Genomic DNA, 72,089 nt, shown 5'->3' with positions numbered 1-72,089 from the left:
TGGAAAAGTATGCGGTAAATGACTACTCTCTCAGAGTAGTCAGTAGTCATCAGCAGAATTAATTCAACTAAGAGATACATAGGTTATTGCCTGGAGCTCTATGCCATGCAGAGTGTATAAGGTCATTTAAAAAAAGGGACGCATATCTTTCCTTCTGACCTGGGACTCAATTAGTTGGAAGCAATACATGTAATGGCATACAGGGTAGCTATTACTAAATCAGCTTAGGATTCTCTATAGTTATCTTTTCATTGTCTTGACTTTCATGAACCCTTTCATATGTACCTTTTCAGATAAAAATGATCTTCTAAAATGTTAATCAAAAGCATCACTAAGCTAAAAATTCCTGTTGGAAAAGTCTAGTGTCCTTACTGTCTGTTCATTCTCCCAGTAGCCTTTGAGTTCTTCTTTATTTAGAAGCAAATCTAGTTCAACTCAAAAATTTGAAATTTTACAACCTTGCCAATCGCCATAACAATAACATCTGTAGATCTATTCAGAAAGGTAGCCTCATCATGTAGGCTTTACTTAAAAGAGCTGAATTTCATAGATTTATATTTCCATATTGTTTCAGATCACTTGTCATTGCTTTTTTATTTCTAGGATATACATTTTAATGCATGTCTGTTACCTAGATTATTATTCATATGTTTAGAAATGGTGGTTGCACCCTCCTTTCTGCTTAGTTTTTAGTTTATGCACCAGTTATTCTATTTTATTAAACCAGTCTTACGCAACTTAAGCACCATTAATTTGAGTGATAAACAGAGGTATAATAATAATAAGAGACTGGAATAATAAAAGACTTGAATTAGAATGTATATTATCTGACTTTCTTGGGTTTATCTATTAAATATATTTTTTGAATGAAATAATGGGGATTAATTCTGGAATTTTGATTAAAAAGCTTCAAAACCTTCATAAAAATAGTGAATAGAAAATGCAATACATTTGTTACATTTTACCACTGGTAGCACTGAACACAATACAGCCTTTTGCTGTTTTTCCCACAGAAATTTCCTGCACATAAGTGTACATACACATATTTAAATAACCTGCTCAAATTGGCAGATTAAGTTATAGAAAAGCAGAAAGTTATTAGGACTTTGTTTCACTTAGCATATTTGGAATATCCTAAAACTTAATATAAAGTCATATTAAGAATAATGCCATACTTATACTATGGAGTTGCTGTATAGACCTCCATCCAAACAGGTCTTAATTTTAAGCTGCTATGGTATAAAATGCATTATTACGACTCAATAAAATAAAATGATCAAGTTTCAAAATAGAAATAATACTTTTTGTGTTTGTTTGTAAAAATAGTCTGCCAGAATTTTCACTTAAAACATGTATTTGCTGTATAACATTTCTTGTCAAGAGGAGCAACATTAACTGTTTTCCCCCATTTATCGCAACACATTTTTTGTATTATATATATTCTACCATGTATTATTTGTATTCATATATGAAAGGCAACTCTGTGACTTTAAGATTGAAATTCATAATAACAAGCAATAAAAATATGTGGGTGTCTTTTATTCTACAGGCATTACTCCATTAATTTGTTTTAGTGAAATCCATTTCAAGAATAATAGATGGTGCATTGTGGCTTGGATTAACCCTTGTACTGGTAAATCAGTACTCTCCAGAAAGTGCTCAGAATTTGCATAAATATGTTACTTCACATAATGGGACTAATTTATCACATCTGGCTCCCTTGTAGTCAGAATAACAAGACATAATGAGAAAACACATCATTTATATTTACAAGATTATCCTTAGAAAGAGTACCGTGTGACATTTCAAAGAAATTATAGTTTGCAGTAGTCAGGTTTAAAATGTGCATATCCTACACTATGCAAGGTATTGACTCACGCTTAGTTTCTAAACGCCCAACTATGTGAAAGTAGTAAACAGGAATCCAAATTCCTTTTAAGTGTGACAGATAGCTGGTTTCTAAAAATGGAGAGCGATAAGGAAGGTAAGCATTTGAGTTCAAAACAGTGAACCCCCAAATAACAGCTCAGCCTAGACTTAAATCTGCCATCTGGGCATGCTGACTCCAGTTCTACATCTTCTAGTTCAGGGATGTGCAAAACAGCCTGCAGCTTCTTTCACATCTGTAAGATCAATATGTAAGCATTTTCAGGGAACTCTCCTGGCATCCACCAGAGCCTGCCTAGCTGCACAGAGTCTCTGAGTGAAGACCTGTGGTTTAGTGTGGGTTTGTAAGTGACTGAAGAGGAGCAGCACATTAAATGAGACAGAGATATTGGCAGACATATATAGAATAGCAAAGTGGATGATGGAAATACTCCCACCCTATATTTTCTTCTCTACAGGAAACATCTTAATTGAACTTCACTTATTTTTTTTTCTTTTATATTAGGTGCATCATCTTTCTTTATTGTACTCCTTTGAGGAATTGCATGCATTACTTGGCAGCTAGAAAAGGTTGTGGAAACATGCCAATTTAATAATCTTTCATCAAACAAGTTATTGGGACTATGTCAACAAAGGAGGGAAGCAGGTGATTGTGAGAAATTGTCCTTGCCTTATGTCATAACAACTCAAACAAAATTTCACTGATTTTTCCATATCATTTATTCTGTTGTTGTTGGGTTTTTTTTTTTGAGTTGTAAGAAATTCCCATAAATACTGAAGTATTGACTTAATCCATAGATGTCACAGTATTTAATGGAATTTTGTCCAAAAGACTTATCCCAGTAAACGCTGTTTAAAATTAAACTACTTGCAGACTTTGAGAGAAAATGCATCATTTTATTTGTATAGAAATCTTTCCTAACGGTTTTTAAATTTCAGTAATCCTTGAATTGCAAGTATGATCATGCCTAAATAACGTACCTCCTGGGAGATACTTTAATCAGTAAAATCATTATTGGAACAAAGGTGGTTGCTGTCTTTTTAGCTTTGACTGAAAAAGTGCCATCACTTTTCTCTAAGTGATTGCTAAAGTTGTGTTCTATGCTATATTTATAGTTGTTATGAGAGTTTGCTCCAATCAAGCATGCATTGTAATATACTTTAGTGTGTAATTCATATCAGGCATACAAATTGTTCCATTTTACACACAGAAAAAAAGTATATAGAATCAGGGATTGTGCTACCTTCTAGTACCAGAAATAAGTCATAGTATCCAGTGCCTTGTTAAAAACAGCTTCATCAATGCAAGATAGTGATGGCACATTCATTTCAATATGCTTACTCTGGCAAATGATTCACATTCTTTGTGTGAATGTCTGGTGTCAATTTGGTTTGTGATGTTTATTACCTCAGCAGTTTCAATTTTCTTTCCTGTAACATTTGCTTTCAAATTTAAATAACTTTTCTGTCCTTATGGTTTTTTTCTTTTTCTTTTTTTGATTTGTTTGTTTGGTTTTTGGTTTGTTTTTCTGTGATTTCCCCATAGCAGTTTGTGTACTACTAAACTGTCGTATAGTCTGTGACACTTCCAGTTGCTACATGGGTATGTGAAAATAAATGAGACTGAGTCTGTTCAGCCCTTTGAAATAAAATCTGTTGTGCTAGAATATTAATCAGGTATTAAATAGATCAGATAATGTGAAAGGAGTACATTTGTAGTTTTAAAAATTTAGCATGTCCTTTTCCTGCAATTTATTTTTTGATCTTTGAAAGATATTCCACCAAAAGCGTCATCTTTGAATAGTGTTTACTCCTAAAGCTATAGAAGCATTAGTTATAAATAAAGCTTCTGCTTGTTTTAAAGATCTTACATTCATTAACTTTGCACATATCTGGCTTTGAAGTAGCAAATACAGACTCCTGCTAGTCTACAGAAAGTATGAAATTATGATTCTATCTACAGCGTATCAGAAGTAGCAGAAGAAAGAGAATATCATTCCAGTGTCTCGCTCATGAAAACAGGTTTCAGTCAAGGAGAAAAACAGATTAAAAATCAATTTGTGTAATAAACATAATACTCAGAAGCTGAAAAATACATCTAGGAGATGTAATAAAATTCCCTTGAAAACCAGATGGGACATAGAACATCCCCCACATTTGACATAGTCAGATATGTGCATGGACTTTCAATCAGTATTTTTCAGTGTTTGTCTTGTGAAACAGAAGCAGCATTACAGTCCACGAGCTGTATGTATTTAAGTGAATTCTAATGATTTTAAACTAATGGAAACGAACCCAACAGAGTAAGGATATCACTGAGAGTGACTCTTGATTAACAAATGACATTGTAATGACATAATGAATAACAAATGACATTGTACACAGCTAGATCATCTGCATCTGGTCGTACAGACCACTACTGTTCTATAGAGCAGTAAAGATTAATAAATGTTTGTGCATATATGCACACAAACAAACAGACTTTGAAATTAAAACTTATGAATTATAGGTTATCACTTAATGTCACTGTGATGTTCATGTGTATCCAGTTAAAATTAAGGACATCATTTGCAAGAAATGCCTTTCATTTCCAAATGGTAGTTAAGCATATTTCTCTTTTTACTAATCCAGAATTGTAAAATCCTAATTACCAAAACTAAAAATTTGACAATACTAGAAAAAAAAATCCAGGTTGAAATAAATTACATGAGTAATTTACATTATTTGCTTCATGTTAGTAGTTGTGATTTTGCATGGTTACATCCTCCTATATGAATGCACTAGTACACAGAGAATGAGAGCATTACATTAGTCTTTCTATGCATTGATCTAGAATATGCCAAGCAGACAATTCATGTCATGTAATTCATTTTGTCATCTTTTCCTGAGGAACTGGATGTTTCCTCCAGGAAAGAGTAATGATAAACAGGTCCTTAAACTTTTTGTATCTTGACGTTGAATTCTTGGCAGAAAGTGGCAGTGAAGAAGATGTCATCTGAAACAACTCTTTGGCTATCATAGTGATAGGAGTACATTCAAAAGTTTTTGCTGTACAGCACAGCCTTGTGCCTTCATAATCTCTGATCAGCACATTTTCATTGTGTCTACTCTTGTCTGGCATTGCCATGTCCCATGTCAGTCCCTAAACTGCCTTGAGCATGACACAAAAGCTCATATGAAGGTTGTCAGGATATCACTTGCAATTTGTCAAGAACTTCACCACAGAACTTTTATCCATACAATCTTTGTTGGAAGCCATGTCAAATCTGGTAGACCAGCTTGTTGGTAGCAGAGTCCAAGTAAACTAGCATATTCTGATTGGTGTTACATTTTTATCTAAGCAGATTTTGAGCTGTCTTGGTTCTCTGAACAAATTCAATGTAATGTCACCTAGGCATAGGTGGTGTGATGGCAAGCATGGCAAGACAGCACTACATAAAGTTTCTGTTTTTCCTTAGCACCGATGGCAGCAAACGCATATTTTTAAGGTAAAACTTACATTCATTAAAAGGGACAGTCTGCAAATGCAGTCATAATTATGCATATGCACATTGTGATTAGGTAGGACAATGTACAAATGCACATGCATGCAGACCCAACAGATGCGATGTCCAGTAAACACCAGCTCACACCATATAGTTATCACGATGGAGCCACACATCTGTGAATTTACAGGATACTGTATCATAAACTTACAGCTGCATGCTTTTTTTATGTTAGTTGAATTTCCACATTTATTCACTAGGTGGCAATGTAGTATGCAATTTGCAGCAAATTTGCAGCAGAACTGTTCTGATCTGAGATAATTGCACCAGGTAATTGTTTCACTCCGGATTGCAATTGAGAAATGTTAGTTAACTCAGTCTTTTTTTTTTTTTTTTTTTTTTTTTCCTGATAAGAGTTAAAACCTTCAGTAGAAAAGACATGAGACCAGGGTGGATTACAAATTTTGTAAGAGCTACATGAGCTGTCTTAAAGTAGTTCCAAAGGGCCAGTAGACCCTCCCTTACCACATGCCTGAACTGCCTAAAATGGAGTATAGGATCAATGGGAGAACATGCAGGTAAGTCAACTCAGTGGGAAAAATTAATTTCCTGGCTATGACAGAAACCAGATTACAGTCAGGAATTAGCAATATTTGCTGAATGGAAGGAATTTCTGAAGCATACCTACTCTGAATGTGTTAGAGTTATAAGCATGGATGAACGGAACAATGTGGATAGTGTCATCTATGAATTCCTTTTTTTTATTCTGTTGGAGCCCAGAGAAATCTTGGAGAGATGGGCAGGAGCCAGTAGAGTCACCAGCTAGAGGGAGCTGGCAGCTCTCTCTTCTGGAAACCTGCAGCAGAACCAGGTGCGGCAGAGCCAGAAGGACTGCAGTGGTGGAGATAGCCAGTGGGACCAGTTGCAATTCTGCTTTTAAGATTCACTGTGCATACAATGGATAGGCTGCCTGCAGGATTTGATCATCTCAATATTCAGTCTTATTTTTATGGACATAAAATATGAAGCGTTAAAATACAGATATTATCTTTTATAGACCCACTATGTTCTTTTTCTCATTTGCCCTGTGAATTAATGAAACACCTTATGTCAGACGAATTTGAGATTTGCTGGTTTTAAGCATGGCCTTGTGTAAAGCCAAATGCCTGTTTAGGTCTCTGTAGGCAGCCTTTTCTTTTCTTAAATTTCATTACATGACTTGAATGGTTAATTATTTTATGTTTTAAGTAGTCCTTTTTTTTTTTGTCTTTTTTTCCTCCAGGATAATAGACAATGCTTATGTTTAGGAGCGTTTTCTTCCATGGTGCTTTATTACCCTCACAGATTATTCTGCCTGACCCACCATTGTTTTGGCCTGGGAAATTTCTGTTAAATTGTCACAGTTATCCCTGCATTACTTTGATAGACTGTGTCCCTGCTGTAATTGTCAAGTGGACAATAATTTGGGACACTTCATTATTTTTGGATTAGGCCTCCTATATATCTCTGAGTTTCCGCTGTTTTTGATTTGTTTTCTTAGGGGATTAGCTAAGAAGTGGCCGTTGGCTATTGTTAAAATACATGTTGTAATTCAGCATGACTCATACTATATTTCATATTTCCTTTTATAGTCTATATTAAAAGCAGACCATCCCCCCAAACTTCAGAAGTCTTCTGCAATCAGAGGGCACTTTCAGCCTGGGGAGATTAGGATCTACCCCCACCAGAACTTTATGAACCCTGCTACCACACTTCTTCATTATTTTGTCTTAGTAAGAATGTGCAGTGGCATCAGAGTTTTAAAAACAGTATAGGCTGTTTATTATCAGGGTAAAACTAGTAAAGCATGAATATCAACTCTTTAAGTATTTACAAACACAAAAATGGACAGATACCTGCAAAAGTTCTGCAATTTCATTACAATTTTTTTTTTTTTTTTTTTTTTTTGGTGAAATCTTCCAATTTTCAGCTTGAGCTGCTGCAGGTTCTGCAGGTGTTGACATCAGCAGCATAATACCTCATGCGTAATGATTTGTATGTAATAGATTTCCATACTGATGTACTTATAAGTGTAAATGCACAGTCTGGGGGCACTGCTGAGACTTCCCAGTAGCCCTGAGTGGGGTCTCCTTTGATTTATATGTGTGTAAATGCAGACACACATGCAGGTACACACAAGCCTGCTAGGAGTTTTCTTTTGAGATTCCCACCAGCATCATTAAAATGTTTTTGTTCTGAATTTACTTCTACTTTACATAGAATCTCAGAATCAAGAATGGCCTGGGTTGGAAGGGACCTCAAGGACCATCAAGCTCCAATCCCCCTGCCACAGGCAGGGCCACTAACCTCCCCATTTAATACTAGATCTGGCTGCCCAGGGTCCCAACCAATCTAGCCTTGAACACCTCCAGGGACAGGGCATTCACAACCTCTCTGGGCAGCCTGTTCCAGCACCTCACCACTCTCGTAGTAAAGAACTTCCCCCTGACATCCAGCATAAGTCTTCCCTCCCTCAATTTAAAACCATTTCCCCTTGTCCTCATGTTATCTACTCTTTCAAAGAGTTGAACTTAAACTTCAAAATATGTAATTAGAAGTAACTTAATTACACAGGAACCTTTTATCACTGAGCAGTTGGATATAAATATCTGTCTTTTGCACTGAAAAACAGGAAAGCAGTTCCCTACTTGGCTTTATCAAGGTTTATTTTTCTAGCCAGGCACTTCTCGCAGCTTTTAGATATGTATGTAGATTAGTTTTCTCTGGATTGAATTTACAACAGGATGTTTGGAGAGCAGGTTTTGTTGTATTATCTTCATACTTACCAATGCAGAGGCAAAAAATTTTTTAACAGTAGGAACACCTATGGGTTTGTTTTTTTTAATAGGAAGAACAAAAATTTTCAAATCTTCTGCCCATTTCACATAAGAGATTTTTTTTTTTTCTTGTAGAATTAGAAGGGAGAGTGTAAATAATCAACTTACTGTCTGCTATTAGCTTTCTTCTATACATGGCTGAAGTGGAGACACCCAGCTATAGTGACTGTGGCCCTAGTTCTACAGAAAACTGTATATGCTTACTTAATACAAAGCATGACACCATCCTTCATTGTGAGTCTTGTAAAATCTGATGTTCTTGCTCTTAAAACTCTCTTTGTGAATCACATGTTCAAGAAAGAATCTCAGCTTTCAGCTAAGAAAATATTTACACTTTTATCTTCCTATTAACAGAAGGACGTTTGAAAATATGACTTGAATATACTAAAAGGCTTTTAAAGTCAACAGATGAAAGAATAAAAAATATTTTCAAATGATTATGATATTTAAAGAAAATCTTATATTTTTGGAAGACGGTGATTACTGAATCCTGGACATTCAGGAGACAGACAGAAGAAGAGCTTCTAAGTGGAGGTGAGACTTTCAAAAATACCCGCAGGCACAATTATCCTGTGCTTTGCTGATTTCAATGAAGCTGACTTTCCAAGCAGCTGATAAGAAAACAGCTGCTTTCTGATAATGGTAGAATTATTACCCTATACAATAAGTATGAATATAACACCTGCCCTTAAGAGAGACTAGCGCTCCTGGCATATAATAGCAATGGTATTTATATTATGTTTACTGGGTAATGAAACTGGGCAGAGGCTACAGGATTCTCAGGGCTTTTGAGCACTGATAACAGAAACTCCTGATGGAGTATGTAGCTGGTAATAACAAACAATAACTGTTCTCTGTTTTATATATTTGAATCCATATCTATTGAGCTGAGTGGAGCTGTTGATGCATTTCCCAAGTATTAGGATTTCTTGAAAAATGGGGAAGAAAAGGTGATGTTGAATCTAAGATATCAAAGATAAAAGGAAATTACAAAATACACAGTTCTGAATTTACCTTCCCTGGTTCTGTTAGAGAAAAATACATCATGATGGATCTGTCATCCCAAGAGAGTTGCAGCTCTGTGCCCCTAGGATCAATGTGTACTGTTTCGCACCTGTATGCTGGAGCTGAGGTTCTGCTGGGGCAGTCCTGAGTTAGACTTGGACAGATGTTTATTGCTTGGAAGTGAGTAATTTGTGTTCCCACCTGTTTTTGTGCCTCCATAGTCCTCTGGGTTTGTGGTGGGTCTAGGAGTAGCCCAGCAAGACATTAATAGGGATACCTCTGGCTGTTGTTTCCTTAGATTCGTTAGTGGATATGCACAGGAGGTTTTATCACATGTGCTAATATGCTGCAGTGGCATTTGCTTAAAAAGATCCAGGATATCTCAGCTCCTGTATGTTAAAATTATTTGTAGATAAAATAAATTTCTGAAATTTAAATCTAGCAGTAACATAACAGTTATGCTTGATGTAGGGCTTAGTTTCTTAAAGCTCACTGTAGACTTGTTTCCTCAAATGCTTGATGAAGAGAAATAATAACTAAAAAAACAGTGCTCATTTCTAGTTATGTCAGTGAAACCTGTTCACTAGTGACTGTAGTTCAGGATGTATGTTGTTGGTTTTTTGATGCTGTAAGTGCTATGATCTCATTTGAAAGCCATAGTCCTTATAAAATAGTTTAGAAATACTGAATATATATATTCAGTATATTCAGAAATAGTTTAGACTTACTTTAGTTTACTTTAGAGATACTGTGATGTTAATGCTGTCTTTTTTTGGCTCAAGAGATTTGTGAAGCAGAAGTTCTAGAACTTCTTACCAAGAAAACTGAAGTGCTGTTAGGTTGCATAGTGCGTTTGTTTGAGAAAAGCTTGGAAAATACCCCAATGGTGTTGGTATGAAATGATAGTGTTGTGTAAAATAACACAGAGATTACTTTCACTCTCTTGGATGCTTTTTAAAACCTAACCTAGTATACTTGCAAGAAATTATCAGCAGGTCAACAAGGGCCAAATCTTGAGGTCTCTCATCAGGCGTGTCTCTAATAAAGCTCTTACTCACTCCTGTGCAGGTTTTGCTAGATCCAAGTACTATGTAAAGGTTACAGTGCCAGGATTTAGCCCATAAAAAATTATTAGCTCAGGTTGCTGTCTAGGCTTTCTGCTGTAATTTATCTATCACTTACTTATTTATAAAAGTGCAGAGGTGATAAAGAAGTCATCTCTCAGGTCATACAGCAGTTTAAACTACAATGTCTCTGATTAAGCATCATAGACAAAAAAGGATAAGAAGATTGAAGGGAAGATAAGAAGAGTAGAAGTAAAAAGCTTGCAGAGCTATTGGAAATAAGACATTATTTTGCTCCAGACTCAGTAGGAGCATCTGATCCCCGTTTCCTATGAAGTCTAGTTCTGAGTGCCCCAAAATTGCTTTAAACATGAAAAAGATGAGACCACTGTGCTTAATAATGCTGTTAACACTGCGTCTGAAGATTTATCACTTCACTGTACCACACATAAATACTGTTTGGTCTTCATCTGTGCAGAATGTAGAGGTAAACTTTAATTGAGGGTTTCTCTTTGGGGATCATGTGCGTTCAAGGGGAACAAAACTCTTATTATCAACCTGGAAATATAACAAGTTTGAGAGCATTGTCACATAGAGATACTGAAACATTAATTCATGCTTCTGTGACATCTTGTCTGGATTACTATAATTCCCTGCTTGCAGGTTTCACTCAGCCCTCCTTTCACAAAATAAGAACTTGTATAATAATGTAACCACTGAGATTTTAAGCATGCACAATATCTGGTCATTATACATCTCTGTGCTGAGATCTCAGTGTTGCCTGCCATCAGGTACTGGATCGATTTGAAGATCCTGGTGATGTGTTTTAAAAACACTGCATGTATCCAAATGAGTTTTTGGTTCCCTATTGCCCAGGCCTAGTTTTACCGAAGTGTAAAAATGTTGCTCTTTCGTTTGCTCAGAGCGAGAATTATACATTGCTGTGTCCCATAGCTTTTTTTCATGCAACTACAGAATGCACTTTGCCAGAAGAGGTTTGGCATGTCAGCCTTGTAATTGACTTGAGGTCAAGATGATAGTGGGTTTCTTAACTTTTCTTTCTCTCACCAGTGTTGCTGCTGGTGTCAGAACATATTTAATGGAGCACTGTAAGGCTTCTTTTTCAAAAGATGTTTCAGATTTGCAGCATCCTGTACTTTACAAAAAGACTTATCAAATTTGTTTTTGACTTTCTTTCTTCTTTTTAAATTTTGGAGTACAATACAAACTGTTCTATTTACACTGACTGCATGCATCACTCCAATGCATAGAAAATTTCCAGTACAGCCAAAATAGAATATAAAAGCATTTTTCCTTTGAAAACTGTCATTACACAGGCTTTGGATACTGTAGTTAAGTCTTTTTTTCTGTTCCACTTTTGACTGTTTTATACTGTTCATCCTGTGTATTGTACTTCATCTGAAATACTGAACCTACATTTGAAACGTAATGTTTCTGCCACTAAGATTGATTAGCATAAGGCATCATATGCATGTTTAAGCTCTGCTAATAAAGTTGTGATCAGAAGCAAAATTAAAAATAATTAAAAATAACTGGGCTTCACTGCAGCCCAGTGAAGAGCTAGTTAAGTTTTTTAATTTTCCATTGAAATGAATGATTGTAGGCAGCCTGACACCTAAATAACCCTATGAAACAATTCCTTAAGTGTTTTGCCTTTATCCTTGCTCAGGGCGAACATCTAGTACTTTCCTGTGTTGTTTTTTTTTTTGTTTGTTTGTTTTTTTTCCTGGCATTTAACTTTCAATCTGTGCATCTCTTACATGCATATGTAAGATTCCTTTCATTTTTTTTTTATTTATTTTTTTTTTTTTTAAAACCTGCTCTCTAGTTCTTTTCTTGTCAGTTGATGTTTTGATTATTGTGGCAAAGTAAGAAAAAAAAAGTTATCATCCAGCATAACATATCACTGCAGTGAGCAAAGAAAGGACAGAGTATTTAACTTAACACAAGCTCAGTATACTGTTCCAAGCAGACATGCTGAAGTTTGCAGTTTTAAGTCTAAAGCCCACTGTTGGTAGCAGTTGGTTTCTCATTTAAGAAACAAAAGGATAAGATATACAGTATGTCCTCAAAGAGTAACAAATCCTTATCACCCTTACAGACTTGCAGGCTTCCTGTGGCATCTCATCTCACGGTTTCTGGTGCTTTGGACCTTTCTACAGAGGTTCAAAGCAGGATTGTATTTCATAGGGTGTTGGGGGGGGTTTGATGTCTCTCAGAGACATTTTGCTGCCATCAATTCTGTTGGACTTTAAGAGATTTGGTGAAACTTTCTTTTCCATGGAAACTGTAAGGTCTGTCTTTTGCTATTATTCTCATTTGACCCTGAATGAAAGGGAGGAGATATCCTCCTCCTTGCTGCGCCCATTCATTTCTGCACTGTCTACACAAAGTTTCTCTACCAGAAGTTGATTTTTCCTTTCTGTGTTTGCCTCTGTATCTGTATTCAAGGCCAAATTCAGAAGTGGTGCACGTTACTAGGAACAATTCAAAAGGTCCCCTCAGACTCTGCGGGATCTATTTATACCATCTCTATCAGTGTATAACATAGTCTGTAATTTACATACCAAGGAATTGCAAGAGGATTTCAATTTAAATAAGAGACTCTTCTTTCATTTACACCTACTCACAAGCCCTTATTATGAAAGCTGTAGCAAGTCAGATTGACATTTGATGAACAAAGGGCAATTGTCTTCAGCACAAAAGAACAATAGAGTTCCAGTATTTTTTTGAAGCATGTTTTCGCTCTTATCACTGTCATTTTCATCTTCCAAGTTTTGGTGATTCTAACGTTTCATCCAGTGAATTGATATTGATCTTTGCTGGTTAGTATTTTGCAGTTATGTGGAGGGAAAAACAACTTATTTCTTTTACTTTTGTACAATACCTGAACATATTTGTTTGGTTGGTACACAGATTTTTGAATGTCCCTAGTTCAGTACACCCTATCTTTCTCTCCTGCTAGTCTGCTTTTGCTCAGTGTAGTGTTATGGTGAATATAGTAATACTTCTGGTCAGCAAGACGCTGGGAATCCAGGAATGAATGTATGTGGACCTGGATTTTTACATTCTTTTCTAAGGTATGAAAGAATCTAGGTAAATTCCAAGTACTTGTGTGCTTGAAGTCTTTCATACTTTTTTCCCCCTGTGGTAAAGACATAATTACCTCACTGAAAATTCTGGAGATTGCTAGAAACCTCTCTGATATTGATCCTTTGTGTGTGTTCGAGTATCTGACCTAGGTACTGTCAGTTGGGAAGAGAAGAAAACCATTTCCTCTGTCTTTGTGGACATTTGTCTTTGGTGTGTATCAGACCATATGGCCTCTATAGATGAGGTGGGTTAGGAAAGCATTAGAGACTGCAAATGATGTCTTACTCAAATTATGCATTAACTGGAAGTGTTCTTCTGATGTTTAACTTAACAATTTTTGGCTCTGCTCTCCTGACTCTGCAAATGACCTGAAAAGAGATTTATATTCTGGCCACTGAGAGTATCAAGGATTCTCAGGAAGCAAATAGGCTCAGTGTAACCAAAACATTTCCTTTGTACTTACCAACTTTAGAGATCCAATACAAAAATTGAATCTCAATCTTCTTCCTTTTTTTTTTTTTTTTTTTTTCCCTCTAGAATCCTTTGTGCAGCTTCAAACTTTCAGAAAACTTAGAGGGAAAACAGTTAATTTTTAGTAGTTTATAATTTTTTTAATGAATACCTTTTAACTTTATTATTATTTCTGCAAGGCAACCATATCTTTGTGCCTTTTTGATGATTTGCAACAAAAAGTTTCACCCTGGGTTTGAATTATATATTTTAGCTTCTTTGCTAGCTGTCTTAGTGAATAGTTTGCTGTTTATGCACACTTAATAAAGCCAAACTAATCATTAAGGATTCCAATGAAATTCTGTATGAGAAGACCTGGTCAGAATAACAAATCTTCAGAGAAGGTAAATGCTGTCTCTGAACTTAGCTGAAGTGAATCTCAAAACACCTGTACTTCAAAATGTTAGAGATTATCACATTTCTTCCAAATTCTTCTAAGTTCAGTGGTAACACTGACGACGTTACCTTTATTTTTCTGTGGATTTATCCCCCAGATCTCTACTTACTATTGTTGTGTTTCATTCTTTTTATTAAGTAGACTGAATAAGGTCCTGTTGCAGTGGCTGTCTTGCTGCAGTAAGCAGTGTATATTCTGAATTCCTCACTTGGTGCAGTCTTACAGGGAAGAAGATGAATGTCTGATTTGTCTGTCAGTCATGTCAAAACACATTTCTTTGCAGTTCTATGATTTGAGTGGGACTTGAAATGCACACTGTTTTGTAAGTCACTCAGATTTGCATCCTGCTGGGTATCTTTTTCAGTTTATTCCATGCTTGCTGCCTATTGGCTTCAACAGTAGCTCAAAGCACTCATTACTATGCAAGATCAGGTCCCTTTTGTTTGGAGAGTGCATATATACATACATATCTCACCACTAAAGAACGCCTTACAAAATGAAAGAAACTTGCTATAAAGGTACTTTTGTTCTCCTAATTACTTAAAAAAGAAAAAAAAATCTGCAGGGATAAGAAGAAAATCAAGGCATACACCATGACCTTACAAATCGTCCATAAAATTGTGTGAAAACAAATGTCCAACTAAATCACAAATGAAACAGCTCAGATTAGCTTAAAAAAAAAATAATAGAGGTGTTCTTCTTTGGATGATAAGCATTATATTCCATAATTAAGGGTTTGGGGTGTTGATATACTCTTGGAATGAAGCCTTTCAAGTAACTTTCCAGTTTCCAGACCACTGAATCTTTGTAAAGTTAATTTTTATCTGCAAATATAGGAAGCTTAACAAACAATAGCAGTTCAAAGCCACACAGGTAAAGAGCCTTCAAAGAGTAATTCGCAATACAAATTCATAAAAGTCAACAGTTTAGACTGCTCAATTGCTTTTAAGATTTTCATCAAATACAACTCAGCAGTGGGAACTTACCACTGATGCCTCCCAACTGAGTTAAAATCAGAAAACACTGACGTTATCTTTATTTTTCTGTGGGCTTCAGACAGCGAAAAATAGTAATTGAACTTTGCCACAATTTACTTCCTATCTTTAGGACTCTGACCAATGGTACCTGCACAAGTTGCATGTTCTATTTAGTACAATAAATATGGGCATTTCATACTGCAATCAAGTATTTAAATTACTAATTACTAGCATGAGAATTGCTCAAAAAATGAATTGCTCATACAAACGTTATCTACTTTGTGTTACTAAACTTATTTTAAATATGGGTAAGTGCTCCCACAGTTCTTTCTGATATCTTAAAAGATCCATATTATAACATCAAGGTAATTTTAGAAGATATTCAGCATTTTGGGAGCATTCTGATTTTCATAAGATGAATAACCTTATTATCAGTGGGACAATAGTGATTTTTTTTTCCTTTTGGCAGCAGTAGAAATTTTCTTTTGAAATGTTACCAAGTTGTTGCCCAGTTTTACTGATTCATTGTGCATTATCTTGGCAGAATCAGAAGTTAGCTGTGTTACCAGAGAAGTCTGGGATCCTTTCTGTTGGGCAAGATTTCCAGACCAGAGTTTAGTGAGTTAAGTCATGCTTTTAAAGTATTTTTTGTTTGTTTGCTTGTTTTTTAGTTCAAAATATTGTTATTTAACTGTAACACAGTTCCTTATGCCTCAGTAGCCATCCGGTTGTCTCTTCTTGTGTGAGATTTGCAGTAGTTTAAAAGCTGCTGTATCTGATGTTTGTTTTCAGCTTTACGTACACACACATAGGAACTTCATCCAGTCAAGGGCCACAAAGATGGAAAAGGTCCTGGAGCTTCTCCTGTGTGAGGAAAGGCTGAACGACCTGTATCTATTCAGCCTGGGGAAGAGAAGACTGAGAGGGGATCTGTAAAATGTTTGTAAATATCTAAAGAGAGTTGGGAGGCAAATGGATGAGGCCAGGCTCTTCTCATCAGTGTTTAGTGATAGGACAAGGAGCAATGACATAAAACTTGAACATAGGAAGTTCTGTACAAAAATGTAGAATAACTTTATGGTAAGGGTGACGAAGCACTGGGGCAAGTTTTCCAGAGTGGTTGAGTTTCCTTCTGGGGAGATATTCAAGACCCGTCTGGATGCTTACCTGTGTAGGGAATTTGCTTTAGCAGGGGGGTTGGAGTAAATCTCTTGAGATCCCTTCCAACCTCTGCAATTCTGTGGTCCTGTGAAACTTGTAATCTTATTGAATAATGGGTTCTGTATTGACATGAGGTCTTCATTAGTTTTGTTTCAGCACTGCTGTGTCAAGCAGATCTCAGTAAGTTAAGTCATGACAGTACTATCTGTTTCTACAAGATACTTATATTTATCATAAGATGGTTTGGTTGAACCTTTATTTGCTTAATAAGTAGAAAAAATGTGCTTTGGAACATCAATATAATAATATGTACTGATTATAAAAGCAGCAGGATGGTAAAAAAAAAAAAAGAAAAAAAAGAAAATATGTTGGTTATTCTTAGTTTTTGATTAGTAAAGGGTAAAATATCAGTTTTTACCCAGACCTTTGAACCCCATGATTGCAGAAGACTGCAGAAAGAGAAGAGGCTTTCTCATGAGAACTTTTTTTTTTTCTATCATTCTATTAGGAAAAAGAAAACAAAATAACCAATAAACCTCTAAAGCATTGCACTTTTTTTTTTTTTTTTTTTTTTTTTTTTTTTTTTTTTTGCCTCCTTCTGGGCAAGACAGAAGTGTAACAGTAGAATAAAAGGATACTTTTTCCCCTTTGCTTGGCAATCAATCTTAAGGTTCAGTGGAGTTCAGCTCCTCTTCTGTTTAGCCTTGAGGAAGCAGAGGATTTTTCTATGCAACTCCACAATCCATAAAGAAAATATCCCAGACACTCTCTGTATGATAGATGCAAGGGGAATCGTTTACATTTGGAGCTTTTTTCCACTTGCAGAATTGGCAGTACAGGTGTGTTTTTTTTCAGGTGTTGTTCTTCCTAACATATTTCTAAAAGGCTGGCACTCTAGGGGATGTCTTGGTGCATTGGCTGGAACAAGACGATTTCCCCATTTGGTAGAAATAGGGAGTGTGATTTCCATTGTTACTATGGGCTGCAGGACTGGGGGTGGGTGTTGACACTGAAAACCCATAACAAGCACTGTGCTACCTTGTGGCCTTCTGGCAGTAAGTGGCTTCTGCTTGGATGCTTCCCTGGCCATTTTCCTCCTTCCAAAAATCATGCCTCTCTCTTCTGGCTGCCCAATGAATTCTGCCACCGCTGACCAACTTGTAACTATGTTCTAGCTGTAACCCCAACCACTTCTCAGTGCTCAGCTATTTCATCATGAGATTTGCACCAGAGATAATCAGAACTTCCTGCAGTTATATCATGCAACCAATCTGCCAGTTAAAAGACCTGAATATCTTTAACCTTGAACCTGAATAATTTACCAACCAGAAGTCTGATCCTGCAACATGCTGAAGGGAAAGTGCTGCTTGTACAGTCTGCCCTATAAAACTCATCAGAGTATTTGCATTACTGTGGACAAGGTGAGACCCAGAGCTGGTCAAGACATCATTAAAAGATAGAAATCGTAATGAAAGCACTTGAGGTTTGAGTGAGAGAAAGGAAGATTTAGAAAATAAATAAATAAACATAAGATTTCAATTAGGATTTCAGCAGTCAAGAGCAAAAAGAACAATGCACTAGGATATGGTGGGGATTTGCTCTCGGGGATTCATGCTGAACCTATATAACATTGTAGTAATGAAAAGCTGTATATCAGAACATGAGCTGGCACCCTGTCAGTCAAAACATTTCCTCTAGCTATCAGTGCAAATAAGAGAGGAATTTGGACTTCATATATGTTGTATTAAAATTCTTATCAGGAGGTGTCTATGCAAAGTCACAGCCAATATTGTTTCAGGTTTGTTTTCTTTTCCTTTTTCTCCTTTTACTCATGGTACACAGCCAGTGCATGTCAAATTTGATGTGGCCTCTGGCTTTATCAGTCTGGTGAAGGACCAAAGTTTTAAAAACTCTAAAACCTAGGGGGTGCTTGGTGGGATTTTCTTGTAACACAAGTAGAATTCCACTGGGCCCTCCTTTCTATCATTAGGTGTTTGCACAGCTCTGCCCCTCTCTGCAGCTGATGCTTTAAACTTATCCCACTGAAGGCCACGGTGAGCACCACAGTTGCCCTGTCAGTGGAGAGGCAGGGACGCATAGTGAGCTGCTCTGTATTTGGATTGGAACTGAAAAAAGTACGAACTACACAGATGAGAAGAAAAGTATCAACTCAACCCTCTTTGTTTACTGTCTCTACAGCCTGCTTTGCTTTTCTATCAATAGTAAAAGCATTCTCTTTCCTAAGATTATTACTTAAGAGAAATCTATCTGTATTTTTTCCACACAATTACCTCTGATCATCCCGAGGCTCTTTTACCCTATTCTGAGACAATTACTCCCTTTATCCTTGGTGCTCCTTCATTCCCTCACTGCCTCCCCAGCTTGCCATAGGAGCGCTGTTGACCTGTTGACCCAGAGAAGGGATAGGGACACAGTAACACCCTGCGCAGCTGTGGCCACAACATATGCCCCATCTGCATGAAATAGTGCCCTCAGCAAACTGTATGGGGATTTAAAGTATAGCGGCAAATTCATATTGTTTTTGTCAATAAGGCTGGTTTCAAATTCTGATCTGAAACTGCTGCATGCTGCTCTGATTGAAAGCCTAAAACTTGTTGTGGGTCAGAATAAATAATAAAAAATATTCTTACTGAATTTCTTTTGGAAGTGTTTAAGCAACAAGTTTAGATGTTCCTCTTTGTCACTACAGAATGCTTATTTGATGGTGAAGGTATTTAACATCATCCTTCCTTTTCCATTCATTTTCCCCTGACACTCATTATCCTGATGTTTCCATCAACAAATGATTCCTAAGTATAACTGATAGAGCACTCATGCAGATATCGTTTGTATTGTTTCTAGCCCAACTAACGTGTTCAAGCATTCTTTAGAGTGAAGGAACCTAGAAGCATTCAGGGCAAACTTAGTGAGAACTGTTTTAATATCTTGCACTGTAGAATCAGCTGTAAAGGAGTACATGTATGTGTGAAAGCCCACATTTTAGAAGAAGATTGTGGACTGGGATGTGTCTTGTGAACATGGAACAGGTAGGGAAAAGAAAGCTTTGGTTTCTTATTAGCAGCCAAGAACCTGGGAAAATAATGGGGTGACTTGAAAGTACATTTATTTGTGTCAATTTATCAAATGGTAAGAAATGGACGATGATTTTTTTAATGAGCTTACATAAATTAAATGGGATTCCAGAGTAATTCTAAACAAAGAAACTGAAAATAAAATACGTGAAAGGTGCTGAATTCAAAATGCTATTTTACTCAATCCCATGTGCTTGGAAAACATTCTAAGCTAGGCCAGTGGCAGTAATTATTGAGATATTACAATCAGTGAGGTGTTTTCATTACAAAGCTCAGATTTCCAAATCTAAGAAAGTGCCAGGTACAGCTCACATGTTCAATGTACCATTATTTCATGTATTTTAGTACTACATATATATAGATGTCTGTATAAGAAAGTGTATACCCGTATACATATACTGTTTTTCATGGAAAGTGTCTATATTTTCCAGATGCAACAGCTTGCTATTCTACATAGCCTGCCTAAACAATACATTTGGAGATATTCAGCAGTCTTGTCCTTGAGAGCCAAACATTTTGCATGTTCTAGTCAAGTGCATCCTTCTCAGCCTGACAAGGTCGTGGACACTGTCAGAAGAAAAGACCCAAAACAAGGAATACAAGATTAACAATAGACAGATCAAAATGATAGGAGATTAATTTCTTTAGCTTGAATAACATTGTCACTCGCAATTAATTTCAACCCGGAAGAGTATGTAGCAGATACTTTGAAAATGAAGAACAGAATCTAGCAGTGTGTAGGGACTGTTTCTACTATTGTATTTTATTACTGTATTATATTATTATACTTGATTCTGGCTTTTCTAAATACTATACCTGCCATGGAAGCTAGATGAATTAAGATGCTAGAGGGATTTCTCACAGATAAGTGTTCCTTATTACTTTACTTCACTTTGATAAATATTTTGCTTTGTTACTTATTATGTTAATAACTGCAGAAAAATTACAATGTGTGGTTCTTCAGCATTCAGTTTTTTTTTCTCAGCTTCATTTTCCGAGTCCTTTAGTGGAGTATTTTCCATAGTGTATGCTACTAATCTACGGGATGCACTCTCTTTTTATCACAAACTCCTTCTTTTAGGTGCTTCTACCTTTCTCAAAGGTTGTTATCATTGAGGAATCTTCATAATTACCAGTTTCTTATAGGCCAAAGTCTCTTAGAACAGCCATTATTATGTTTTACAGTGAACTGAAATCCTCCTCAGATATATCCGGCTGTTCGATATTCTCATATATATCCTTCAGCATGGTCTCTATCTATTACATTAAGGGCAGGTGGACACATTTTTCTTTTTTGCTGCCTAGTAAGCAAAGGTTAGAGTTCAACTTGTCCCAAATCAGCTTATCCTTCTACGGGGTAGTCAAAGCCCACTTACAAACACTCTGCTGCAGTTTTACATTTTTACCTCCCACCAGCATTCAAACCTGGGTGAATGTCTTTCTCTGTCAAAGCAGCAGTGGGAGGTGAAAATGAAAGTCCTTTTTTTTTCTTTTCCTGAGAAATTGGACTGTAAAAAGCTGTCAGTTTAAAAATGACATAGTGGCACAGCATTTCTATAAGGTGGCTCCTTTCATTTTTGACTCCTGCTGTCCCTCTGACAGTTGAAGTTGCAGCAGGAGGTAAAAACTAAAATGAGCACTGCTGGCATTTGCCCTCAAGCACAAAATTAATAATGGAAGAAACAGGACGATGTCCAAAAAACACCCAATATGGGATGTCAGCCAATGAGGTTTCAATACTTCCATAATAAGGTGACCAGAGCAATGCCCATTATTCCAAGCATGATCATATTCCCTATTACCTAATGTTGGATCTATTTTCCCCATTTTATATTTGATTCCCTGCTCTATGAGTTAAAGAATATTTTAAATTCTACTAAGCAATATGCTATGACTTTATAAGTTTTCCCCCTCTGCATCCTAGAAATGGTCAAAATTTTATAGACGTTGTCTGTACTCAAGCTTTATACATATCAACCTTTCTGCACAGAGGATTCATTCCTGAATCACTGTTTGACTATGTCCTATCCATATATACGTACCAAACTCAGAACATATTAAATTGATAGCCTTTGGAGTAAATAGCCACAGGATCAAAAAGCTGAAATGTTTTTATTCTTGAAAACTTTCTCAAGAGCCGAGCATTTCCTGCCATCATTAAGAAAAAAATGAGCTGTTATTAGGAGGCTCAGAGAAAGAAGAGGAATCTCTTCTAAAATTCTAAAATTCTAGCAGATAATGGGTCCTTCTTACATGAAGGACTCAGTATGTGTAAATCTTACCAAATTAGTGTAAGTAGGCAGAAGATCTGTTAATCATTTTCTGATTTTTATTGACATTTTGGTGGTATACATTATCTTATTTTGGCTATTCATGAGGTAATATTTCAGGGTTGCAACTGTTGACTTACTGGGATATAACGTTCCTATATTGCATGGAAAGCCTACCATAACATGCAGTCCTTCTGCAGAACTTAGGTTTGAGGGCAACCTCTGACAGCAGCATACCTAACTTTTTCTATCAGAGGCTATTTAACATCTTGCTATATTCTATACCTTTTCCTTTTCACTTCCAGCTTTGCTACTGCTTTTATTGGCATATATTTTTCCTTTGTACAGATCAAGAAAGGGGACAAACTTTGAGCATATCAGTGATGTGAATAATTCTTGAGAGCTGACAAATACACAAAATAAATGCAGCATAAAGAAAGGATCTTATTTCTTCATGTACTGTTGATGGTATGAACCAGTTGTTTAGCCCACAGCTTAAAAAAGCTTTTGTCTATTATTAGAGAGTGGGAATGACTCAGACGCTTCAGCTGAACCCATTGATCTCATTGATTTCAACATCTATTAATGACAAAGGGAAGCTGGACTGGATAAATACTTCAAGTTTGTTACAATTATCTTTAGTGGTTCCTTCTGCAATTTCTGAAAGTCTTTTATTATATGTTTCAATCCTTTCTGCAATTTAGCTTCCATTTCTGTCTTTTTTTCCTTGAATCTTCCTTGCAAACTTAGAATTCTATGATTTGTTTTATTCTCAGATGCTTATGCTTCTTTTCCTCCTTTTTTTTTTTGTCCCAGTTGGTCCAGATGTCTCTATAAATTCATTCACTGTGGAAAGAAACACAGAGCAGTCTGGCATAGATATATGTATACATTATATATATAAATATATACAGATACTAATTATTTGTCATTCTCTGTTTTTCTTTTGTACCCTTTTATGCTATTGTTCTATCTTACCCACTTGTCCCTGTGTCTTCAGTGTCCCTCTCAGATTTCTTTTATTAATTCTAGTCCATTTGTATCCACGTATAAATGCTCACCACTGTAATTATGAACACAAATGCTTTTGCTTTTTGTTGTTTAGCTACACCTCCATGTACATCCCTAAGTATCACAGATTGATTTACTGATTTTTTTGTTTTCCTTCTGTTTAACACACTTACTTCATGACTGGGGAGCTGCTTGAAAATTATCATCGTCTATTGAGATTTTCCTTTTTAAAAACTCTTTTACGTGTATTTTATATATCATCAGATCTTATTGCTTTTTTGGTGATACTTGGTTTCCTTTAATTTCAAGCTGTAATTCTGCACAGAGAATTATTTTTTCTCTAACATGAACATTTTGTAGCATTGCTCAATCAAATAACCATTGCAGAGCTCAATCTTGCTTCAGTGGGATGAGAGAAAGACCACTGATCTTAGAACAGATTCTTCTGGTTTTGTTCACAGAGTTCCCTTCATCTTGATATTGAACTTAGTAAAGTAAGCAGGATTTGGTTCCCTGTCACTGTGTACAATTGAGCTTTGCTTTTTTTCCTTTAATCTAAATTGCTCACTAACCACACAATATTTCTGTCTTTTGTTGAGGTTTCAAACTAACCCACTATCTAGATGTTCCCTTCTCACACACACACTTTTGAGACTTTCATTTTCATAATCTTAAAAAATCTCTCCTCTGAACTTCTTCCAACATAGGGGTTTGCTTTGTAGAAGCAGAAGATGTTTCCAAGTTTTCGGCTCTCAGATTTCATAAAGTATTTGAGAAGGATATTCCTTCCGGTGTGTGAAGGAATTAATCTATCTGAAAAGGCAAAATAGAGAAACTTTATCCTTGTGTCTTTGGACCTCAAATTCTTCTCTTAATTGAATATCCATGTGTGCAAGGATCTACCCTCATTTTTACCATTTTGATTCATTTTAACATTTTTACATTAAGCAATTGAAATGCTGTAAGGGGAGTTATCCCAGGTAGTCTCAGGTGTATGATAACACAGGTAAGACTTCCAAGAGCACATACGTTGTCAGGGGGCTGCTGATAGCAAATCTACTCTTTTTTTCCTTGATCTGAGGGTTAATTAATTAATTAATTTTATTGTCTGGTGTAGTGCAGAAAGATTTTGGTGCTTAGAGATCTGAAAGATGGCTTTCTCTCTGGGGTTCAAAGCATTCATTTTCTTGAATGGTATCTGCACCCATTCCCAACTGAAGTGTCTACTGCACCCAACCATGCCAGCTCCTTGTAGGCAGCATGCCTGAGGGGAAACTTTCTTCCCTCCTCCCTCCCCTGGCATCCTGTAAAGCCCAGTGGCCCTCTGCACCTCGAGATGCAGATCTCCCTGACCTGCTCGTGCTCAGTGAGATGCTGTGGCCTTGTCTCAAGAGCAAATAGGAGCTCAGCAAAAGAGTGAAAATCTTGAACAGTACTCATGGATGCTGTGTGCATAGGTGTCATGAGTGCAGAACATCTGTGGGAAGAACTGGCTTTCTTCACCTCACAAATAGGACTGTTTCCCTGACAACCCTATAGCTGGGTTTTTATTTCTCTGAAAAGCCACCCAAATCCTACAAAGTACGTTTCAGTCCGACACTGCAATACACATCTCACAGGAGAGGAAACATCATCAATACCTATCAATGCTGATATACACTGATTAAGTTTAATTTGATCTTAGTGCCTGCATTGCATTAGCTCTTCCTATTCTCCCTTGCTTACTTGGCTGCAGCTCATGCGTGTGCTTTAAATGTCCCCAGTGTGCAGTGACTCCTCTTCCCCTCAGTAGTCATGAAGCAGGAACAGTAGGAGACTCAATTTGTAGCATATGACTGATTAGCCTAGGTTTTCCCCAAAGTGATTAATAACCCCACAATCTGAATTGCCTGTCCAGCAACATGTTAGAAAATGCTTTTTTATTTTGACTATTTGAAAATACCATCTCCCAAGTGTTGGTCTCCTTGAAGCAATCTCCTTTGAAAGTCTGAAAAATCGAAGTACCTCAAATCATGACATATTCCTGACACATTGTGCCCAACTGCCGTGTTAGGTACACAAAATACACTGTAAATCCCAGCTCTGTTTTTAATGAAGTTAGAATAAACACCTTAGTTGAGTAGGCAACCGATGACAGCAGTTTCTTTTAAGTAATCCCTTTCAAAGGTTAAGTGATTTATTTGTAGATTCTAAATTTTTCTATATTTTTCCAATGCTAATGTACTGTAAAAATAAAAACTAGCAAATAAGAAGTCTTGCATGGGGAAAAAATATACCATGGTACACTGTAAAAAAACAAATAAAAAAGATGATCTGGCAGTTCCTCCTTAAAGGAAGTGCTTCTTGAAAATATTTGCTGAACTAATTAACTTAATGTTAAATGTGGGAATTAGTCTCACCTCTCTGAATTGACCAAAATTCAAATTAAATGGTTAAATGTCTCAACTTATTGCTAGTCTTTTTGAAAGTTACTGTCATAAAACCCAAAGTATATTCATGTTCCATAAACAATATTTTGCTCTGATGTTATTGTTATTCCTGGCCCATAGTACATTGTTCCCCTGAGGGATATTCTGAAATTAACACTAATTGAGCATGATTATCTGATAAGCTTTAACAGGGTACTGTTTAGGGTTAATTTTACTTACAAGTGTAGATTTAATTGCATATACCAAAATAATCCAGATAAATTTTCCATAGCAGAAAATTATGGGGAAACAGCATTAAAAACTAAGAGAACTAGAAATAAGAAAACAACATATCTCTGAATTTATAAAAATTAGGATTAAATTTATACTTTTTCAGCTAATCACTTCAGACAGCGCACCTTTGTGTGCTGAATGAAACACAACTTATGAAGTAGCTGTTACATGTTATCTTAAAAGAGATTTCCTTTCTTTTTTGTAACTGCAGTACATCTGTTTGGATATTGTCCTTCCTAATACTGCTGGAAGAGCATTTCAACATAAAACTCACACTGAATGGAACAGCTGAAGTACTGTCATTCTTGACAACTTTGTAAATGCATCTCTTTTTACCTGTTGTGTATTGTATTTTTTTCAGCTGCGGCAAAGGGAAGACATTTTTTTTGTGATATATATAATCTCACTGACTTTTTTTCTTTCTTTTTTACTTCTGTACGAAATCTGGAAGACCTCTTTTTCCACTCAGCTTCCACAGCTCTTTAGACCATGGGAATCATTCAGCCTGGGCTGGCAACGTGCCTCAGATCAGCTCTGGCCTGTCTGGCCACCAGAAGGCAGCAGAACCTAGAAAGTTGCATTTAACAGGCTCACAGCTTTCAGACAACTTTAGGTTCTGAATCCTGAAGAGAAAGTGAGAGGGAATCACGTTGCTGTTGATAAATATCTGAAATACGGGAGCCAAGTTGATACAACAGATTCTTCTTGGTGGTGTGAAGCAATAGAACAAGGGGCAGTGGGCAGAAACTGGAACATAGGAAGTTACAGTACTGACATGAGGAAGAACTTATTTCAGATTGATGGAGCCCTGGAACAGGCTGCCCAGAGCTTGTGGAGTCTACTTCTATAGAGATATTCAAGATCTGTCAGGACTCTACCTGTGTGATCAATTGTAGGGAATCTGCTTTAGCCAGGGGGGTTGGACTCAATGACCTCTTAAGGTCCTTTCCAAACCCTACAGTTCATAGAATCATAAAATCACAGAATTACTCAGGTTGGAAGGGACCTCAAGGATCATCAAGTCCAACCACAGCCTAACCATAGTACCCTAACTCTGACAACCCTCTGCTAAATCATATCTCCGAGCACCACATCCAAACGTCTCTTAAACACATCCAGGGACAGTGACTCAACCACCTCCTTTGGGAGCTATTCCGGTGTTTAACCACCCTTGCTGTAAAGAAGTGTTTCCTAATATCCAACCTAAACTTACCTTGGCACAACTTGAGGCCATTTCCCCTTGTCTTGTCACCTGTCACCAGAGAGAAGAGATCTACCCCGCTCTCACTGTAAGCACCTTTCAGGTACTGGAAGAGAGTGATAAGGTCTCCCCTTAGCTGCCTCTTCCCCAGACTAAACAGCCCCAGCTCCCTCAGCCTCTCCTCATAGGGCTGATTTTCCAAGCCCTTCACTAGCCTCATTGCCCTTCTCTGGACCAGTACCTCCACATCCTTTCTGTACTGAGGTACCCAAAACTGAACACAGTACTAGAGGTGAGGCCTCACCAATGCCAAGTTCTGTGATTTATTGTTCCCTGAGGGTTTTCCTCTCTTCTCATGTAAAAACTGTGTGGTGTGGGGTGGACTCTATGGCTCTGCCAAACTTCTGAGTCAGTCAGAATGGACTGAGGTTGCTGTGCCATGCTACTGTGGGCTGTGTAAAATGAACCCTGTTTTAAAAACTAGGTTACTGTAAGTAGATCAGTTGCTGGTAGGTGGGTTCTCAGGAGCATCTGTTGGAACAGTGTCTACCTGTTGGTATTATGAACAGTGGAATTGAGAGAAGTTATTCCAAGAACAGTATACTAGGAATAGTTGTATATATCTATATATGTGTTATATCTATATATGGTTGGTTTTTTGGTGGTTTTTTTTTTTTTTTTTTTTTTTTTTTTTTAATAATGTAGCATACGGCTCAGATCAACGAGAAGTTCTGCCATGATATAGGAGTTACTCAGCGAAACTCTGTGGTCTGTGCAATAAAGAAGGCTGAGATGCTGATAATAGCCTATAGTGACCTTAAAATTTATGTATGAAGGAAACATCTTTTTCAACATGAGAGATTCAAGGCTGTATTTTTAAAAAGGACCTGAGAGGCTGTATATGTCTTTCTGAAAGCATCCTGCCATTTTTCATTTTCTCCCTGCTAGAAAGGCTGTCATTCCACTGTAATTTCCACTTCGTTACTATTAATGCTAGAGTCTGATTTTGGTATATTAGGTATATTCATCTATTATGTTTTATATATAGCTATGTGCCTGTCAAACAGTGAATATAACAGCGAAAAGAATAAAGAAAGTGAAGCAAAAATCATGTTCTTTCTTTTGCTATTCCTGTTAACACACATGGATATTTCGGAGAATCAGAAACCTAAAATAGAACTTTACAGATTGTGTGAGCCACCTTCTTTGCTTGACTCCCCAACCTCAGTTCAGTAGGCTTTCTTCTGCTGGTTCCCTGCTCGTTGGATCAGCCCTGTGCTGCCAGCTAAGTTATGCTGGAATGCATTGAAATATAAGGGATGAGTACAGTGTTCAGGTAAGTCTTACAAATGGAATTGAAATAAAGGAAGAGAAGTAAAAGCTAGCTTTAGGGGAGGAAGAAAGAAGACTGCCTCCCTTTTGGGGATTAGTACCTAGCACTTTATAAATTGGCTTGCATCAGCCAAGTACAGCACAAAATGTACTGCACATAAGAGCAGCTATTATGTACAGTAGCCAATTCACTGATTGCAATCAATGTCACAGATTAGAGTGATTTTCTGGCTTGAGATGTGTCAGAACTGAAGTTTGTGTAGAGATTCACACTGTCTGGACACCCAGCATCAATTTTTTCTTTTTTTGCTCCTTTATTTTTTAAATGGATCTCTGCCCATTCTTCCTTTTAAGTATGAATTGATCATAATTACATCCAAGTGGTATTTAACACTAAAGAGGGGCTACCATCATTGCTTCTTCAGCTCATATTGAAATATGTATATAGCTATTTGTTTTTTAGAAGGAGAATTTGACTTCTGAAGTGGCAAGATATGTCAGCTTTAACCAAAACTTTGAACAGAAATTTAATACTTTTTTGCTTGTCTCTTGCTGTGTTATTCTTTTTCTAAAAGCCTGCTGATGGTCTTTCCATTCCAGTCACTTGTTCTCCTAATATTTGTTCCATGCTTTGAATACTACTTCTGCTGCATCCATTTGATTAAATCCAATTGTAAAAGTAACATTTTGCGCACTGTTTTGCTTATAGCCTTTATTTTTTAGTCAAGTGGGATGTCAGTATTCACACAAGGATAAACTTATAGCTTCTCTTCATGCTGAAGTGTGTGACTAGGAACATTTGGCCTATTCAGGGAGAATAACATGTGGAGCTGCTTCTCAGAACCTTGCAGTGATATTCAGTTTCAGGGGATTAAGACCATCTACATCTATGGATGTTCACACTCGGGAGTTCATATTTGTTTGCTTATTAATATTTAACATTTAATTTACTATTTCTCTGGTATGAGCTCAAGTCATAGATATTGATATTATTGATACTGATATTATTGAACTTCAATAGCTTAAAAAAAAAAAAAAAAAAAGGATCCTTGCTTAAGAATTGCATTCTTTCTCTGAGTGGAAATTGCAGCATGGTAAGATTCTGGTCCAGAAACAGCTTCTCATGTTCTCCAAGATATGACTGAAAATTTACGAACAGCCAACACACAAGCCATTCTCTCCAGTATGTCTTATATCAAAGTTTAATAATACTGTGGTCTTTGGTTGACTTTACCAGCACTTGACAGTATACTTCAGCATGCAAGTCAGGAGAAAAATAAAAAGCAACACCTAAGAGAGGGCCAGACCTTTGCCTGTCACACAAATATTTGGAAGGGAAAGTCTTACACTTTCAGCTGTCCCTGGCCATTGGAAAGCATTTGCACATCTGCACCCTCTCTTTCTTTAGTTCTTCATTTCTGAAGGACTTTGTGGATCCGGGAATCTACTATTCAGGATGAAAGAGAACTGGACTTGGAGAAATATGTTATGCTGTCTTTGGGCAGAATGTGATGACTTCCTAATGCAGATTAAAAGAGAGGATTAGCAGAACATTGCTCAGAGAATGTAAATTGTGTGATGATGGGATTCAAAATCCACAGTCAAACAGGATATCAGGAAATTCCTCTCAAGACCACTTTACAACGTCTTAAGAACAGAGTAGGATGATACAAAGGTGAGATGAGGCATGAAAGAAGGTGTCAAAGGAAAATTGTTACAAGAAGTACATGAGGAGCATCTCCTTATTTCCTCCTTACAGGACTTGTAGCCATTTTCTTCATTACTAAAGGCTACTCTGCCTTACTACTGGCAGACAGCAGCTAGCAGCAATTCACTTCTTTAGCCTTACATAAATTTCAAGATCACTCTTATCTGAAAGCAAGTGCATATGGAGGTACATTCTTGTTCTAGGCTGGTTCTTCACAATTTCCAAACAAAGGCAAGATCCAATTCTGCAGCTTTATCAGATTGTCCCTTCCTTTTTCTTTCCTGGTGTACAGGAGAGATTATCAGACAACGAAGAAATAGAACAATAATATCCAGGTGCTTGAGAGCCTATTATGCTGCAATTACATATGAAACTTAACTTGGCATCTTCTGTCATCCATTCTGTTAGATCAGTAACTGTAATTAAGTATAAGATAGGATTAGTATGGCCCATGAAAGGTGGAGTTACCCAGTCATCCACATAAATTCCACTTTGAATGTTGTATTGGGAAATCAGAGGTCAATCAGAGAAGTATATTTCAATGTGGGAAGTGTAGCCAAGGAGCACAAAGGACTTAAGCTATGAGAGCATGTTTTCCAAGGAACATCAGTTTATATAAAAATGGGAAAATATAGTAGAAAGGGAAAACATTTCTAATTTAATTTTGATGACAGATGAAAGCAAAGTTATATGGTATAAGACTGCAAACATAGCATGACTATGCACCCCAAGAGGAGTCTATAGACAGTTCTGTGCTTTAAAATGTGTAGCTTGAGTCTGCCTATCTTATTTCTGAATGCAGTGTGGTAACTTTCATCTCCTCTGTATTACCATTTTGGTTTACTTTCTGTTTGTTTCAGTCACTCTCTAGCATAATATCTAAACTATAAAAATAGTTTTTGGTGTTGTTTTTTTTTCCACATTGCAACATGCACTGTCTAGTATTTAGATTATTGGTGAAAGATATTCTGGCATAAAATCTCCTTTAATTTAGCCTAGGCAGGTGTGTTCATTTCTCCAAGAAGTCTCAGTAATCCAATGCCCACTTCGATTTTGATCTTTGCCTCATTTCCTCCACTTAATATATGTAATTTTCCCCATTCCTTTTAGTAAACAGAGTGCACCCTATTAGCAGAAGATTGTTTTTGACCTCTAGAAATGCAAAGTTAGATAAATCTAGGGAAATATAAAGTGTACACATAATAAAATATGCACATGTACATGTAATAAAATATGCTGTGAATATTTTCTTATATCTCTATCAATAACATACTGAATGAAGATAGTGACTGAAAAGTTCACAAGCACAAAATGTGCAGTGCACACGGGGTTTTAAATACCTGCTTTAGCTCTCTGCCATGCTGTCAATTTAGACGCACTATGGGATTTATTTAAAGGGACAAAATCAACTTGAAAATAATAGTGCAGTCTGAAAAATTGTTACAGAATGTAATTATAAGTAACAGCTAAGATTACTATAATTGAAAAAAGTTAATGAAAAAAACCCTCCGCTTTTCTGATTAGCTTACTTTGTGCATTTGACAGCTCTTGTAATAATTATAATACATACCTTTTATACAGCACTTTCCATCAGCAGACCACAGAAGCTTTGCAAAACTATGGTTTGTTTCCCATTCTGTATAGACACTTTTACTGTCTCCTGCACAGTCAGTCAATTTCCTCCTGTCTGAAAGACTTTTATAAATGTTGACTCATAATAAAAAAAATAATAAAAAAATAAAAAAAATCCAAAGCATTTAATGAAATGAAAATGTACTCTTAAAAAAAAAAAAAAAAAAAAAGATTGTTATCAGCTGGGTTTAATGAGCCGTATCATAAAGAAAAGGTTGAAAATGTGTTGAGATTGTAAAATTGGAACAAGAAGTCAATTGTTTTGTACCTTGATAATTTAAAATCTGTCTTGGATTTCTGGTGTTCTTAAGTTGTTTTATGCATTCCATTGCTCTCCTTCAGAGTTGCATTAGGGATTCAAGAAGAGAACACCACAGCCACCAAAATTAACATATACATGTCAGAAACAAATTGATGGAGCATTCTTTATGCTTGTGAAGGCGAGGACATCTAGAAACAAAAGCTTTTCCTTTCTTCTCATGAAATCATGTTCTCTTTTCCTTTTATCTCAGTATTTCCTATTTAGAATCCTGAGCTTTTAACTGTTTGCTGCTATTGTGTGCAAAACCTTGCATTTCCAACTTTCAGTGAGAAAACGTCTTGACTCCTTAATGTGAAGTTTGTCAAGATTGTTGCCTCTGTGGAGGAATGCACATGAAATGCTTCTGAGCTGTTCAAGTGGTGAAATAAGTACATGGAACAATGTTTGGTACGTTTTGCTTTTCAAAAGATGTTAGATCTCATAACCACACTCTCTTAAAAGCTTTTGCTATACACTCAGCAGCATGTTCTGCTTTTTTGTTAGATTCATCTTTTTGGCCTAGTTTTCGAACTATATTTTAACTCTAACTCTTTTCCCTTTCCTTCTGTTTGCTGAAGCTAGCAATCCCATGCTGAGTAAATAATCTATAGTCCATGATCTACTATCCTATCAGCCTTGTTATCCTGGCTCCAAACCCCAAAATGTTGGATATCTAGCTGGCAAGTATTCCCAGGAAGGCTTCCTAATGATCTTCCCCACTGGTTGCTATCATCATTGCTTATACACAGATAGAACTATCTTGTAATACACTGACTATATTTGGAAAAATTAATTGGGAGTTCTTACAGTGTTTTTGTTGGGAAAAGTGACATTTTTGAAGTTAAGAAAAATATCCCAATTCACTATCTTTCATTAAGTATAGCAAAACAGAGCTATATCAAATATATACCCAGATGTAATGGTACTTCATTCTCTTTCAATAAAAGCAACTTGGGATCCAAATCAATCAGCGGATGAGATTATTGCAGTCATTTGGCTGCCATGCCATTTTTAAAACACATTTGACTGCATTTATAAAGCATTTAATACATGCTTAAGTGTAGTGCAAACATACCATTACTTATTACATTGTATAACATAATGAAAAAAGCTTTATATGTACATTAAATATTAGGAGAATGACTCTCTGTAATTGATGAAATGTTATTTCAGCTCAGCTGGGAAGCGTATGTGTAAACCTTATACCTTTAGTAATCTAATTTGAATAAAAACATGAACATGGGAAAGAAACTTTATCTGGGCTAGATTTAAGAATTTATAACTCAGCCACCAAGAGTGCAACAAAATGTCTTTCAAGTATAAGAATGAGTGGTGAAGTTCTTTTAGTATTTTATGCTGTCTCTGGATAAATAAAAAAATGAACACAACTCTTAGAATACAAGAAGAAATGAAGAAAACCAAATCATTCTGCACTGTTGACTATCCAGGCAGTGCCAGGATATACTGCCAGGACTACACTGGCAGTGCCCTTCTATCTGTATGTCTATGGAAGAGATTTCCAGAATGAGACCATACTTAAGGCCAGCCAGCTAGAGCTTAAGCATGTCTTTAATGATGCACAGGGCATAGGTGTAGATTCAGGCTTTTATGATTATCTCCTGTTATTGGAGCCTTCTCTAAAAAGGAATTTCAGCTTTATCTGTTTCTATTTAACAGGTTCCCCCCCTCCTATTAGTCAGGAGACTAGAAAACACAGGAAGAGGTCAGTTATATGCAAACTGAATAACTAATTACACTGCATAGTTATGCTGGAAGAAGTTTCCTGAGTGCCAGAACCAAGGTTGCGGCGGCACACAGAAGTGCTGCCCAGCACATTCCATTTGCAGTGTGGGTGTGAACTGCAAACATTTTACATGTGTATGATGAATGCCTCAAACTATGAATGAATACAAATTTCTTAGTGACAAAATAATTCATAGGTGAGAACTGCAAAACATCCTAGCCACCCAAAATTCATCTGTCATAGGCTCTTTCAGACATGTATAATCAATGGAAGCATGAGAAAGGAGCAGGAATTCAGCCTCCAGTAAATCTGGAGAGACTTTCCTAGTGCAAAACAGTTATGGTAAGAACCCATGAATTGCTTGTATCTGGGAAAGTTGATCAGAATCTAACCATAACCTTGGCCATATATATATGTGAAAAGTGAAGCACAGAGGAAAATGTATGAGAGTAAGCACTCAGGTAGATCAGAGCAAACCTATAAACATAACTGTTATATTCAGTAGAGAAATATGTCCTTGAGAAATGCTATTTTTGTAATGCTGGACTGCAATGAGCCAAATTATTGTCAGAATATTCAGAGACATCAAAGAATCAGACGGAATCAAGATTCCACAGAATTTTAGGGTATGGAAGGGATTTCTGAAGATTATCTAGTCCAACTCCCCTTCTACAGCAAGTTCCCTGGAGCAGATTACACAGAAAAGTGTCCAGGCAGGTTTTGAGTATCTCCAAAGAAGCAGACAGAAGGAGGTACACAACCTTCACAACCTCTCTGTGCAGCCTTTTCCAGTGCTCTGTCATCCTTACAGTAAAGAAATTCTTTCTTATGTTCGTGAAGAACTTTCTGTGTTCCAGTTTGTGCCCATTACCTTTCTTTCTGTTGCTGGACACCACTGAAAAGAGCCTGGCCTCATCCACTTGACACCCACCATTCAAATATTTATAAGCTTTGAAAAAATCCTCTCTCAGTTTCCTCCATACTGATGAGTCTCTCAGCCTTTTCTCCTAAGGGAGATGCTGTAGGCCCCTCATAATCTTTGTGACGCTCTGTTGGACTTTTCCTAGGAGATTCCTGTCCATTTTTTAAACTCGGGTGCCCAGAACTGGACATAGCCCTCCAGATGTGGCTTCACCATGGCAGAGAAGAGGGAGAGGATGACCTCCCTCACACAGCTGTTAAGTGCACCCCGGGATACGATTGGCCTTCTTGGCTGCAATAACATACTGCTGGCTTATGTCCAGCCTGTTGACCACCAGGATCCTTTTCCACAGAGCTCCTCTTCAGCAGGTCAGCCCCTAACCTGTACTAATGCACACAGTTATTCCTTCCTACCTGTTGGTCTATGCACTTGACCTCACTGAACTTCATATCGTTCCTCCATATCCAACTCTCCAGTTTGTCCAGGTTTTGTTGAATGGTCGCACAGCCTTCTGGTGTGTCAGCCACTCCTCCCAGCTTTGTATCATCAGCAAACTTGCTGAAGGTGGACTCTATCCTTTCATCCAGGTCACTGATGAAGGTGTTGAATAAGAGTAGACCCCTGGGGAACACCATTAGTTATATGTCTCCAAGCAGACTCTGCATCACTGATTAAAAACCTTACAGCTCTGCCAGTCAACCAGTTCTCCACCTACCCCATGGTCTATTCACCTATCCCAAACCTCCTAAGTTCACCTATGAGAATGTTGTGGGAGATGGTGTCAAATGTTTTAATGAAGTCAAGGTACACAATATCCAACACTCTCTCCTCATCTACCTAGCTAGCTTCTGGTATAGTTTCTTCTTACAGGACTTGATCATGGTTGTCATGGGCATCTATAGCTGTAAGAGCTTTGTATATGTTTTAAGGATTGAAGCTGGAGGGTGGGGACTGCAGCAGATGAGAACAAAACTCAGGCTGTGAAGGCTCTATTGATATGATAATAAGTACAAAAGGCAGATGAAATGCTGCAGCTCAGGCTAGTATCAATTCACAATCTCTTTGCACAAAATTTCATTGTTTTTTCACAGTTTTTAATTTGTTTCATGAAGTTTTTATTTTCAGCTCTGAATGCAAGGCCAAGAAAAGGAATTTATTTCATTTTTTCCTGCAATTGCTTTCATCTGACAGAATATTTGTATCAAATGATGATTTCTTTGGCAAAGAGTCATGCCACACTTCTGCTTTTCCAGCATTCCACCTTCTCAGCTGACACTGTATCCTGCTTCTCAAAAGAGGGGATATGAGTTTAATGTTATCTTCACATATTTGAAGAGGACAGTATCAAAATATACCAAATTTCAACAAACACATATTTTGAAATATAACAGTGAGCAATTATTTTACCTCAAATACACTGCCCGTGAGAATATTTAGTCTTTAAGAAAACTAATAAATTATCTACATGGTCTCACTGATTTGTAAAAATATTTGGATAATCTGAGGATCTATATTAACATTTACTTTTCAGTGCTGCTCTGTACTAATACTTCTTTTATTGGTGCTATCATTATTACTATTCATGCTGAACTGAAATTTCAAAGCATCTAGAAATTATATTTCTGGACCAGATTGTCATTGTATTCAATTAAAAAGAAATAAAAGAAATTTCAATTTAAAAGAGTGATAACTTTAGAGCTTAAGAGCCACAACCATAGCTAGATGTTATTCACTTGGAAACTATAAAAGTTTGATGAGATTTGTGTTTCCTGACATTCAATAACGATTCCAATTGTGAGACTGCAACTTAATTATATATTCCAGTAAAACAGTTTTGATGTCCAAAAAAGTTAATAAGAATGTAGTCTTTTCTCCCAAAGTATCATTTTCCACATTTCTCATTTAGTATTCAAGTTTCTAGCTCAAGGATCACACACTGAAAAAGAATATTTTCCTAGCCTACATTCTGGTAGGTAAACGTTTAAATTTGACAGAGATGTCTAGGAGCAGTTTTGTAGCCATCGTCTATTGTACAGGTTCCCACTTTATTTTCTTGTTTCCTGGAGTGTAAATTCCACCAAGATTTCCCTTTTTCTTACTGTATAGATTGTGTATTTAAATGCAAAGAGAAAGTATGAAACACTGACAGAAATAAGTGCAAAATTTTACTGGGTTAAAAAATAGTGGTTAGCATTATAGAGTTATTTCTGATATAGGGTTATTTCTATGTTTTTTAGTGTCTTTCAGAGGGACGAGTAGACCTGGCTGTAATGTATAGGAAACAGAGTTCTGAGGGAGTTTTGCACGCATAAACATGTGTAAGCTGTCAATGTCCTCACTGTTAAGAAAAGCAAATCTGTATAATAAATCAAAATCAGTGGTTGGTGAATGATGACAGTGACTAATGTGTGGATATTTTGATTAATAGAATCTCACTCAATGTACACATGCCCTTACACACATTCATGCACTTTTCTGGCATGAGAAATGCTTTCCCATCTTTGCTCTCAGCCTGAACCATTGTGCATATGTTATTCAGTCATCTATTTTTACACTCTCATCTATGGAGTTCATGAACAGTATGAATGTGGGTAATAGAGTGAAGACTCCTTGTTTTAAGGTAAGAGTTGATGAGGTGTTTTACACGTTCCTGATTGTATCCATCATGCAGATGAAGATGTCTGTTATAAGTGCATTTTATCAGATCTTACAGTCAGAAACTGAAATTGTTTGAACACATAGAAGGCAGACAACTGTTTCCACAAAGCTTTTTCTTAATGGCTGGGGTTTGTAATTAATATGACAGCCAGTATATGATCAGATAATTGTATACTTTTAATGAATAGTGAGATTCATTTAAGTTAGTTAAATAGAGCAGATATATTTTCTATAGGAAGATACATATAAGAAATAAAAAATGGTGTAGATTTGAAAACTACAGTACTTTTGGATGATAATAGGAATGTTGGTGTTGTTCAGACAGAAAAAGAAGATAAATGTCCCTACAAAAAAATCTCCTAGTTGGTTACTTGCTTATGATTGTACCATTTGAAGTATTGCTGTATTCTTTCTTTGTCAGAAAAGCTGAGATTTAAAATTCTCTGACAGCAATTGGTTTCTGCTTTATTTTAACTTTCTGCTTTCATAATTTGGCTCTTTATAAAAGGTTAATTCAAGATTTACATTTACTGTGGCTGGAGAATCAGGTCCATTACATTTCATTGTGAGCTTCAGGAAACGTGGTTAAGGAGAGTATGTTTTCTGGATGAGATAAAAAAATGATTTATAAGGTTCTCCATTTCATCAAACTGTCTTTTTCTAGGATCTCTTAGGATTTTCAAACCCTAAGTCTATGTATGTATGTCTTGAAATGTTGAAAGATGACCCCAGGTGCATTAGTAAAATCCAGTTCTGAAGATCTTTGAGATGTGATAAGTTTTCCCTTTTCGGGAACTTCAAATCATTGCTTGGTGTAAGAAGGATGATGACAACTGTCTCAGCTGGATGACATGCTATTTCCAGTCCATCCTACACAATATAATCACTAGCTTATAGGGGAATTATGAGCTCAGAATAGCAGTAGTTTGGGTCTTCTCAGAGAAACCACTTCTCAAACAAATCCAGAATGGATTATAGAAATTATGGAAATACTTGAGAAGAACTTGAGTGGATAGTGAGTAGTCTGGCTTAATTTTTAATAACCAGTCTAAAGTTATACAAAATGAAGTTTGTCATTTGTTGAAAGGAGCTTTAACAAGGGAAAAAAGAATAGAGAGGTAGGCTGAAAGAGCTCTGATGCCTTACATTTAGGAATGAACAAAATCATTTTTTCAGTCTTTGTCTTTTCCTAATCTATCTTGTTCACTTGATTGAAATATCTAGTAAGGCCAGTAGAGCCCTTGACTACATTGCTTTTTTTGTTTTGAAAAAAGCTGTGGGTTGGCAATATGGCCAAATGAAAAAAACTGTTCAGTGATGCTTGACTGCTCATGCTTTTGAGCACTTCTATTTTCAGATGAACTGGTTTCATGTCTAACAAAGTTTTTCTTCTCAAAAGGAATGGTGATTTTTCTTCAGAGAAAGTGTGAAGAGCTAGTTTACCTCCCAGATAGAAAAAGTTGCTGCAGGTTAAATTGAACTTGAAACTGGTGTAGAATTGTCTCAGAACAAAAGCTTGTGCTTTAGAAGAGGTTTCACAGAAGTTTCAGACCTTTCTAACATGGAATGGATACCTTTTCTTCTATTCATTTTCTTAAGCTGTATATGGCTTAAGACTCATGTCATAGTTATCATGGCTCAGATCTCTTAGCAACCTGGTGGTTCAGAATATATTTTGCTTTCCCAGTATCTATTAAGAAATTAGTATTTTTTCTCTGTAAGCAGGTGTGAGATTGCAAGTTATGCAGACTGTGACCTCCTCATGAGGAATAGATTTCCTCTTGCAAGTTGGTTCACACTGGTATGCAGGACAGATGGGAAAGTACAATGTACGTGCATTTAAATGCAGATGTTTTATAGAAGCTCATTAATACTATCAATTTGTTATGTAAAAATGACTGGAATTCTGTGTATTTCCTTTCCATGAAGATTAGGCTCACCATAATCCATAGCTACAGCTCACTAGATCCTATATTTGTATATTTGCTATATTTGTAGTTTCCATTCGTACAGAGGCTGTTAGCTTAATTCACACCAGTTTGCACAAGAACAACAGGCAGTCATGTTGTCAGGGCTTGCAGGTCACCAAAGCAGTGCTGAATTCTAAGGTACAGGCTGTTCATCTTCCTTGAGTGTGAGACGGAAAAGCTCCCCGCTGTAGCCAAGGTGCCCTTGGAAATACATGCTGTGGAGATGAAGTTTGCTCCAAACAACCCCAGTGATGCAGGCAATAAGGAGTGAACATTAGTGAAAAGCAGCCTATAAATGAGTTTCCCAAAGAATAATACAATGAAGAATCAGAAGGTCATGATGAAATTGAGGACATTCACGAAAACAGAATGGTGTAACATCATTTTCTGCCATGATCAATGCTGCAGAGAAGAATAAAAACCAAGAGCAACAGTTGCAGCGTGAATCTCACACAGTACTTCATTATTTCAGACCACAAAACAGTACTGTGGATTTCCAGGAGATAGATTTTACTTAAACAGAGAAACAGAACAGTCACATCTCCTCATCATGTTAGGGAACAGAGCTGAAGTTCAGATAGCAAAGTAGTGGCCTGAGGCCATTTTTCTCAGATGAAACAGCTGCTGTTTTATGTTGTAGTAAAAAGACCCGTATTCTGTTTTCATTGTTGTTGATAATGTTGTTTTCCTAAACTTCCTTAATTGGGAAAAAAAAAAAAAAAAAAAAAAAAAAAAAAGAAAGGAAAGAAAGAAAGGAAGAAAAAGTTTTCCTCTAATTTGGAGAGATTGAAAGATCAGAGAAACTTTATTCTGAAAACGTCCTGAAGATGGCACAATAGGCACGTGCTACTGCGTGGCTTGCTTGAGGTCGTGTTGTGCAACAAGTGAATTTTTTCTAAAACATGAGCCCCTTGGAGGAGCTCTTCGAAAAACAGAATGAAATGTAGAAGTTTTTAGGTGCAGACTATCAATTAAAAAAAAAAAAAAAATCTTACAAGTGGGCTACAAGCTGTTAATACTTTCTTGAAGGTTAATATAAACAAGTGAGCAGATAGGGAATTGACATGGTCAGGTGTTCTCAGCAAGAATAAGTTTAAATTGTGTTATTTTTTAATCAATTTAAAAAAAAAATTATCGTATTTCCTTTATAGTTGAAAAACAATTGTTCACATAACATATATGTTATGTACATATAACATATGTTATCTCCAAAAACAAACAAACAAACAAACAAAAACATTTAATCCACACCTAAACACCAATCTTTATGAGGCTCATTATGACTCTGGGAGAGATTACTTTCAATCTGTATTTCTTAAAGTAATGCCTCCTATTTATTTCCATGGAAACTAGAACAGATGGAAAGAGCAAAATGACACTATTTGACAGAGCAAATGCTCAGTTACAAAACACTGTTTTTTATCAGTCACCATCATTAGCTATACATTTTCATCAGTGATTTCACCAGTGAAATGCATATCATACTCATAAAAATCTGTACCAACGGAAGTGACGCAACGTTGCCAGTGCTGAAATGTACCATCCACCACCTCACTGTACTCACATCCACTGCTTGGTTTCCATAAACATTCAGCAAGCATTGATGAATGTTAACAGGTGCCACTGTTTCTGATTGGAGGAGTACAATGACATATCTCTGCTTCACTTTCATGTCTGACACCGTTCTGTCAGAGTGCCCCTCTGCTGCCATCTGTCATACAGCAACAACATGTAATGGAATATTGGTAAGAAGGTTCAACCTCTACTGACATATTACCAACATCCTCCTTTCACACTATGGACCAACTCCATAAAGCTGGAAGCATTACTTTTGGAGCGGCCCTCTTGTAAGAAATATTATTGAACTTCTTTATTAAAAAAAGAATAAATGAATGAATAAATCTATATTATAGATGAATTAACGATGCCTTCACTCTCCTCAACATTCTCAGGCAACCTGATAATATTCTAGACATTCTAGAACATGGGAGTAATTTCACACATTTGGTAGCTAATAGCTAAGGGTGATTCAGCTGATATGCTATGCTTGGGTCTTCAGAATGTGTCTAACAAAAGCCCTGCACTGAAAGCTTATATGGAATCATAGCTGTTGTATGGCAAAAGGGAAGAGTCGCTTTGTGGTTTGCTACATGAGAGACAGAGAAGTGAGAGGGTAGGACAAATAATCTATTCTATTGTGGTAAAGGGTTGTCACTGGAAACTCACAGGAGCCTTTACAGATACTTTTGGTCTTTCACATGCCCATAGATAATGAAGAAAAGGGAAAGGAAGTAAACTGACAAAATTTGCTAGGGAGATTACGATTAAAATAAAAGGCAGCACTGGAGAGGATCTCCTGGCATTGCATGAATAAAGAGTAAAAGGATAGCTGAAGTCTGATATGGGTAATTACATGCCATGTGATTTGCATGGGGAAAGCTAACTGTAACTGTGTACAGCAGCACTGCGTTTTACATTAACTATTACTACTCAGGAAGGTGGTGTACTGATATTGTAAAACACTGATTACTATCTCCAATAGAAGTTGTTAACAAGCAAAATCAGGGCCACATAAACAAAGCAAAAAAGGCATTTGAAAGAAGAGGCACAGTCTCAAAGACAAACCTGGCATGTACTAAATGTTTTCTCAGCTGCTATCTGCTGTGGCAAACTGTATGAATTCCTAGAGGTGGAAGTCAACTTCAGTAACACAAATACTAGGTTTATAAATAATTGTATTTAGTCTACTTTTATAACAAATGTAGACAGTCAGGTTCTTTCAGATCATGATTCATCCCATCCCAAGTAGTTGTCTAAAGCAGATGCAATGAAACACTCTCCATCCAACCATGCTCTGCACAGTGAACAAAGACATACTGGATTGTGTTTAACCTGACAAGCAGCTAAACACTACCAAGCTTTTCACTTCCGCCCTTTCTTCCCAATGGGATGGGGGAGTGAATCAGGCAAAAAAAGAGAACTCATGTGTTGACATAAAATCTATTTACTAACACTAAAAAAGGATGAAATAACAGTAATAATAATGATGTGTATATATATGTGCATGTATACATAAAATGAGTAACACACTTACTCATCATGCACAGAATGATGCCTCTTCAGCTACCCCCCCCCCCCCCCCCCCGTTCTATAGTTCCACATGATGTCATGTGGGATGGAGTATCCCTTTGGCTAGTCCTGGTCAGCTGACCTGGTTCTGTCCCTTCCCAGCTCCTTGTGCTCCCCAGTCCTCTCACTAGCAGAACAGTAGGAAAAGATGACAAACTGAAACATCCTTGGCTCTGTACAATACAGCTCAGCAACAACTAAAACATTAGTGTGTTATCAACAGTTTTTCTCCCAAAGCCAAAACACAGCCCATGCCAGACACAATGAAGATAATCAATTCTGTTCCAGTGGAAACCAGGACATTCTGCAACTTTACTGTTACACTGTGTCTCACACTTATGCAGATACTGTCAATTAAATGAATGTCATTCAAGTGTCTAAATTCCCTCTGATTAAGATACATAGACTCAGATTTGGCCAGGGGCAGATCAATCCCATTATACTGTAGATCCATTATAGTGGAGAACCTTTATTTATTTTTCTTTTTGTTTGTTTAGTTGGTTTTGTGGTGTTTTTTTTTTTTTTTTCTTTCTCTCTTCCTACCATCTACTTATACTTCCCTATGCTAAAAAATGCTCTTCTTCTGCTTGTTCCCACCTGAGTATTGCAAATCTCCAAGCCTTTCTGCATGGTCTCACAGCTGATTGAAACTATGCTGTTTGTCAGATGAGGAAATGATTCCAGTCAAAACACATTATTTGGGGGGTGATAACTTAATTGCCTGTTTTATGGCAGAATGGCCTCACAGCAGTGCTGCTCCACACCAGAAGATGCATGAATGTGAGAAAGAATGAGGGGAGAAAGAAGATGGAAACTTTTTCAGCAGCTCACTCACTGAAACCAGTGTGCTGCAGGCTCTTGACAGCAATGAGCAGTGCTTAAGTGCCTTTCTGGTGCTTAATCCCAAGCAGGGCATTCTCAGAGGAGTATTTTTTAATCTCTCCTCTAGGAGCTTTTTCTCTTTGTGTAAATATTCATTGGCGCACTGACTGAAATGCTGGTTTCCCAGGAGAAGGGAGTACCCACAGGACTGCAGCATCCTTCTCGCTCTGCAGGTTCATGTATTTATTTCTATATTTTAAAAGTGGTGAAATGGCTTTGGAAAGGGAGGCTGGCGGATCCCATTGACAGGGTATTCTCATGCCCTAGGAAAAGGAGAATGTGGGTGACTGTTTTCATCCACATGAGTGATTTTAAGGTATGGTGTTTATAGCCTAATATGAATGCTGTAGCTGTCAGGCATTAAATGCTAGTTCCTGTATTGTACTTGTTTCAAAATGAAAACACTGAAGGTTCCTGGTAATGGATGGTAAGTGGGGAAGCATGTTTTATTTCACCAGATTCTTTCTAGGGGATGGAACTTGTTCTCCAGCCCCAGCATCTCAGCCTTTCCTACGAGTTGGTGTAAGCAGTCCTCTTTCCAGTGCAAACCTCTCGGTGAGTCTCTCTCTCTCTCCACAAAAATAACTCTTTCTCTGCTCTATATTTCTCTCAGGCTGAGTGTCTGGCTGAGGGCTCTGAGTGCTCCAAGCAGTAAGGACCTTAAAAACAGTTGAGAAGTTTTCAAAAGGAGCAGGAGAGAAAATGTTACTCTGAGCAGAAGAAATGTACAATGGACAGTAAGGTTGAGAGCACCTATGTGGTGCTCCTTCCTGAAGCTGTGAATATAGCACATTTCCTCATGTCCTTTTTCCTGCCAATGTTCAGCAGGATGGATTTCTGCTTAGATAGGTTTTAAAGAGCTTTGGAACAGTTATCTCCATCTGTGAGTATAAATGCAGTCTGTAGATTTGTGTGAGATTTCTGTAGATTTGTGGTGAGAATCGGGCCGCTTTGCAAGGTGAAGATGGGAGCAGAGGATGCAGCCCCTCAGTACCCAAATGGGGAAGCAGGAATGGAGTCACTAATGGTGACCAGCATCAACGACAGCCTGCTGACACTAGCCACGGTTGTAGCAATGGGGTGGCATCAAGCTGGGAATCATTAGCATCAGTGAGGTATGTGGCTGGGGTTGGATATACCAACAGCAAATCTCAGGCAAGAATGGAGGGTGAGGGTTCTGACTTAAATACAGCTCCTCAGAAAAGGAGGGAGGGCCAAACTCCTGTTAGTTTCCAACAGAACATTGTTTTTTTTTTCACATTTTTTGCTCTGTTATTAATGATTCTACTATCTCAACAATATCCTGCTCTGTTGCCAGCATTTCTTCTGTTCCCCTGAAGGTGACTGAAGCTAATCTGTCTGCTTTCCATGGGAACTGAGTATGGCCACCCATATGGATGATTAGGGTGTTCCAGCTGTGTGGGGGGTGTAATTTCCAGCTGTGGGGTGGCAGTAAACAGTTGGGGGTGGTAATTTCTCTAACTGCTCCAGCTACATTCATATGTCTATGCCCTGAGGACTTCTAGAGAACTAACTGTAGTATTTGCAGTATTTGGAGCATTTCTTATTTCAAATGTACAAAGTAAAAGAAAATATTGCATATTCTGAGATAAACTTATCTTACTGTAAGCAAAACTGCCAAATATTTAAGGGCAACAGCTGTGGCTACTTCTGCTTGCAAGCATTTCTATTACCAGCTGGGAAGGGAGAAAGTAAAATACAGTGAAACACAATAAAAATTGGTAGCACACTTCCTGAATCTACTCTGCCACTCAAATTTCCTAATCAATCAAGTTTGTTAATAGCGCTGTTAAAATTTACAGCATGAACTCAGTGCAGTGCAGGTCTGAATAGGCAGAAGTGGAATTCTTCAGAAGGTTTTCCTGAGAGTTGCTGTGTGTTAATACTGAAACTTTCACACTAACAGATTTATTATGAATATTCAGTTTTATGCCTCTACAGACTGATCTTGCGGCACACTCCTTTTTGGATAAATTTTCTCTGGAAAAGAAAAGAAAGCACGCAGCTATAGAATGCAATTATAACACATATAATAGTCTATCTTTTACAGTAATCTTGTGCAGTATCCTATAAAACTAATATATTGCTACCGAGATATAAATAGCAAGTCCTAGTTATTTGCAGAGACCAATGCGGTAGAACAGAGCGCTGCTCTGCACACCTGTGACTGCGCAAGAGTCAGGGCTGCGGAGGATGAAAACAGTAGCATGCAAATGCATAAGGCACTGGATGGTGGCACTTTTGCCATGATGAGATTGCTTGTGTCATGTAGGGCAACTGGAAGTGCTAAGTGTCTGCAAAATAAGGCCCCTGATTTAGGGTCCTAAATATAGCTTTCGCGACTTGCTTCAGGCTCTTAACTTTGACTATTTTGACTTAACTGCTTGCAGCACCATGGCTGATCGTTTCTGGTGAAATTTTTCAGCCAACTCATATGAGTTCACTCAAAAAAGAGTTGTTACCGAAATTCTGATGGATGCCAACGCCCTATGCATGTGCACTGTGAAGTGGTATTATTGTCAAGAATTCTCAAGAGAAATAATAGCTACCTTGCCCTCTTCCACGGCCTGAAATTTGTCACACAATTAAAAAACATTGTGGCTGCAGAAAATTCTGGTTCACTTGAGCTAAGCAGCAGCTGTGATGGTTTTACATGTTCTATTGCTGTATGATAAAATGGATTTGTTTATTAGCTTCAGCACGGTAATATTCAAAAGGATTTAACAACTGATGTTTTTAAAATACCATCTTCTGCTGATTCTTTTATTGTTTCAAAATATTTTTGATATGGAAAAGTAATAATAATTATAATAATTCATGTGTATGATTCCTTTCAATTCTGAATCTCAGTAATGTGCATTAATAAATTAAGCCTCATGGCAGCTCTGCAATTTACAGGGTTTTTTAATCTGTATTTGACAGATGGAGAAACAAAGGTACTGAGAATTATAGATGCATTTACAAAGGTGTGATTAGGCTGTATAGAAGAGAATATGAATGCAGCATTCAGAGTACTCCAGAATTCCAGAGAACTTTCAAGAATAGGAATTAAGGTCTTTGGGAAACATGGTCCTTCCTCCTCAGGGTATGTAGGCAAGTCAGCATGGCACTGCACAGCTCTTTGAGGTGTATTGATTTCACTGTGCTTTTTCCACTGCTGCTCTTTTTGTGCTACAGATCGACATTCTGACACCCAGCTCAGCAGCAGATGAGTATTTCGTGACTCCACTACAATCTCATCCCCACACTTGAATCATGTAAATGATACTCTTCAATATCATGAATAATCCACACAGCTCCAATAACACTGCAAACACCCTGCAAAGCAAATGATAATTGCTCACAAGCTTTCTGTCCCTAAGTACAGTGATGGCAAGAAAGTGATGCTCCTGACCCAGTTTGGGTGGATACCAGCTCTGGAGGCAGAAGACTTCCTGCTTTGTGCCAAGCAAAATATGCATGCCAGCACACACATCAGGCAGCACACAAGCGCAGCCGAAGACGTGCTCATTGCAGCTTGGGGACGCCTCCTTTGTGCTAGGTCAGGGCTGCCCTCGCAACTCTTGTGCAAATGGAAAGGGACAGCTTGGACACTGCACAAGTTCCCTGGCTCTGTGAAGATTTGGTATGTTTCCCAGAGGACAGAAATTCTTTTCAGCTTCATGTTTCATATCTTTGGCAGCTCACTGACTCCTGGAAATTATTTAGTAAAGGTGAACACATCCGCATTAGGGTGCCATTAAGTCCTGTGACAGCTTCCTTCTAAAAATCCTGGTATCATTTCTCAAGCGCTACAAGGCAAATCAGAAACCAAATAACATCTTTTTAGCTCCAGAGATCCTCTCCTCAACTGTGTACAGATAGAAGGAAAAACAGTCCATTTTCATCTTTTATTCTTTTCCCATGCAGAACTAGGATGCTATTTAAAGCCATGAATAGTAGAACATGCGTGCAAAAACAAATGAATACAATGGCTCTTTAGTCTTTGATAAAATATTAATTACCATCCATCAGAGGTAGGCAGAAATGATTGAATCTAACAGCACTTGTCACTTAGTGTTTGTCTTATTCTCAGACTCTGAATTTCTCATTTTAATGTCTCTGTTGAAGCGAATAACCTCAGTATATTAGAAAGAAAAAAATTAGTCCCTGCAATTGTTCTGTGCATGACTAAAGGCATCTTTAAAAATCACTGTAAAGTGATTAACGTTTACTTGAATATTCATTTTGGTCTTAAGGGTCCATCAAAATAAGCTGAGGAAAAAACGCTGTAAATAAATTTTCATTTTTGTTACATGCAAGTTTCTACCTTAAGAAGAATAATAATGCTAAGATCATACTATTTGTGAATTCTGAATACGTGTGGGACCAATAAATTAAAAGGATAGCGGAGACTGTTCACGCTCTTGCTGGACTCCAATACCACATGCTTATTTTTGTATTTACCATTTTGTTTCTTTTATTTTCTAACTGTTAAGTAGCATTTTGTTGGGAAAAGGTGAATTTAAGCCTCAATGGTCCTGCTGACCAAGACAAGACTGTCTGGTAATGAAGAAAACTGACATTTCTATCTCTAGATTGTAAGATGAGCGACACATCTGCACTTCTGCCCATGTTCCTGCTTTGCACCGGATATATGTTTTCAATCCAGTGAGTCTGTGATCTGAGTCATCTGGGATTGATTGGAAAAGGTGCATACAGTAGAAAGGAAAGCAATTCTTCTATTCACTGCCTCATTACTCTGTCCTGAGGGAGCCGGGCTGTAACTTGCAGAGATCTGCTTTCAGCTGATAGGGTTTGGGCAGGTGTGCTCCTGCAGCCAGAAAGACATTCTTGCAGCCAGCTTCCTCCCCTACAGCCTTAGAGTGGCCCTTCCTTCCCTTTTCATTTCCCACATCCCAGGGTTTAAGGAAGGAAACACAAACTGGTTACTCTGCCTTTGTGCAGCTCAAGGACTCCCTGCTCTGAGAAACCACTAGCTGCTCCTTCAAGGTGCTGTTAAGTGCCAATTGTGCTACTGAAGTTAAAACACATTTAATTAAGGCTGAGGCTCTTGCTCATTCAGTGTTTTTATTTTAAAAATATTTAGGCTACTGATCAGCTGGACTAGCTCTTCTCCATTTCCTTATTTAGAAGACGTCTTTGAGTTTCCCTGGTGCGTGGGATGTTTTTCTCCCCCGTATCCATGCTGTGCATAAAAATAAACATGTTAATTATGTCTCAAACAGCCTTATGAGGAATGCAGATAATATGAAAATGAACTCAAACCAAGAGAAACATAGTATTTGTACTCATAATAGTTATAATATATAATGCTTTTAAGGCAAGGTATTGCAATAAATTTTTCCACAGTTAATTAAGAAATAAAGTTTTAGGCTTACTTTACTCCATCCAGAGCACTGAATTTCAGAGTTGTCATTTTCAATTCCTTCTTCCCTCTCCTTTCTGCACCTGTCTGGTTGATGGATGGATAACAACAATCAGCTATCAGCCACCTTCTTCCAGTGCTTTTCCCTGTGCATTCCCTCGTCATTAACATCCCACACTTGAGAGCAGGCTCTTTTCATTGTTTGCCTTTTTAGTGTTTGAATGAAACAGAATTACAACACTTTCAAGTGAGTTTATGAAAAATGCTTTGGTGTCAGTGAACAGATAAGAAGTTTCTCTGTTCTTCCCTTGACAAGTTGGTCATACCCTACGCTGAACTTATTGGAAGCAGCGTCTGCTGGTGGGGCAGCATTCTCCTTACGTGTATCTTAATTGTTTCAGACATCTCAATACCCTGCACCTTTCAACTCTAGCTGATATTTTACCTTTTAGTTTGCTTCTTTTCCTGTCTGTCCTAGCAGCTCTTGTACTACAGTGTGTCAGTAGTTGTGTGATAGATTCCCCCTGATAAGCAGCTAAACTCCAGCACGCTGCTCTCTCATCCCCATCCTCAAAGGAAGAGGGGTAGAAAATATAATGGAAAAGTTGCTCAAGGGTCAAGATAAGAACAAGGAGATTGCTCTCTAATTACCACCATGGTCAAAACAAATTCAGTATGTGGAGACTGATGCAATTTAATGACTATTACTGTCAGACTAGAGTGGCGAGAAGTAAAAGCAAGCCAAAAACACCTTTCCCCACTCACTTCCCTCTACTACTCCAAACGCTGCTCGGGTGCTGCTGTAAGCCCATAATGCTCTGCCTCTGTCTCCTCCACGGTCAGTCTCCGCCCATGCTCTGCGCTGGGTCCCTCCCACGGGACGCAATCCTTCCGGAACTGATGCTGCATGGGCTGCTACAAGCTGTGGTTTGCTCGACGGCGCTCCGACGCGGATTCCTACCACGGGGGTTCAACCTCCAGGAGCGCACTGCTCCAACACAACCCTCCCTCCCCACCAAGGCCCACCCCCCACGGGGCCAATCCTGCGGGGCTTTCCGTGGGCTGCAAGCTGCACTCTCTCCTGGCGCCATCTGCTGCAGCACTGCGGGCTCCTCCACGACCGCACGTGGCGACGTGCTCGGCGCAGTGCCCAGATGCTGCGGGCGCGCGGCCCGTGCCTCCTTTGTCCGCTGGGACTGCTGCTTCCGGAGCACCTCCTGCGGTGCTCGCGTGCCTGCAGGGCTGTTTCTCTCCGTTGCTCTCTCCTCTCTCCCAGCTGCTGTGGCACAGCGTTTTCTTCATCTTTGGTTTGCTGTGCCAGATCATGCCCGGCCTCGATCACAGCTCAGCTCTGGCGGCTGAGTCCCTTGGGAGCAGCAGGAGCAGCTTTGCTCTGCAACGGGCAGTGCTGGACTCTGCTCATCTCTGTGGTGCCCCTGTAACAAAAGCTTGCTACATAAAACCAATACAGGGTTGTAAACTACTTTTGTTTGTTTGTTTTCTTGTTTTTAACCTTGAGCCATTGTTGTCCTTCCCTTCAGTTTGCTTTCAGCTTCCTCTTCCTTATTTTTCTTTAAGAGTTTCAATGTTTCCCATTTCCTTACTTATCATACCACCATATTCCCTTAAAGCTGAGACCATACCTTGTGTCATTTCTGGCTGTTTCTTTGCTACTCATCCTTAACATCCAAGCTACGTACAAATTCCATCTGAAGCAGTGCTGAATACCCAATCATTTTTATTTGCTGAGGTAGCTAAAATTTTCCCAAGCTTCTTCAGTTTTCTCTCCAGCTGTGACCTCTTTGGAATCTTTCATTCCATATTATCTCACCCTTTCCCTATCCTTCCTAGCACTTCATTCAGGTCACTCATGTTAAAGCATAGCTCATTGCTGTCACATTGCCTTTTGAACCTTTGTTTTTCTTTATGCCATTCTCATCTTTCTCTCTCTTTTTTAATTGCTTTTGATTTTTTTTTAATTGTTGAGAATTTAAGAAATTGCCAAAGGCTTTTTTTTTTTTTTCCATCTCTCACTTTGCTGCTTTTTTAAATTGTTTCTTAGTGTACTTCTTTTTGTTTCCCAATATTCCCTTAGTTTGCAGAATTCTTCTTTATCTCATCTGTAAAGTATTTAGCCTTCTTTTTCACATTTTTGCATACAAGTATGAAATACCTAAGGGATAAGTTAATGTAAGCTACAATCCCATCAAACCTGTAATAGGCTTGGGTTGAAAGGGACTTCAAGGAGTTCCAGTCATCCTGCCACAGGCAGGACTGCCAGATCAAGCACTAGACCAGGCTGCCCAGGGCCCCATCCAACCTGACCTTGAACACCTTCCATGGATGCGGCATCCATAGCCTCACTAGGTAGCCTGTGCCAGCACCTCACCACTCTCTTAGTAAAATTCTTCCTCCTTACATCTAATCTAAGCCTCCCCTTATTTAAATTAAGACCATTCCCCATTGTCCCATTTTAATCCATCCATCCATCCATCCATCCATCCATCCATCCATCCATCCATCCATCCATCCATCCATCAGATATCAACCTTTGAAGAGTAGCCATATCAGTCAGACCCCATCCTTAAACTATCATTAATCTACAGTTATGGCATATCCAATACCAGCTTTTAGATTCCTTGGGGAAGGGTTCCCAATTTCTATTTTGGTCAAAATGAGATAAACCTATGTATGCAAATCTGTTCGGGACAATGAATGAACATGAAATGTAGACAACTTATTCTGAGATTCTCTCTGAGCACATTCCCTTATTCTAAACTACTATTTGTTTGGTCCCAAAGTCTGTATTTCCTTTAAATGAAATACACGAGACCAAATGCAAAACTCTTCCAGTTGCTCAGTCCATGCCAGTATTTGACTTGGCATACAGTCCTTTTTCTTTTTTTCTCATGGGCATGGAGTGTTGGGTATTGTGCATTTGAGTAAAGGTGCATGTAAAGAGCCCATTTCCTTCCTTAATAAATGAATTACTTTCTAGAACCACAGACCTTTCTATAACTTCAGCTCATTTTTGAACATAGCAGAGAGCCTTTCCTATGCTGTTCTGCAGTTTTCATATTCATCACTAATATGCTTAGTACGGGTCTATACAATCACATGGAAAAAGCTTATTTTAAAAGAGAAAAGGCATAGAGAGCAGGATGGGAGAGGAAAATAGTGTTCATATGCATGCTTGCACACAACTATAGTTGATTACAGCATCTACTTGCATGGAAGTGATGAAAGGAAATACAGTGTGAAAACCTTAGCACTAGAGGTCACTCAACACAGCAATTTCAAAGGGTGTGTAAACTGTGCTTTTTTTTTTTTCTTTCTTTTTTCTTTTTTCTTTTTTCTTTTTAACGGAACAGTTCATTTGCATTACTACAGTTACAGCCCTCGGGAGATAGCAGTAGGTTAGCAGCTGTCAGCTCCTATTTATAAACGGGGAAGATGGGGACAATGCAGCTGCTCAGCTGCGACCACCCCTCATGATGCGACAGCCTTTGCCTTGCCACTGACTGATAAGTAGCAGGAAGAGATACATCACCTAATTTCACTTTTGTTCCAACGTTGTAATCCAAGCATGATATAAGGAAATTGGGTAGGTGTTCAGACCGGTAGGCGGTTATGCCTTGTGGGAGAGAGTGGCTTGGAAACCTTAGATTCCATTAGAAAAATAAGTGTTAATTCAAAGTCATAGGAATAGGTGAAATTAAAGAGAAACAGGTATTTCAATGCATACTCACAACTTAATAGCAAGAATATGCATCTTACATACATCTTAGATGCATCAATATCATCTTAATAGCAATATATTCTTCAGAGGCTGTCTGTATTTAATGGGATGTTTTTCACAAGACTTATCAAGACCAAAAGAACTTGCCAAAGTTCTCAGACATTAAAAAAAAATCAAAGAGCTATTGGATATCTGGCTTTGATTCTAATAGAAAAACTAATAGTGTGTGTTGTTAGTATGACTACATTAAATGCTTTCTCAAAACATTTTCACATCTTTGTGGTGTTATCCTTCATCTCTTATAACATGAAGTTTCAGTGAGATAGAAGAGGATTATCACAAGAAAATATGTGGAAAAGAGAGGAGCCAGTGAATTTGGGATCACTCTTGGGGGAAAGAAAGATGCAGGCAAAGAATGTCTTGTTTCCCAAAGAATGAGGTGCCCTGAAAGACCTATACTGGAATTTAAGCATGACATGCCATTCCCCCAGTACTAACAAATACCTGAGAATCTCCCTCAGTCATCTTGCTCTGGTCCACATCACAGCCCATAAACTATCGCTGCTGTCAGTTACTCTTTCAGCTGAAGTAGCACGAAGTTTTCTTATCCTGATGTAAATCCTTGCTGCTTTCAGATTTGTACCATGTGAAAGATTTTTTCTTAATTACAATTTTAGATATTTTGAGGAAAAAAAAAAAGAAGATAATCTTATAGAGATTTTATTAGCATCAAGTTAAACAGTCATTTCGTATTCCATTTCAGAATTCATTCTACTTTTCTAATGTTAGGTTCGCCTTCTGCACATGCTACAGCCTTTAATTGTATAGCATCTACGTGTTTTTAATAAAGAGTCCAAGTCTCTGTACAGGAGGAAAGAAATGTGCATGGAAGGATACGATTGTGTACAGACACCAAATTAGTAGACCTTTTTGACCTTAATTTCTCTGCTCTTCAATGCTCTGTAGCCTTGCAGGAGTGTTATGAACACTGGTTAATTAATATTTTTAATTGTTTAGGTACTGTAGTGTTGAGCACCAGAGAGAAACTCACGAGGAACTTAACAATTCTGTCTTGAGAGAAGAGTTTGAATAGTGTGCAGTAAATAAGGCCTTGGGTCACACATTGAAAAACAAGGAAAAAACAAAATATTGAGTAGTTGCTCATTATGAGAACATTCTGTGCACCAAATGAAGCAGAGGTCCTGTAGAGGAGAAAAGTAATCACATAATTAAGTTTTGTCATGATGTGAATGCAAAAAGGGGGCTGGAAGAAAAATACACAGGGAACTAGATATAAGTATTTTTTTAATATTTGAAAACTTGTCTCAAAACTCTCATGTTGTTTCAAAGTAATGATTGGATTTTGTTGAACTTCTATGTCTGCATTTGTTTTATGGGTATGTGCAAAAAGGAATTTCTCATTTCTTTGGAATGCATGAACTTTTAAGAACTGACATGACAAATCCTGAATGAAAATTTAGTGTTATGTCCAGCATTATTAAGGAGAATTGGAAAAATAAATAATAAGATGAAGAACATATTCTATATCTTTCAGAATATTTCACACCTGTTTCTTTGAGTTTGTTTAAGATCAGCACTTGAAATTTTTAGGGCACAACTGCAAGAAAAATGATTTTCTTTAAATTATTCTTCCAATAAGTTTTCTACATCGCTTTGTGGCTGATGGATTGTTCTGACTATACTCTGAAAATGCCAATCTAGAAAGAGCTGTTCCCTGTCAAAGATCACTTTTCAAGTAAACAGTTAGGTGTGATGACATTAAAAAATGTGCACTTCAACAAAAATTAATTTGAAGACAAGCAGATATAATTCATTTTTTATGAGACAATAGTAGACTTACAATACATAGCCACACATGTGTGATACTAGCTTAATAAATTTCTGCATGCTGCAGGAAATACATTTTTCATCTAGATGTATGTAAATAATTACTGGATTCTCTGTTGCTAGCTCTTGAGGAGAGAAAATCAGATAATTTCTTTGAAAACACGGCAGAGAAATGAAAAAAAAAGTTGTTGAGCTTTCTTTTGACAGTAGATATTTTAAAGACTTTTGGAAGATGGAGAGTTGTGAAGTGATCGGGCAGAGTCCAGAAAACTTTTACTTGGATTTTAAATTAAAAGTTGGCTACTGCAAAGAAGAAGTAAGTTGTTTTTTTGTTTTCTTTTGTTTTGTTTTCTTGAAGAATTATGTCACAAAAAGCAGAAGACTAAGCTGTTCTAAAGCAAACATATACATGTTCAGTAGTTCTAGGTATCAAAATCTGCTGTGAAATAGAATGGGTCACATCCCAGCTTTCCTATTAATATCTCTTGATCTTTCCTGACTAAGGTTTTTGTACTTGATATAGCTCATTCAGCAATACATTTAACACATTTTTACAGTAGTTTTTGTCAATGAATACACTCATAAAAATTATTCATCTGTCTTTCAATGTCAAATTGTCCTACTAAGATTACCTGTGATTTGGCAATCACGTTAACTGCTTAGTATTTCATAGAGCTATAGGGTTTCTTCTTTGCTCGTAATATTGTTTCAGAAATCAGAAAATAAGTTTTTAAACTTGGTGATTTGAAAATATTATCTACCTTAAAAAATTGAGGCTATTTTCTTCCCAGGGAATCTAATGAATTACACAGAAAAGGAGACTGTACCTTCAATAATGCTTTTCATTGTGTTTCAAGAGGAGACTTGAATGCATGGACATTTCTGTCACATATTATTCCTGGGGAGCAACTGGATTTTCTAGATTATTTTGGCAGTAACAGTAACAATGGCTATATTTCTTTTGATGTTTTCTCCCAGATAGTTTATTTTTATCTTGACATTTTGCCCATCCTGTGAATTTCGTCATGGGAAAGCAGCAGCAGTTTGTCTCAGAGCAGTTCAATTTCAATCTCTAGGTGACAAGTTGATATTTCTTTCCTCTTGAAGAAGCTTTTAATATGATGTGTTAAATGTCAAGGAAACTCTTCAATATATATTGAACTTTACTAACCTTATTCCTCTTAATATTAATGACATATTGACAGCATGTTTTGAAAAATGAACACTTCTCACAGATGTCAGGATGCTATACTCACATTATTCCTACAAGAACCCCACATTCCAGTTGCTATTGTTCAGAACTGTAGACTTTTACAAAGACTATATTTTTTAACAAAGACTTTTAGAGACATTTAAAAAATGCATTTAACAACCTTTTTTTTTTTTAATTAAATGGTAACAATGCTGAACTAAAGGATAAGAGATCTTCAGTTTGTTTAGTAAGTACATAAATTTGTTTTGAAAAAATGTTTAATTTGGATCTGAGGTTTCTGAAATGGAGTTTCATGATAACTTACTGATTTTGTTAATCTGGGTGACTGAGGGTATCCTGTAAGTCCTATTGCATAGGAGAATAAAGTGGAATTTTCATCATGTATAACAGCAAGTATCTGTATTGAAGTTGGTCTCTGGATAAACAGTGCTGAAGATTCATAGCAGATGATATTTAAAGAGGACTGTTTACTCTACTGATTGTAATGAGATGTTTGTCCTTTAGATCACAAGTAGTTTCTTATGTATAGATACTTATGTTGTTTTAATACACAACTGGAATGTAGCCATGATGTTTCCTTCCAGAATCCTTTCATCACTTTTTCTGGCTTCCTGTCATCTTCCTATTTTATTGCATGTTAATTAACATTTTTATACATGTTCCAGACAGATTAAAAGTAAAAAAAAATCAATATCATCCTATTTAGAAAAAAATAAGTTGAGTATGTAAATAGAAGCAGTTCTACTTTCAGCACATTATAGCCAAGATAACAATTCTGGTGCAGTTGTACTGTAACAATTATACTGGCTGTTTACAAGGTTTTGAAATTCTCTAGTATTTGCTCAAAATGTATTATTTTGTGGAACATCTGTCTTTTCATCTGAACATATTTGATAATGAAGTTCCATGGATTCAGAAAACAGAATTGATTAAAATTCGGTGGTTTTAGTCTAAAGTGCCTATAACACTTGGAAAGAAATAGGGTGATAATTAAATTTCAGTTTATGGGTTATAATTACAGTTTTGTCTCAAGATTTCCATAAATTGTCAAAATATATGAATTATAGAACTTAGCTACAGAACTTAAAACGCTGCCTTTGGTCAACCACTTATTTTCTTATTCCTTGTTTCTCTTTCTGCCTTTGTTGAAAGTGCTGCATAAATTACCTTTTTTACATTGATTGGGATTTTACATTGACTGCATTGCATTAATGGAAAGTCTAATTATTGGGCTTGTATTATACTGTACGGTATTTTTGCAGCTCTTACTTTCATTTTAATATGGGAAAATACAGTGTTAAATGCATCTAATGTCAACAATGGGAAATATGTAATCTGTAGAAGAAGAAAATGTGATTCAATAAAATTATGGTGATTTAAATATATTTGTGAGACTTCTAAATTATGATGAGACACAAATATCAACAAAAAATATGGTATTTTTTTAACTTGTAATAATAATAGTAAAAATAATAATCTGAGCATACCAGCAACATATTCAAAGATATATTCATTAATATCTGATCATTAATTTGGTTTCAGTAACTTTTTTTCATGGACCAAAAAAAAAAAAAAAAAAAAAAATTCCCATGGGCAATCCATAGCATGATATAAGAATATTATGCCTGTCTACAGAAAAGCCGCTCCTGCTCTCATTTACAGTGTATTGTAGTTGCTTGGAGCTCTAAAAGCATTTGTTTGGAAGGGTAGGGTTCAGAGTTAGCAGCTATGTGCAAAATCCATTTATTTATTTCTTTATTTATTGTGAAATATTCAGGAAGATCTACCCTTGTGTCTGGAAGTCTACACAAATAGTAAAAGTTTCAGGATAAATATTCTTAGCATAGAAAATCACGATTGCCCAAGGCCATGACATTCCATGTTGGTACCAGAGATTGGTTTACTTGGATCCTGAATCCCATAGTATGAAAAGTAATGTAACATCATCAGATGCCTCAGCTGACCACTTGAGAAAAATACAATAAAAGACAACAGTTGTCAATAGTGGTTCATGGATGAGTAAGGAAAAGTTAAGAAGCAAGAAAGAATAAAATGTGATTACTGACTGTTAGCTGCAGGAGACTGTCAAGATCCTCACTGACACTGACACTTTGCATATAAAAAAGAGAGATTTAATTTTCTGAGCTTGTTTTGGTTTGAGAACGTTGAGTGCTTCCACTGCTGTAATGTCATGTCCACAGCAGCACATGAGCTACATAATGCACACTAGGAAAAGGAGAGATGGGAGAAGCCTATCCTCTTTCCAGCATGATATAAAGGCAGGGTTGGAATTCTGTAGCCACTGAATGGGATGCTAGTGATTAACCAAAGCTAAGGAGATCAACGTATTATTAGCAGCTAAATGGCAAATTCTGATCTCAGTTGCACTAATAAAGTGGAGCAACAACAGAATCCACAAACAGTAGTGTGGCCTTAAGTGAATGCATCTGGGGACATTATCTGTCTTTGCATTCAGATGCAAACACATTGTTTGCCTCAGCTTTTCAGAAATAAAGGCTTCATTTGGCGGCAATGTAACACAATGTGGTTTTTTGCATTGAATTGTATCCTTTAAGTATTCAGAAAGCAATCTGGCTATTCATAATCTTGCAAACTGGATCAACTGTTCTCTTCCTCGGTGTTCCATTTAATGTGAGAATGATGGAGGGGAAGGCACTGTCAATTTTAATAAAATTAACTTTGTAGTGTTACTTCAGTGCTTCATAATAAGTTTATATGATGCCCAGAGGGCAGCTGTGTGTGTACTGAAGTGTCTTGATCACTGTTTTGTTAGGGTAGAATCACTTGGCTTTATTTTCCTTTTTTTCTTAATAGCCTGAACTCAAGCTGTTTTGTAGCTGCCCTACGATACTAATAGATGGATTCTCAGGGTACTGATTATGGTTTTTATGTTTTAGAAATACGGTTCTATAATCATGTTGGAGCAAGTATACATCTAAGCAATTGATATCTGTGCCATTTTCAAATCAAGGTGTAAGAAAAAGTATTCTGGAGCAAAGATAACTTATATTTTTCTTAAAATACTATTTATGCATACTAATTAGTTGTAACCATGGGAAGCAGTATTAACAGTGTATTTTTCATTTTAAACCAGGCTCTCTTGTGCTCCACTTGATTAATTGTCACAGAGTGTAATTTTATCATAGTTAAAACTAATTCAAGCCCATTTCCCTATAGTAATATATATATATTTTGGATGGGTGAAATTAATATTCTTCAAAAACTAATTAATGATCTCCAAAGAATCATTTGCGTAAAGGCTGTTAGAGTTTTACAGCAATTATGCATTGTATGTAACTCATTAAAAGGTCCATTTTCATTACTGGATTTAGCAATGAGGTGACAGGCGTAACCACTCCAAATGGCCAGGCAAAAATGCAGAGTGTGACTGGGAAATCCTTCAGTTTAAAGCCATCAGTGTACCCAAGTTATTTCTCCTGTCATGAAACTCTGAGGAAAAAAAAAGGCTCTGAAATGAACAATGAGGTCATTTGAAGGTTACCTCCTCTCTGATAACAAGTGTGGCATATTCCATTCGAAAGAGGATGCTTCTGGTAGTACCTTGAGGAGCCCTGCTAGTGGTCTGGATTATGTTACACTTATCCTCACTGCATAATATCTCCATCAACAGTCACTTGAGGCCTCCTGAAACACAGGATGCTAACCAATTGTAAAGAATGGTGGAGGCAGCCCCTGATGGGCTGTAGGGCTGCAAGACTACATAGCAAGCGCAAATGTTTCACATCCGTGTAAGTCATTCTTCCAATGAAGAGCAATAGTTTGCAAAGTTTTAAAGTGACAGTTGTCATCAAAAACTGGCTCAGAAAAGGGTCTATCATTCTATTGCGCTGAAAGTGACTGCGCATCACAAATTTTAATGTTTCATTTGTCTGAGATATCATTAAAGCCCACCAGGCTAGCTGTGCAAAAGGCAGCATAATTCATGCCAGACAGAAGATCCATTCATTATTCCTGCCGTAATTACAGAAAGAGCATTATTGATAAATCAAACACAAATAACAATTCTTTTGAGAAAATGCAGTGTTTGTGGCTTTTTAACAAAGCAGGAAGAGACTGTATGTAAAATTGATCTTTCCCATCTCATGTTTGTTGGGACTTCTGAAACACAGAACAAAAACATTCTCACCTTTTCTCTGTATTTCATGCATATATTTCATCTCAGGCAATATCAATATATAAAGAATCAGATATTACAGCTCAAAACATGCGTTTTTCTCTCTTTCACCCCTGCCCCCACATTCCCCAGTAAATCAGAGTTAATAATATCTGAGGTCCTAATCCAGCAAAACACTTAAGCGCATACTTAACCTTAAACAGGAGTAGTCTCATTATAATCAGCGAGACTCCTTATGCTTTAAAGTTAAGCTCATTTTAAAGTGCTTTGTTGAATGGTAGCCAAAATGAAATAGTACAAACCAAGGTGTTTACTGTTGAAATAGAAGTACAAAGACGCAGTATTAATACCGTACTTTACAATGATGACAAAAAGCACTCCTGGAAGTGTGAATTACAAGAGCACTATTAATTCACCCTCATGGGGCTACCCTCTAGCAATGCATGCTCTGTAGATGGGATTTTCAAGGCTGAATGTATTTAAGAGTGCTAGGCACAAGCGAATAGAAAAATAGTTATGCTGGCAATCACCCGTGATTTCTGAGTCCACTATGATTTCCATCACGTTCAGTTACACCTGTCTCTATTATTATCATATACTCAGTGTTTTTGTTTTAAATCCCAGAGAATGTGATTCCACCAGGCAGCTAATATCATAATTTTATTGGTACAGTGGGTCCCCAACAGTGTTTGGGCTCACAATAGCAGAACAAATATTAAATGAGAACAATCTTTAATTTGGTACTGGAAGGAGTGCATTTCCCCTGAATCTCTGCCTTTTTTTCTTTTTTTTTTTTTTAAATAACTTTTTCTTCATATTCCCATAGAGGTGATCAAGTTGTGCAAACTAACTCCAAGCAGTAGGAAATCAATATAAACATTTTCTTTCAAAATCTCAAATAAAATAAGCTTGTTTTCAATTTTTTTTTTAATTGTTATAGTTAAAAAGGTGCATTCAGTGTGCAATTTGCTTCCAAGTAAGAGCTAGCCTAATGGTAATCCCACTGGAATTTTAATATTTTAAAAGTGTGATCTAAGGCTAATTTGTATCTGCATATAAAATGAAGGCAATTAAGGAAGGAGGGAAGAAGGAGGATCTGATGATGAGGCCCCTCTCTTATTATTCTTGATTAATTTGGATAACTGTTAAGGTCTAATTATTTTCTGTACTAGGATATTGGAGGTAGCACTTCCTTCATCTCTGTAAATTCAGCTATAGTTTAATTCTTCTTAAAGTTGGCTAGTGTCTGCAGAGTTTGCATGCGTCTTCACAGAATCACGGAATTGCGAGGGTTGTAAAGGACATCTAGATATCATTCAGTCCAATGCCCCTACTAAAGCAGGTTGTCTTACAGCTGCTTGCACAGATAGGCGTCCAGACAGGTCTTGAATATCTCCGGAGAAAGAGACTCCACAACCTCTCTTGGCAGCCTGTTCCAGTGCTGCATCATCCTCACAGTAAAGAAGTTCTTCATGTTTGTGTGGAACTTCCAGCATGTTCAAATATGTGCCCATTGCCCTTCTTTCTGTCACTGGACACCATCGAAAAGATCCTGGCCCCATATACCTGACGTCCACCATTTAGATATTTGTAAGCATTGATGAGATCTTCCCTTAGTCTTCTCCAGATTGAATAATACCATATCTCTCAGCCTTTCTTCATATGGGAGATGCTCCTGTCCCCTCATTAACTTTCTGGCCCTTCGCTGGACTCTTTCTAGGAGATCCCTGTCCTTTTTGAACCAGGGAACCCAGAATTGAATACAGCACTCCAGATGCAACCCCACCAGGGCAGAATAGAGGGGAAAGATCACCTCTCTTGATCTGTTGGAGACGTGCTCTTTTTAATGTACCCCAGGATACTATTGGCCTTCTTGGCTACAAGGGCACACTGCTGGCTTATGGCCAGCCTGTTTTTGATCAGAACCCCAGCTCCTCTCCAGCAAGCCATCCTCTCTTCCTCTCCAGGGACTCTACACTTGCTCTTGTTGAACTTTATCATGCTCCAGTCTGTCCAGGTCTTACTGAATGGCAGCACAGCGTTCTGGCATGTCAGACGCTCCTCACAGCTTTGCATCATCAGCAAACTTGCTGAGGGTGGACTCCCCCTTTGTCCAGGATATGGATGAAGGTGTTGAACAAGAACAGACTCAGCACCAACCCCTGAGGAACACCACTAGTTACAGGCCTCGAACTGGACTCTGTGCCACTGATCACAACCCTCTGAGGTCTACCAGTTCTCAATCCATCTTACCATTCACTCATCTATCCTATAGTTTCTAAGTTTCGTAACATGATGTTGTGGGAGACAGTGTCAGACGCCTTTTTAAAGTCAAGATACAGAACATCCACTGTTCTCTTCCCATCTACCCAACTAATGGTGATACCATAAAAGGCTACCAGGTCAGCCAAGTATGATTTCCCCTTGGTGAATCCATATTGACTACTCCTGATAACCTTTTCTAAATACTTGTTTATCTTGTTTATCATCTAACATTTTCTCCCACAATTATGTTCTTTGAGCTATGTTGTTAGAACTAAAACAAAAGCACTATTATTAACTAACTTATTTTCAACTGTCAGAAAACTTCTAGTATACAAATGCCATCACTGAAAGTTCAAGCTGACTCATGAAGATGAAACAAGAATGCTTCTAATGTCAGAATTATTGCAGAGTTGCATTAAATCATCAAGAAAACACGTGAATGCTGGTGGTCTCTCAGCTCTTGGGAGCTTCACTTGTTTGTTAACATTTTATTCACTTATTTATTTCCTCTAGCTCAGAAGTTATTTTTTGGATAAACTGCTCTGTTGTCCAAATATATGCTATTGTAGCATTTGGCTTTTATATATAAAACTCTAGCTTAGCATTTCCATGCCATTTGCTAAAGCCAGAAGATAACCTTTTGAGCCTTTGCACACCTGAGCTTTTGGTTAATTAGCATGAAGCCATTACAAATTCACCTGGATCTGAAAGAACAAAGAACAATAGATTCTGTAAATAATACATCTCTGCTAACAGAATGAAGGAGAATGTTCATAAAGTTGGACCTTGGAAGATAATGGTTTTGAAGGTGAACAAAGAGAACTACTAAAACAACACCCTTCAGATGAATACACCTGCTCCTTGTCAGTGGGAGAGAGGATAGCATTATCCTTTTCCCCCCTAGCATATGTTGTGTATAAAAGGTAGTATTCATGACAACTCAGGGTTTGGTGAAGAAAATCAGACAAATCTTTGGATCCAGAATCAGCTTCGCCTATAGCATTAAGCTGACAGTCAGTGTATTTAAGCAAAAACATCCTTCATCCAGGTTCCCCAAACAAATTTAATGAAGGTATAAAGGAACAGATGTTGTCCACTCACTAACTTTGTGAGCAACAAGCAACAGCTGTTTCAGTGAGAGATAAGATAATCTGCTTCCTAATAGCAGTTTTGAAATGTTTCTAATGGGAAAAAAAAATTACTGTACAGCTGAGATGCAAAGGTTTCCATCTCTCTTACCTATTTTAAAGCAGTTCCTGTCTTAAGATTTTTCATTTTCTCTTACTAAGTCTTTCTAAAACAATAGCTTTAAGTCTGTATTGTGGTAATAATTTTCATGCAATAATTCTTTTTGTAGAAACGTTTTATCTTGGTGTGTGTTTGTTTGTTTTTACCACCCTTTTTCATTTATTCCTTTTTCTTCAGAAAAAAACCTGCCCACTTGTATAATCAAGATGCTATAATCGCAATATAGTTGTTTAATCAACAGATATCACGATGTTGTAATCACAATATAATCGAGAGAATCAAGCAAGGTAGACAATGATCACAAAAGAGAATAAGTGGAAGAGCTTACCCTTCAGCTGAGCTCACCAGAAGACACCAAGAGAGATGATCTCCAGAAGAGATCCTTCCCCTCTGGTAGCCAGCTCTTAAATAGGTCTAGGAGGGCTGGAGCCAGGCTCCACCCCTTCCGGCAGCACAGCTGGATTGCCTTCACCTGTGCTCCTCTGGCTGACTCATGGCTCACCTCAGGTGATTAATCAGAGGTTCAGGCCGTGACTCAGCAGTTCCCATACACCACTTAACTTTTTTCTTCTGCTTTCTGTTTTTTTTCTTCTGAATGAATGTCTCCTGCTCTTTCCATTCTCTCTGTAGATTAGGATTTTTTGAAGACTGCGATTATTCTCATCATCCTCACATATAGTTTCTCTACTCACAAAGCAGACTAAGAGATAAAGCTAAGACATTGTCGTGTATGCAATGACATCAGCACATTCTCTGAATGTAAATTATTTTTAGAGATAGATTCTCCGGTATCTCTTTCATAGAATTTTTTCCAGCTTTTCTCTGTCATTAGAAAAACATCTCTGAAAGGGAGGGTGGGCCCAGGGAGGTGGTGCAGTCACTATTCTTGGAGGTATTCAAGAACCCTGGGGAAGTAGCACTGGGGAACATAGTTTAGTGAGTGTTGTGGGGATAAGTTGATGGTTGGAGTTGGTGATTTAGAGGTCCTTTGCAACATTAATGTTTCTGTGATTCAAGTTATTTAATCAATGCATTATCAAGCCAGGGAGAACTTATGTTTGTCAAGGAAAGATTTGCTATTTTTAAAGTGTCTTATTTGATGGTCCTACTTGATCATTGTTCACTGCAGATATTTAAGGATTTAATTGTTCTAACCTCTCAAAAGTCAATAAATGGAGACTGGCTCTTCTAGGGTATGTTTCAAGTCTTCATTGAGGAGGATTGCCTTCTGGAGGTGTTTGGTTTTTTTTGTTGTTGTTTTTTTGTTTTGGAAATGACTTGGAAAGTGTAAATGACTCAGGCAAGTGTAATTAGGCTTGTAAGCATACTGGATTTAAAGTTAGACTATTCAATTACTGGGAGAAGAAATAAGTACCAGAACTAGGGATTGCTAAGACTTGTGCTGTATTTTTAGCTACATCAATGTAAATTAGTGATTTTTTTTATTTTTTATTTTTTTTATGTGGACGCTATTATGTAGTCTCAGAAATTGATCTAATGCCTGTTTTAAGTCGCTGCAGATACTCTTGTTATAGCAGCTATCTTTGAGACTTTCCATGAGATAATAAACATAAGAACTACTTGAACAGAATTTATTTAAAAAATAAATCAATTAATTGGCAGTCTTCTTTTGTTTGGTGTAGTATTTGTTGTCCAGTCATGCATACTGAGAATTGATTAAACACAAATGCTTGCTTAGTAGTATGTGCAGATTATTCTCATTTGTAAGATGTCTCCACAATATTCAGTGTTCGTTTCCTCTATTGTTCAGTCATACCGTGTCGTCCGTGGCACAGCACACTTTCTTCTAATGGACTGCAAACCTAAAAGCTATTAATTTGAGTATAACAAATAATGAATCAGTAGCAAAGAGTGGAACTTGAGTACATATGTGGAACTCTTGAAATTTGAAAGACTGTGAGCAGTTAATACCAGTATTTCTGAATGATTAATATTGTACTGCTACAGACAGAAAAAAAATGGAATAACATTGCCTATTGATGGAAAATTATTTGTTATTATTTCATTTAGTGACCTATATATAAGGGCTGCTCCAAAAGTAATGTCTCTTATTTTACTATGTAGACCCACAGTATCAAAGGACGGTGTTGGTGGTATGGCAACACCGTTGGTGGTTGTTGAATTTTCTAGCCAATATCCAGTTACAATTTTGTTGCCATGTGACAAATGGCAGCAGAGGGGCAGAATGAAAAAATGGCATCTGACATGAAAGTGTGCATGTGAAACATAAATGTGTAACTTAATTCCTCCACGTGGATAAAATGGCACCCATTTACATTCATCAGTGCTTGTTAAACATCCATGGAGACTAAGCAGTGGGTATGAGCACAGCGATGGGGTGGGTGGTGCATTTCAGCAGTGGTGACACTGACAGTGGGTCATGTCCACTTGTGCAGATTCTTAGGCATGCGGCATGCAGGCTGCTGTTCACTGCTGGTGAAAATGCCTTCTTGGTGATGGGGACTAAGTTGAAAAATAGTGTTTTGTAGCTGAGAATTTGCTCTATGAAGAAGTGCTTTGTTGTAGTTTCCATGGAAATAAATGGGAGTCATTACTTTGGGAGCAACCTATGTGCATATATAGGTATACTTGTTCATTTTTTTCTAATACATATGACAAGCACAAATATTTTTGTGTATTTAAACCAGAGATTTAAAAGAATACAAATTATACTAGTGGTTTAAAAAAATATATTCATCAGTAATATCTCACAGAGTACATATGCTGCTCATGGGATATATATACATAAATTTTAGGTCAGTGCTTCAAATCCTATAATGGAAACCATCTGCTGCAATGTGCTTTTCTTTGTGAAAAGGTCTGTTTAAATGAGGAACTCTTTGAACTAGGAGTTCAAAACTGCTAGCTTTCTCTAGGATTCTGGATTATTTGAAATAGGTGATGAGACTGTACTCTGTGGAAATATTCAAGCACTTCAATTGCTTGAATTGACTAGACAGAAACACCATGAGGAAACTTACAAATGAGTGTAAACCTGAATTAAATGGCCACAAAAAGGGAATGTAATTTTGAAAATGACACATATGGTGCCTCATGCCTGAGTAACACCGCATATCCCTAACTATGTAGACTGAGCCCATATAATATATAATGGATATATATATAGTGTATATCCTATAGACTGGGCTCATACAGAAAGCAGAGGTAAAGCTGGAAAGCAAATCTTCTGAGTTTCTTAGAGTAGAAACATAGAAATGCTAGGTGAAGAAGCTTTAAATGTGAACATGATTTTAGACTATGATTCTGTCACCGCATGGACATGTCTAAAGAACACGGTATGCAGTACTTCAGCTGGGTGTCAAAATAGCTCTAAGGCTAAAATAAGTTACTAGCCGTCTTTTCCCTATGGAGTAAAGGGTTCTTTTTTGCCTATCACTTACAAAACAGTACAGTACAGCCAACTCCATTTAGGCATAAACTGCTAATGGTTTCCTTCTTATCGATTCTAAATGGCGGATTTACTGAATTGTACTATGCTTGCTCCTCCAGGGGGTATGTAAGAACAAGCTTTTCTGCAAATCAGCAGTTTTAATGCTGCCTAAGGTCCACTGTTGTTTGTTGGTTGGACTTTTTTTTTCTTCTGTGTTTTGTTTTAATTACTAACATTCATCAACTCTCTGTTAATAGTATGAAAACAGAAATATTCAGTAATGTGTAAGGAACTAAAAGTAGTTAACCTAATTCTAAGCTGCAAAATATTAGAGGAGTCAGCATTTTAAGGAGATACAAAATTATAGTGGGACTTTGCCTTTACTGCTGTTCAGCTTTTGTATGAAACTACATTAAACTTATTTTGCTAAATATGCTAATGAACCTTTTCCAAATATCATTTCCTTTACCTTCCTTCTCTCTCACTCCCACAGTTTCCTTTTTCACCCTTGCGTAATCTAACAGGTCGCCTTTGCTTAGTTAAAAATATAACTTAAATTTGTTTCTCCACAGGTGTGCAATACAAACACTTATTTTTCATTCTGGATGATGACTTTGAAAATTTTTATTCAGAACGATAAAGAACAAACATTTTTGTAAGAGAGAAAATTACTCAGTGGCTTTTTGCCCTGCAAAAATCAGTGCAAAAAGATGTGGCATACCACTCACTGGTGTACTCCCAGGAGTGCTAATGCAGTAATACTGTACATTCTGTACTGTACATTTTGTGCAAATCTGCAGAGGAAAAGGAAAACCTTACGTATGCATATTCACTTATAAGAGTTAATAGATTTGGGTAATATAAACTAATGGTTACTTAATCTTCTAGAGAATTGGTTTATTACTTTCTCTGAAAATCCAAAAGTCTGCATAAATTGGTGGCATTCAAAATTGTGCAGATTATGTGGCTACAAGTGGTAGCTCAAGATAATTTCCAGAACTATGGACATAACTGAGATAATTCAGCTTCAGCGTATTTATGGCTGTAGGCAAAGAAAGTTGGACTTAATTCATATGTACTTGATGTTGTTTTGTTGGAGTAAATTTCTTCCTTTGAAATACCTCAACCTTTGCATAATGCACTGCAATGTGTCACATTTCAGAAACTTTTACATTGAAAAACATTAATTAACATTTAAATCAAAGGCATGGTGATAATAGAAGTAAGCAAGCTTATTTATTTTCAGAGGATGTTGATGTTTTAAATTTATAAGCATACATTACAGTGTTTATAAGTTCAGTAGCTCTAGTGAAAGGGTTCACAGTTCCACAGTGTGACAATGCTGAGATATCCTCATGCTGAGTTATGGAAAAGGTGAAACAGAAGAAAGAGAGAGAAAAGAACGCTCTAAATTATTCTGGGTTTTGCAGAAATATGTGAATCAACATGTATTTTTATGTTACTGAAAATATATCTGTACACCGATTTTAAGCATCTTCTTTCAGAATGCTTTCCTTATCTGCCAAGTTAGAAGTCTCTTTAAAAATAAAAATAAAGGCATAGAAAGTTACCATGCAAGCATTTTCTTTTACCTGTTAAGACAGAACAGATAGGGAATAACGAAGATCAACACAAACTACCCACTTACCGGTGAGTGCTTTCAATAAAAGTATGTCTAGCTTCTGCATTGCAAAACTGCTTGAGTAAGAATGCAAAAGTCATGACAAATCACTTTTTCCTATAATGTGAAAACATCATTTTCTCCTTAATTGGTCCCTGTGAAAAATCTGTGGCTTTGCTTGAGAAGTGGTCTTTTTGTTTAGTTTTAATGAATACAGTGTCTCTGAATGGTCTTATATTGACAACCGTGAAGACTTGTATCATCTCTTTTTTTTATCTAAGGAAACATATACCTGGGGCAGTGACACTGCTTGTATCACCAAGGTGCCATGCTTATACCTTTATCTCAAATAATGACAGGTTTGTTCTGTTTCCTTGACTTATCATTTCCTTAGCTCCCTATTGTGAGAGAGGCCCAGCTTATAGCCAATTAGTATCAGATGTTGCAGTGATGTTTCTGAGCCTGTATATGTTTGGCCTTTGGGAGCTGAGTTGAACGCTCCAAACTCCTTACAAAAGGAATGTTAACTCCTATTTGATAGCAATATGATTTGCTCACTCTTTTGTGTTTGACCTATAATCATATATGTGGAGTCATTCAGTTCCTTTGGAAATAGATTGTAAGAATTAACAAAAAAGATTAGGAGATTTGTTTCTTGCTATAGCCCTCTGCTAGGTGAGTCTGCGCTTTAGCAAGGAAGTTAGAGAGACTGTTACAAGATTTTCTTTTTAGTAGATAGTGTTCATATAAACAGAATAGCAAAATTTTTTTGCAAAAGCATTTTTTTACAGATGAGATAACCATTTCAAAACAAAGGAGTGCTATCTGCTTATTATGTAACAAAGCCAAGCACAGTTTCTCTAGGAACTATTATAGTAAGCTCTAATAAGTCATTTAGTAAAAATCCAAACTTTGCAGTTCTATCTCTCAGCAGGTTTTTAAATGTAATGTTATAAATTCAAAGCATAGTATTCGCATCATCCTGATTATTGTTAGATGGGAAGAAAAATGGTGATACTGCAAAAATCTTGTGGTTTAATTTGCATTTAAAGCTCTTGCAAATGCATTTTAATTAACATTATGTTCCACATCACTTCTTACTGACAAAGTGGCTTTAATCTGTACATTTTTAAAGAGTGCTATTCAAAACTAAGGTATACAGTAGAGTTTTGTAGCAAAGCTCAAATAATTAATTTCTTTTCAACACATTAATAGTCTGTGGGAATACCTGTGTCATGCTTTGCTAGTGACTGTAATTAAGACACAGAGAATACAGTCCAGACTCCTCCTGGCTGTTCTGTGAATTCTCAGAGAATAAATAGTGCAAGGAGCATTCCTGGGGGCAAAATTCCTGTTCTACTCCATTCATGTACCCATAAATGAAGAGGTGAAGAGTACTGCCCACTGATTCTGTGTCTGCCCCTCTGCTGATAGCTGAATAAATGTGTGTGAGAAACTATAAGCAATGTGCCAGGAATTCTTTTTCTCTGCATAAGGAAGACAATTCTCTTAGGATGCAAATCTTATTTTCAGAGGTATTATCGCAGCCTCAAAACCTGGGTTCTCCTTACAAGAAAGTGGTCATGGTCTGCAGTTTTGCTAAATCTGGTTCATGCAAAATATCATCTTGGCAAATTGTGAGCAATTAACAAGTTGCTCTAAAAATCCTTCCTCTCTGATTCTGAGATTTCTGAGCTGGTAGAAGACAGTAGAATCCTACCTCTCTCGCTTGTCTCGGAAAATAAGGACAAAAATGGATTTGTAGGCATACTCTAGCATAGGAAGAACAATTCATGACTAAGTCTTTCTTCAAAATGCCTTCTTTATGCTCCTTCCCCTAGTGGCAATATCATTTTAGATCCTGATCTCCTTTATTTCTGGTCTTCTTTCCCTTCTCCCTCAGTTATGCCAATAATGTTCATGGGACTGCACTGGGAACAGAATACAGTAAGTACTGATATTAAAAATACTCCTACAGGGAAAATAATGGATAGGTTTCTTAAAAGGGTTTCCAAATTGTACAGTTAATATTATGGTGGGAATGGGTTTCCAAGAGTGAAGTGAGGAACAAAATCCACAGAAACGGCAACATCTGCTAAGAAAAGAAAAACTGTTCATAATATTAAAGAATTCAGGTATGTGTTAATGGAGATGCAAAGCTATTGGCAGAAGTTTTGTGTTTTGCCAAAAGGAAGACTAAGTATCCCCAGAATCTCCTAAATTTTAGTTTTAGATTTTTCTTCACATATTTCCTTTCTTCTATATTTTGTCATGGTCTATTCGTTCAGGAAGATAAGTATGTAAAATAAAAGGATTGAAATGTATTCAGTTGTGGAGATCTCTATTACAAACTTAAATTGCATGCCTAACTTAAAGGCTAGATACCTATCTGGGGGACATGGGCACGCAAGAAAGGGTTTATAGCTTTGTCTCTAGTTTAGCAAAGTGCCTTTGAAGTAGTTTGACTACGGGCTAAGTAGACTTAAAATTAAAGCTTATTTAACTTGTACTGAATGCAGGCAAATCTCTCTGTAAACATTAGCTGCTAATAATAATGGAAAATGCTTCTAATCCTGACATAGATAAGGTAACAAATAGGAAGGATCACTTGTTTACATTATTTATAACTTTTGTGAACAAGTTTCTTCTCATTAACTAACCTAATGTAAATGGAGACCTAAAAAGTTGAGCCAAAGTGTTAGCACTTTTATCTGCTTACTGAGAAGAGGAAAAGCGTAGGAGTGACAAATCTACAAAATCTCTCTACCAAGAGACTGTCTTAAATGTATTCTAAGGTTGCTAAGGATGTTAAATGATGTAGGAGGTGCAGCTCAATTCTTTTTTTTTCTTTTTTTTTTTTTTTTCTTTTTGTTTCCTCTCTTCCTACCTACACTCCTCTTTCTTTTCTGATTTACACCCTTTATAGAGTCTGGATGAGAACAGAGACCAGTACTTGCGACAGTATGCTTGCTTCCCCAACACTGACCTGGCCATTATGTACAGCACCTTGCTCAAGCAGAAAATGAGTGCAGTAATGGTAACGTTTCAGGTGTTGCTAAGACTGATAACAACCCCAAATTTTTCTCAAGCTGTCAGCTGAAAGAATTGATGGCAGACACTTGGTTCAACAACTGAGGGACAACTGATTGTGTGCTAAATACTACAACTATGCACCAATTATCTTAGCTTATAAATAATGAGCAGATGTAATGGATGAGCCCCAAGTGACTGCAAAGGTGAGCCCAGAATACACTCTGTGAGACAATCAAGCCACAGGGAGCAGCAGGCTATCCTTTCCTTTAATTTGACTGATCTCTACCACTTCTGGCAGTCCGTACTCTAACTATATTCTAGGATTTAGTTCTTCTGTTTAAGTGTCCAAGGAATAGTCAACACACAAAAAGGGCTTGTCTAATGCCTCAACCAATGCTGGCACTGGACTAATTATCAACAAGAAGAGAAGGGAGGGCTTCTTTTCCCTTTCTGCACTGATATTATAAATAGAAGCTTGGGAGCATAGGGAAGAAATTTTTTTACAATAAGGACTGGGAGGCACTGGCACAAGTTGCCCAGAGGGGTGGTATACGCTCTGTCCTTGGGGAGATTCAAGGTCAGGCTGAATGGGGCTCTGCACAACTTGGAAGAGCTGTTCATTGCAGGCAAGTTAAGGCTAATTTCCAACTCAAAACATTCTATGATGAATGGATCCTGTAGCAGTAAATAATCAAGCGTACCTTCCCCTTTCCAATCCTCTTAAGTCACTGTCTTACAATTAAGCTTTGTTAAATCACTCTATTATGTTTGTAAATACATTCCTGCCTCTCTCTTATGAGTACAGTGTGGTTTCCACCTGTGACAATACCACCTAAGACTGTGTATAATTTGCATGTTTTTATACATTTGTTTAGTAAAACAAACAAACATTTCAAGTCATTCTAGGAATAAAATACTATCTTTCCAATTTCCTGAGGGAAATAGCTTGTTTTGACTCATTTCAAAACAGACAGAAAATTTGTCAATATTTTGAGGGAGGAAGAAGGAGGAGCTGAGATACTGAAGAGAGCTCATTGCTTCATAACAAAGTTTTTTGATAAAAAATTCTCTGTCATCTCTTTTTCTTGACCAGTCAGAATGGAAGATGTTAAGGATCTTGTATTTAATTCTGTGG

This window comes from Tetrao urogallus (assembly GCF_951394365.1).
Source record: "Tetrao urogallus genome assembly, chromosome: 4".
Lineage (NCBI taxonomy): Eukaryota > Metazoa > Chordata > Aves > Galliformes > Phasianidae > Tetrao > Tetrao urogallus.
Note: the sequence above shows the minus strand (reverse complement) of the source record.